This window comes from Salmo salar, chromosome 27, assembly GCF_965601325.2.
Source record: "Salmo salar chromosome 27, fSalSal1, whole genome shotgun sequence".
In the NCBI taxonomy this organism is placed as follows: Eukaryota; Metazoa; Chordata; class Actinopteri; order Salmoniformes; family Salmonidae; genus Salmo; species Salmo salar.
In genome coordinates this window covers 45,272,677-45,344,765 of record NC_138317.1, presented here as the reverse complement: position 1 = coordinate 45,344,765, position 72,089 = coordinate 45,272,677, and the positions used below count along the sequence as shown (strand labels likewise).

The following is a 72,089-nucleotide window of genomic DNA, read 5'->3' as shown; positions in this document are numbered from 1 at the left end:
GAAAAACGGTGAAATCCTGGAGGGACTGACTGGAACTATGAGCCAGGTTTTTTGTTGTTGAACCACATAACCTGATCGCATCAGGAAAAACTCTGGGGATTGCAGTAGTTCCTCGTCCCATATTCATAAAGAATTTCAGAGTGCTGATGTAGGATCAGTTTTCCCATTTAGAACATAATGAATAAGATTATATGGACAGGGGAATATTGGCCCATATTCATAAATCATCTCAGAAGAGTAGGAGTGCTAATCTAGGATCATGTCCCCCCCCCCCCTTCCAAATACTCTTATTCATTATGATATAAAACTGATCGTGTATCAGCATTCCTGTGTTGACACTTCATGAATACAGACCTGTTCATACAGTATAGTAGTACATGATAAACAGTACCATTCAAAAGTTTGGACATTCCTGCTCATTCAAGGGTTTATTGAATTTTTTTACTATTTTCTACATTGTAGAATAATAGTGAAGACATCAAAACTATGAAATATCATATGGTATCATGTAGTAAGCCAAAAAATATATTTTAGATTCTTCAAAGCAGCCACCCTTTGCCTTGATGACAGCTTTGCACACTCTTGGCATTCTCTCAACCAGCATCACCTGGAATGCTTTTCCAACAGTCTTGAAGGAGTTCCCACATATGCTGAGCACATGCAGAGATCATCCATTTACCTACTCTGAGTCTCACAAAGCCACGGCGGTTGTAACCAAAAATCTCATATTGAGATGTGTCTGTTACTTGAACTCTGTGAAGCATGAGTTTTTACGACATTTTTCTCGTAGAAAAGCGATAATATTCCGACAGGGAATCTCCTTTTCGGCAAACAGAGGAAAAAATCCCAAAGTCGGGGGCGGTCGGGTCACGCGCCTAAGCCCAGTGTCCCTTGATCGGCCACTTGAGAAAGGCGATAATGTGTTTCAGCCTGGGGCTGGAATGACGACATTCTGTTTTTTCCCGGGCTCTGAGCGCCTATGGACGACGTGGGAAGTGTCACGTTAGAGCAGAGATCCTTAGTAAATGATAGAGATGGAAAAGAAGTTCAAGAAATGGTCAGACAGGCCACTTCCTGTAAAGGAATCTCTCAGGTTTTGACCTGCCATTTGAGTTCTGTTATACTCACAGACACCATTCAAACAGTTTTAGAAAATTTAGGGTGTTTTCTATCCATATGTAATAAGTATATGCATATTCTAGTTACTGGGTAGGAGTGGTAACCAGATTAAATCGAGTATGTTTTTTATCCAGCCGTGTCAATACTGCCCCCTAGCCCTAACAGGTTAATCTAACCACACTGTCCGATTTCAAAAAGGCTTTACAACGAAAGCAAAACATTAGATTATGTCAGCAGAGTACCCAGCCAGAAATAATCAGACACCCATTTTTCAAGCTAGCATATAATGTCACAAAAACCCAGAAGACAGCTAAATGCAGCACTAACCTTTGATGATCTTCATCAGATGACACACCTAGGACATTATGTTATACAATACATGCATGTTTTGTTCAATCAAGTTCATATTTATATCAAAAACCAGCTTTTTACATTAGCATGTGACGTTCAGAACTAGCATACCGCAAACTTCCGGTGAATTTACTAAATTACTCACAATAAACGTTCACAAAAAGCATAACAATTATTTTAAGAAATATAGATACAGAACTCCTCTATGCACTCGATATGTCCGATTTTAAAATAGCTTTTCGGTGAAAGCACATTTTGCAATATTCTAAGTAGATAGCCCGGCATCACAGGGCTAGCTATTTAGACACCCAGCAAGTTTAGCACTCACCAAAGTCAGATTTACTATAAGAAAAATGTTATTACCTTTGGTGTTCTTCGTCAGAATGCACTCCCAGGACTTCTACTTCAATAACAAATGTTGGTTTGGTCCCAAATAATCCATTGTTATATCCAAATAGCGGCGTTTTGTTCGTGCGTTCAAGACACTATCCGAAAGGGTAAAGAAGGGTGACGAGCACGGCGCATTTCGTGACAAAACATTTCTAAATATTCCATTACCGTACTTCGAAGCATGTCAACGCTGTTTAAAATCAATTTTTATGCCATTTTTCTCGTAAAAAAGCGATAATATTCCGACCGGGAATCTGCATTTAGGTAAACAGACGAAAGAAAATAAAGTATGGGGTCGACTCGGGCACGCGCCTAAGCCCATTGTCCTCTGATCGGCCACTTGCCAAACGCGATAATGTGTTTCAGCCAGAGGCTGCCTCGATATCATTCAGCTTTTTCCCGGGCTCTGAGAGCCTATGGGAGCCGTAGGAAGTGTCACGTTACAGCAAAGATCCTCAGTCTTCAATAAAAAGAGCCAAGATGAACAACAACTTGTCAGACAGGCCACTTCCCATATAGAATCCTCTCAGGTTTTTGCCTGCCATATGAGTTCTGTTATACTCACAGACACCATTCAAACAGTTTTAGAAACTTTAGGGTGTTTTCTATCCAAAGCCAATAATTATATGCATATTCTAGTTACTGGGTAGGAGTAGTAACCAGATTAAATCGGGTACGTTTTTTATCCGGCCGTGTCAATACTGCCCCCTACCCCCAACAGGTTAAGACATGAATGTCAGTCAACCCTGAAAATTTCAAGAACTTTGAAAGTTTCTTCAAGCGCAGTCGCCAAAACCATCAAGCGCTGATGATGAAACTGGATCTTATGAGGACCGCCACAGGAATGGAAGAACCAGAGTTACCTCTGCTGCAGAGGATAAGTTCATTACAGTTACCAGCCACAGCATTTTAAAGATAAGACTCTCCTTTATCTAACCACACTGTCCGATTTCAAAAAGGCTTTACAACGAAAGCAAAACATTAGATTATGTCAGCAGAGTACCAAGCCAGAAATAATCAGACACCCATTTTTCAAGCTAGCATATAATGTCACAAAAACCTAGAAGACAGCTAAATGCAACACTAACCTTTGATGATCTTCATCAGATGACAACCCTAGGACATTATGTTATACAATACATGCATGTTTTGTTCAATCAAGTTCATATTTATATCAAAAAACAGCTTTTTACATTAGCATGTGACGTTCAGAACTAGCATACCCCCCGCAAACTTCCGGGGAATTCGCTAACATTTTACTAAATTACTCACGATAAACGTTCACAAAAAGCATAACAATTATTTTAAGAATTATAGATACAGACCGCCTCTATGCACTCGATATGTCCGATTTTAAAATAGCTTTTTGGTGAAAGCACATTTTGCAATATTCTAAGTACATAGCCCAGGCATCATGGGCTAGCTATTTAGACACCCGGCAAGTTTAGCACTCACCAATATCAGCTTTACTATTACAAAAGTTTCATTACTTTTTGTTGTCTTCGTCAGAATGCACTCCCAGGACTGCTACTTCAATAACAAATGTTGGTTTGGTCCAAAATAATCCATCGTTATATCCGAATAGCGGCGTTTTGTTCGTGCGTCCCAGACACTATCTGAAATGGTAAATCAGGGTCGTGCGCATGGCGCAATTCGTGACAAAAAAAATCTAAATATTCCATTACCGTACTTCGAAGCATGTCAACCGCTGTTTAAAATCCATTTTTATGCCATTTTTCTCGTAAAAAAGCGATAATATTCCGACCAGGAATCTCCTTTTAGCTAAACTGAGGAAAGTAAACAAAGCTTTCGGTCGATGCGGGCACGAGCCTGAGTCTCACAGTACTGTAACCAGCCACTACCCAAACGCGCTACTTTGTTTCAGCCAGAGCCTGCAAAGCCACGATTCAGCTTTTTACCGCCTTCTGAGACCCTATGGCAGCCGTAGGAAGTGTCACGGGACAGCTAAAATCCTCACTCTTCAATAAACAGAGACAAGAAGAACGACACCTTGTCAGACAGGCCACTTCCTGCCTGAAACCTTGTCAGGTTTTTGCCTGCCAAATGAGTTCTGTTATACTCACAGACACCATTCAAACAGTTTTAGAAACTTTGGAGTGTTTTCTATCCATATGTAATAAGTATATGCATATTCTAGTTACTGGGTAGGAGTGGTAACCAGATTAAATCGAGTATGTTTTTTATCCAGCCGTGAAAATACTGCCCCCTAGCCATAACAGGTTAATTGAAATGCATTCCAGGTGACAACCTCATGAAGCTGGTTGAGAGAATACCAAGAGTGTGCAAAGCTGTCATCAAGGCAAAGGGTGGCTACTTTGAAGAATCTCAAATATAAAATATATTTTTATTTGTTTTACACTTTGTTGGTTACTACATGACTCCATATGTGTTATTTCATAGTTTTGATGTCTTCACTGTTATTCTACAATGTAGAAAATAGTAAAAATAAAGAAAAACAATTGAGTGAGTATGCGTGTCCAAACATTTGACTGGCACTGTAATTGTTTATGTGAAAAGCTGCAGGTATATTAGTTCATAGGAGCCCTTTCTATTGAGTCAATCTATGGCTGTTGTTCTCATTCATCTTTACAATGTTCGCTATAATTTAATAGGACTCCACATGTTGGTAACATTACATTGATCGTAAACCAGGGAGCTTAAAGAGTCTACAAGATCAGATAAAACCCTACAGTAGACTTTCTGTTTCACCAGTGAGTGGGTGGGTAATGGAAAAAAAAACCCTGCTGGATGAGGCTGTGAGGAGCGGTGAGCAGCGAGCACGGTGGTCTGGCCTATCAGCTAGCTTCATTCTTTCATCATGACTGTTTTATTGCCTTCTTTTTCTTCTCTCCTCACACCCCTCAGAACCCCAGCAGGAGAAAGTGTCTTCTCATGGCACCCTATTGCCTACATAGTGCACTACTTTTGACCATCTCTGGTCTATGTAGGAATTAGTGCAATTTGGGACGCAGGTCATGTCTCTTCTCTCAGCCAGCAGCGGCTGGTTTCAGTTACCTTCAACACTGGAGAAAATATTTACTCCTGAAAATATAGAGGATAACTTTCCGTCTTTGACCATGTTCCAGAGGCATCTGGCTTGTGTTAGCAGATAAGAGGGCTCTTGTTTCTGTCTGTCTGTCTGTCTGTCTGTCTGTCTGTCTGTCTGTCTGTCTGTCTGTCTGTCTGTCTGTCTGTCTGTCTGTCTGTCTGTCTGTCTGTCTGTCTGTCTGTCTGTCTGTCTGTCTGTCTGTCTGTCTCTCTCTCTCTCTCTCTCTCTCTCTCTCTCTCTCTCATAATAATAATATGAGTGGAAAAGGAGAGAGGAGGAGATCTCTGAGCTCTGGAGGGAACTGGACTGAAGCTAATCCCACGCTGAGAAGCCACAGACTAAAGTAGGCCTGAAGATCTGAGAAATCCTACCATCTACTACATAGATCCGGTTGCTACGCGAATCCATCCAGACGTCTGTAGCTCAAACACACACTGTTTAAAAGGGGTTAAGGAGTCAGAAACAAGCCGCTGTTACGGCTTTCTGTGACCCACTACTCAGATGCAGAACCTTGTTCTATGAGGAATAACATGGCAAACCATTGATTTAAGCCCAAACAAAACACTATGGAAAATGTAACAAGTCTGAGAGGAAAGGCTACAGTCACCTTGAACGACGAACACAGCCTTGTTTCGGTGGACTTCTTGAGGCGGATGGCTCTGAAATCACACAGCCTGACAATAACGTAGTCTATGAGGTGCCGATGCTTTGATCGTAGGTTTTTCATTTGGAACATGGTGTTTGTGACGGTGACTTCTTGCTCACCACAAAGGCTTAGCAAACCTCAAGCCATCTGCATTGGCCAACGTCGTGCTGTCTCATCACTCCATATCTCACAATCTTCTTCTCACTCATGCGATGAAGTCACCCAATAACAAGATAATGTGCTTTTTGGTTACTCTGTGTAGGGCCTCGTCCAGCGTCTTGTAAAAGTGATATTTTGCATCATGTTCTAATAGTGGAGTTGGTGCATAAGAGACTGGCATGCTGCTTTTCAATCAGGGGAATACGAAGTGACATTAGCCTTGTGCCAGTTGGTGTTTCTGTGAGATTTGCCAGGAGACAGTTCATTTACGGCGATGCCCACGCCATGCAGATGTTGCCCTTCTGGGGGGTGTCCCTTCCAGGAGAATGTGAAGCCCTCTCCTTCCTCCCTGAGTAAACCTTCAACCAGCAGATGTTGCCCTTCCACAGCTCCAGTCTGTTGGAGGACCGCCTTTCAAGCGGTCCTGGTAACTGGTAACTGGTGAATGGTAACAGGTAACTGGTAACTGGTAACTGGTGAATGGTAACTGGTAACTGGTGAATGGTAACTGGTAACTGGTAACAGGTAACTGGTAACTGGTAACAGGTAACTGGTAACAGGTAACTGGTAACTGGTAACTGGTAACTTGTAACTGGTAACTTGTAACTGGTAACAGGTAACTGGTAACTGGTAACTGGTAACTGGTAAATGGTAACAGGTAAATGGTAACAGGTAACTGGTAACTGGTAACTTGTAAATGGTAAATGGTAACTGGTAACTGGTAACTGGTAACTTGTAACTTGTAACTGGTAACTTGTAAATGGTAACAGGTAAATGGTAACTGGTAACTGGTAACTTGTAACTGGTAACTTGTAACAGGTAACTAGTAACTGGTAACTTGTAACTTGTAACTGGTAACTTGTAAATGGTAACAGGTAACTGGTAACTGGTAACTGGTAACTTGTAACAGGTAACTGGTAACTGGTAACTTGTAAATGGTAACAGGTAACTGGTAACTGGTAACATGTAACTGGTAACATGTAACTGGTAACTGGTAACTTGTAACTTGTAACTGGTAACTTGTAAATGGTAACAGGTAACTGGTAACTGGTAACTGGTAACTTGTAAATGGTAACAGGTAACTGGTAAATGGTAACTGGTAACTGGTAACTTGTAAATGGTAACAGGTAACTGGTAACTGGAAACTTGTAAATGGTAACTTGTAACTTGGAACTTGTAAATGGTAACAGGTAACTGGTAACTGGTAAATGGTAACAGGTAACTGGTAACTGGTAACTGGTAAATGGTAACAGGTAACTGGTAAGTGGTAACTGGTAACTGGTAACTGGCAACAGGTAACTGGTAACTGGTAAATGGTAACAGGTAAGTGGTAAGTGGTAAGTGGTAACTGCAAACAAAAATAAAACCTGATAATAAAGTGTCTTAGTAGGGCGTTGGGCTACAACCAGCTGCCAGAACCGTTTCAATCAGCCTTGGCATTGATTCTACAAGTATCTGGAACTCTTGGTGGGATGTGACACCATTCTTCCTCCTGGAATTCCATCATGTGGTGTTTTGTTGATGGTGGTGGAAAACGCTGTCTCCAGAATCTCCCATAAGTGTTCAATTGGTTTGAAATCTGGCGACTGAAACACACCTTTTAAAACCCCTGTGCTCCTTCGAGACTCCTGAGGTCTTTTCTTCTAGCCACGGTAGTCAAAATAATGAGCAACTGGGCATTTTTTTTTAATATCCTACAAGACCCTAAGCATGATGGGATGTTCATTGCTTAATTAACTCAGGAACCACACCTGTGTGGAATCACCTGCTTTCAATATACTTTATATCCCTCATTTACTCAAGTGTTTCTTTTATTTTGTCAGTTACCTGTACATTTACGCCAAATAGATTTGAATATTAGGTCCTAGAGTAGACCCATGTTGGCATATAAAAACTTAAAAATGAACAAAGTATTATAATTTGTCTCGAGCCCTGGGTAGCCGTTTTCGGGAGTCCTCCAATGTATAAATGTTTTGAACATTTGACGCCATAATGATTGGTTTATTTTGAAGTGTGTTGTTTTAGCATGACGCCATAATGATTGGTTTATTTTGAAGTGTGTTGTTTTAGCATGACGCCATAATGATTGGTTTATTTTGATGTCTGTTGTTTTAGCATGACGCCATAATGATTGGTTTATTTTGATGTCTGTTGTTTTAGCATGACGCCATAATGATTGGTTTATTTTGAAGTGTGTTGTTTTAGCATGACGCCATAATGATTGGTTTATTTTGAAGTGTGTTGTTTTAGCATGACGCCATAATGATTGGTTTATTTTGATGTCTGTTGTTTTAGCATGACGCCATAATGATTGGTTTATTTTGAAGTGTGTTGTTTTAGCATGACGCCATAATGATTGGTTTATTTTGAAGTGTGTTGTTTTAGCATGACGCCATAATGATTGGTTTATTTTGAAGTGTGTTGTTTTAGCATGACGCCATAATGATTGGTTTATTTTGAAGTCTGTCGTTTGATCCATATTGAAGTGTTAACTGTCACAGAAATTGTTTATTAATTAATACTGCCATTAAATTGTGTAAACAAGTAAGACGTTTCTGGACTCTGATTGGCTCCCACTCCTTTAAGTTAATTGGGTATAAGAGATATGTTATTCAAGACCGTGCACTAACCCAGCGCGGTGAAGTGTACACAAATAACATGAATGTGTTTTGACATTGTATTTAAAGAAGGGGTGTGGTGGTGACTTTACGAACTGTTAAGTGTTAAAACATAGTTTAAAGTAATATAGACAAATATTGATGTTTTAGCTGTGATTGGGGTATATTGACCAAACTATCAGGACACTTTTGGATGTATTTTCCCTTCTGAATTCTGCAGAAACAACCATTTCACAGCTATTTTCAGCAAATTGCCGCCGGATTCCCCTGCAGGTGTCACGTCCTGACCTGTAAAGGTGTGATTTGTTAGTGTTTAGTTTGGTCAGGACGTGGCAGAGGGGTATTTGTTAGTGTTTAGTTTGGCCAGGACTTGGCAGAGGGGTATTTGTTAGTGTTTAGTTTGGTCAGGACGTGGCAGAGGGGTATTTGTTAGTGTTTAGTTTGGTCAGGACGTGGCAGAGGGGTATGTGTTAGTGTTTAGTTTGGCCAGGACTTGGCAGAGGGGTATTTGTTAGTGTTTAGTTTGGCCAGGACGTGGCAGAGGGGTATTTGTTAGTGTTTAGTTTGGCCAGGACGTGGCAGAGGGGTATTTGTTAGTGTTTAGTTTGGCCAGGACGTGGCAGAGGGGTATTTGTTAGTGTTTAGTTTGGTCAGGACGTGGCAGAGGGGTATGTGTTAGTGTTTAGTTTGGCCAGGACGTGGCAGAGGGGTATTTGTTAGTGTTTAGTTTGGCCAGGACGTGGCAGAGGGGTATTTGTTAGTGTTTCGTTTGGCCAGGACGTGGCAGAGGGGTATTTGTTAGTGTTTAGTTTGGTCAGGACGTGGCAGAGGGGTATTTGTTTTATGTGGTTCAGGGTGGTTGTGTGTGTATGTCCATGTAGAGAGGGGTATTTGATTTATTTAGTCCAGGGTTTTTGGTTATTGTTCTATGTTAGTTTATTTCTATGTTCCGTCTAGTCATTTGTATTTCTATGTTTAGTTAATTGGTGTCGGGGCCTTCAGTTGGAGGCAGCTGTCTATCGTTAGCCTCTGATTGAAGGTCCTATAATTAGTGGGTGTGTTTGTATTGTGGATTGTGGGGGTAGTTGTATTCTGTTTTGTGTTCCTCACCTCCACACGCGTTACAGCAGGGGGTATTGACACCTGAAGTTACCCCTGTGTATACAGTACCATGATTGAGACAGACTACTCTGTCATCAAAATGCACATTCTGTGTTTATGTTCCCCCAGAATACCAGGGTTATATTTGAGTTTTAACTCAAAGGGGGATATTATAGACAGTTAATGAAGACGGAGACACTGATAACCTGTCACACACACACACACACACACACACACACACACACTAACACACACACACACACACACTAACACACACACGCACACGCACACGCACACACACACACACACACACGTCATTTAACAGACTTATCCAGAGCGAAATCAGAGTTAAGTTCCTTGCTCAAGGGCACGTTGCCAGGTTTTTCACCTAGTCGGCTCAGGAAGTCGAACCGACAACCTTTTGGTTACATGCCTAGTGGTAAAGACAAGGATTGACAAGGATAGAGCTGAAACCAACCTGTCCTTGAATATAAACAGTCTGTGTGTTGTTGTCATGACTCCACTACCCTCTCCTTGAGTTTCTAGTGTGTCTGTGTTGGTTCCTGCCTCCATGCAGGTATGTGTGTCTGTGTGTCTGGATATCTGTCAAGCTTCAACAGAAATACAAACACACACTCCCCAGAGAGAGTTGGTATCAGTGCATGACGGATCACTGCGTCCTTTATTATAACACTATTAATAATAATAACGCAGGTTTCCTGGTGCTTTAATTACAACCACCCACACACCTCCTTCACACAACCACCCACACAACACCTTCACACAACCACCCACACGACACCTTCACACAACCACCCACACGACACCTTCACACAACCACCCACACAACACCTTCACACAACCACCCACACAACACCTTCACACAACCACCCACACAACACCTTCACACAACCACCCACACGACACCTTCACACAACCACCCACACGACACCTTCACACAACCACCCACACGACAACACAACACCTTCACACAACCACCCAAACAACACCTTCACACAACCACCCACACAACACCTTCACACAACCACCCACACAACACCTTCACACAACCACCCACACAACACCTTCACACAACCACCCACACAACACCTTCACACAACCACCCACACAACACCTTCACACAACCACCCACACAACACCTTCACACAACCACCCACACAACACCTTCACACAACCACCCACACAACACCTTCACACAACACCCACACAACACCTTCACACAACCACCCACACAACACCTTCACACAACCACCCACACGACAACACAACACAACCACCCACACGACAACACAACACCTTCACACAAACACCCACACGACAACACAACACCTTCACACAGCCACCCACACGACAACACAACACCTTCACACAACCACCCACACGACAACAGCCAGCTGGCTGGCTGGCCGACTGACTGGCTGGCTGGCCGACTGACTGGCTGGCTGGCCGACTGACTGGCTGGTTGGCCGACTGGCTGGCTGGCTGGCTGGCCGACTGACTGGCTGGCTGGCTGGCCGACTGACTGGCTGGCTGGCTGGCTGGCCGACTGACAAGCTGGCTGGCCGACTGACTGGCTGGCTGGCCGACTGGCTGGCTGGCTGGCTGGCTGGCTGGCTGGCTGGCTGGCTGGCTGGCTGGCTGGCTGGCCGACTGACTGGCTGGCTGGCTGGCTGGCCGACTGACTGACTGGCTGGCCGACTGGCTGGCTGGCTGCCTTGTTGAATGACTGGCTGACTGGCTGACTGGCTGGCTGGCTTGTTGAATGACTGGCTGACTGGCTGGCTGGCTGGCCGGCTGGCTGACTGACTGACTGACTGACTGACTGACTGGCTGGCTGGCTGGCTGCTCACTCACCATCACCACAAACATCATGCCGTCATGGAAATGAGGATATTATCAAATGAAAATAATTCTGAAGGAAGGAAGCAGATGAACACGAACAGAGTGAGCAGTGTTTTTATTCTCACTGTCAAGATGATAGTAGGCTAGTCATCACAAGATTTATTATTTCTTACAATAATCTATACATAGAATAGACTCCGTCACGAGCATGATTATTCCACTACTGTCTACTGTCTATTACTGTCCACTACTGTCTACTGTCTACTGTCTACTACTGTCTACTACTGTCTACTACTGTCTACTGTCTACTACTGTCTATTACTGTCTACTACTGTCTACTACTGTCTACTACTGTCTACTGTCTATTACTGTCCAATACTGTCTACTGTCTACTACTGTCTACTACTGTCTACTACTGTCTACTGTCTATTACTGTCCACTACTGTCTACTGTCTATTACTGTCTATTACTGTTTACTGTCTATTACTGTCTACTGTCTATTACTGTTTACTGTCTATTACTGTCTACTGTCTATTAATGTCTACTACTGTCTACTGTCTACTACTGTCTACTACTGTCTACTGTCTATTACTATCTACTGTTTACTGTCTATTACTGTGTACTGTCTATTACTGTCTACTGTCTATTACTGTTTACTGTCTATTACTGTCTACTGTCTATTACTGTCTACTGTCTACTGTCAACTACTGTCTACTGTCTACTACTGTCTACTGTCTACTGTCTACTACTGTCTACTACTGTCTACTGTCTATTACTGTCTACTGTTTACTGTCTATTACTGTGTACTGTCTACTACTGTCTACTGTCTATTACTGTGTACTGTCTACTACTGTCTACTGTCTACTACTGTCTACTGTCTATTACTGTCTACTGTCTATTACTGTCTATTACTGTTTAGTGTCTACTACTGTCTATTACTTTTTAGTGTCTACTACTGTCTATTACTGTTTAGTGTCTATTACTGTTTACTGTCTATTACTGTCTACTACTGTCTACTGTCTACTGTCTATTACTGTCTACTGTCTATTACTGTCTACTGTCTACTGTCAACTACTGTCTACTGTCTACTACTGTCTACTGTCTACTGTCTACTACTGTCTACTACTGTCTACTACTGTCTATTACTGTCTACTGTTTACTGTCTATTACTGTGTACTGTCTACTACTGTCTACTGTCTATTACTGTCTACTGTCTATTACTGTCTATTACTGTTTAGTGTCTACTACTGTCTACTACTGTCTACTGTCTATTACTGTGTACTGTCTACTACTGTCTACTGTCTATTACTGTCTACTGTCTATTACTGTTTACTGTCTATTACTGTCTATTACTGTTTACTGTCTATTACTGTCTGACTGTCTATTACTGTCTATTACTGCCTACTGTCTATTACTGCCTACTGTCTACTGTCTATTACTGTCTACTGTCTATTACTGTCTACTGTCTATTACTGTCTACTGTCTATTACTGTCTACTGTCTATTACTGCCAACTGTCTATTACTGTCTACTGTCTACTGTCTACTACTGTCTATTACTGTCTACTGTCTATTACTGTCTACTGTCTATTACTGTCTATTACTGCCTACTGTCTATTACTGTGAACTGTGTATTACTGTCTACTGTCTATTACTGTCTAGTACTGTCTATTACTGTCTACTGTCTATTACTGTCTACTGTCTATTACTGTCTATTACTGCCTACTGTCTACTACTGCCTACTGTCTACTGTCTATTACTGTCTACTGTCTATTACTGTCTATTACTGTTTACTGTCTATTACTGTCTATTACTGTTTACTGTCTATTACTGTCTATTACTGTCTATTACTGTTTACTGTCTATTACTGTCTATTACTGTTTACTGTCTATTATTGTCTATTACTGTTTACTGTCTATTACTGTTTCCTGTCTATTACTGTCTATTACTGTTTACTGTCTATTACTGTCTACTAATGTCTACGGTCTATTACTGTCTACTAATGTCTACTGTCTACTACTGTCTACTGTCTATTACTGTCTACTGTCTACTACTGTCTACTGTCTACTACTGCCTACTGTCTACTGTCTACTACTGTCTACTGTCTACTGTCTATTACTGTTTACTGTCTATTACTGTCTACTGTCTACTACTGTCTACTGTCTATTACTGCCTACTGTCTACGACTGTCTACTACTGTCTATTACTGTCTACTGTCTACTGTCTACTACTGTCTACTGTCTACTACTGTCTACTGTCTATCACTGCCTACTGTCTACTGTCTACTACTGTCTACTGTCTATTACTGCCTACTGTCTACTGTCTACTGTCTACTACTGTCTACTACTGTTTACTGTCTACTGTCTACTACTGTCTACTGTCTACTACTGCCTACTGTCTACTGTCTACTGTCTATTACTGTCTATTACTGTCTACTGTCTATTACTGTCTACTGTCTACTACTGCCTACTGTCTACTACTGTCTATTACTGTCTATTACTGTCTAATGTCTATTACTGTCTACTGTCTACTACTGCCTACTGTCTACTGCCTACTTTCTATTACTGCCTACTGTCTATTACTGTCTACTGTCTACTGTCTACTACTGTCTACTGTCTATTACTGTCTACAGTCTACTACTGTCTACTGTCTACTACTGTCTACTGTCTACTACTGTCTACTGTCTATTACTGTCTACTGTCTACTACTGTCTACTGTCTATTACTGTCTACTGTCTACTACTGTCTACTGTCTACTACTGTCTACTGTCTACTACTGTCTACTGTCTATTACTGTCTACTGTCTACTACTGTCTACTGTCTATTACTGTCTACTGTCTACTACTGTCTACTGTCTACTGTCTACTACTGTCTACTGTCTACTACTGTCTACTGTCTACTACTGTCTACTGTCTACTGTCTACTACTGTCTACTGTCTATTACTGTCTACTGTCTACTACTGTCTACTGTCTACTGTCTACTACTGTCTACTGTCTACTACTGTCTACTGTCTACTACTGTCTACTGTCTACTGTCTACTACTGTCTACTGTCTACTGTCTATTACTGTCTACTGTCTATTACTGTCTACTACTGTCTACTGTCTACTACTGTCTACTGTCTACTACTGTCTACTGTCTACTACTGTCTACTGTCTATTACTGTCTACTGTCTATTATTGTCAATTACTGTCTACTGTCTACTACTGTCTACTACTGTCTACTGTCTATTACTGTCTACTGTCTATTACTGCCTACTGTCTACTGTCTACTACTGTCTACTGTCTATTACTGTCTACTGTCTATTACTGTCTATTACTGTCTACTGTCTACTACTGTCTACTGTCTACTACTGTCTACTGTCTACTACTGTCTACTGTCTACTGTCTATTACTGTCTACTGTCTATTACTGTCTACTACTGTCTACTGTCTACTACTGTCTACTGTCTACTACTGTCTACTGTCTATTACTGTCTACTGTCTATTATTGTCTATTACTGTCTACTGTCTACTACTGTCTACTGTCTACTACTGTCTACTGTCTATTACTGTCTACTGTCTATTACTGCCTACTGTCTACTGTCTACTACTGTCTACTGTCTATTACTGTCTACTGTCTATTACTGTCTATTACTGTCTACTGTTTACTACTGCCTACTGTCTACTGCCTACTGTCTATTACTGTTTACTGTCTATTACTGTCTATTACTGTTTACTGTCTATTACTGTCTATTACTGTTGACTGTCTATTACTGTCTATTACTGCCTACTGTCTATTACTGCCTACTGTCTACTGTCTATTACTGTCTACTGTCTATTACTGTCTACTGTCTACTACTGTCTACTGTCTACTACTGTCTACTGTCTACTACTGTCTACTGTCTATTACTGTCTATTACTGTCTATTACTGTTTAGTGTCTACTACTGTCTATTACTGTTTAGTGTCTATTACTGTCTACTACTGTCTACTGTCTACTGTCTATTACTGTCTACTGTCTATTACTGTCTACTGTCTATTATTGTCAATTACTGTCTACTGTCTACTACTGTCTACTACTGTCTACTGTCTACTACTGTCTACTGTCTACTACTGTCTACTGTCTACTACTGTCTACTGTCTATTACTGTCTACTGTCTATTATTGTCAATTACTGTCTACTGTCTACTACTGTCTACTACTGTCTACTGTCTATTACTGTCTACTGTCTATTACTGCCTACTGTCTACTGTCTACTACTGTCTACTGTCTATTACTGTCTACTGTCTATTACTGTCTATTACTGTCTACTGTCTACTACTGTCTACTGTCTACTACTGTCTACTGTCTACTACTGTCTACTGTCTACTGTCTATTACTGTCTACTGTCTATTACTGTCTACTACTGTCTACTGTCTACTACTGTCTACTGTCTACTACTGTCTACTGTCTATTACTGTCTACTGTCTATTATTGTCTATTACTGTCTACTGTCTACTACTGTCTACTGTCTACTACTGTCTACTGTCTATTACTGTCTACTGTCTATTACTGCCTACTGTCTACTGTCTACTACTGTCTACTGTCTATTACTGTCTACTGTCTATTACTGTCTATTACTGTCTACTGTTTACTACTGCCTACTGTCTACTGCCTACTGTCTATTACTGTTTACTGTCTATTACTGTCTATTACTGTTTACTGTCTATTACTGTCTATTACTGTTGACTGTCTATTACTGTCTATTACTGCCTACTGTCTATTACTGCCTACTGTCTACTGTCTATTACTGTCTACTGTCTATTACTGTCTACTGTCTACTACTGTCTACTGTCTACTACTGTCTACTGTCTATTACTGTCTATTACTGTCTATTACTGTTTAGTGTCTACTACTGTCTATTACTGTTTAGTGTCTATTACTGTCTACTACTGTCTACTGTCTACTGTCTATTACTGTCTACTGTCTATTACTGTCTACTGTCTATTATTGTCAATTACTGTCTACTGTCTACTACTGTCTACTACTGTCTACTGTCTACTACTGTCTACTGTCTACTACTGTCTACTGTCTACTACTGTCTACTGTCTATTACTGTCTACTGTCTATTATTGTCAATTACTGTCTACTGTCTACTACTGTCTACTACTGTCTACTGTCTATTACTGTCTACTGTCTATTACTGCCTACTGTCTACTGTCTACTACTGTCTACTGTCTATTACTGTCTACTGTCTATTACTGTCTACTGTCTACTACTGTCTACTGTCTACTACTGTCTACTGTCTACTACTGTCTACTGTCTATTACTGTCTACTACTGTCTACTGTCTACTACTGTCTACTGTCTACTACTGTCTACTGTCTATTACTGTCTACTGTCTATTATTGTCTATTACTGTCTACTGTCTACTACTGTCTACTGTCTACTACTGTCTACTGTCTATTACTGTCTACTGTCTATTACTGCCTACTGTCTACTGTCTACTACTGTCTACTGTCTATTACTGTCTACTGTCTATTACTGTCTATTACTGTCTACTGTTTACTACTGCCTACTGTCTACTGCCTACTGTCTATTACTGTTTACTGTCTATTACTGTCTATTACTGTTTACTGTCTATTACTGTCTATTACTGTTGACTGTCTATTACTGTCTATTACTGCCTACTGTCTATTACTGCCTACTGTCTACTGTCTATTACTGTCTACTGTCTATTACTGTCTACTGTACTAGTCTACTGTCTATCTACTGTCTACTACTGTCTACTGTCTATTACTGTCTATTACTGTCTATTACTGTTTAGTGTCTACTACTGTCTATTACTGTTTAGTGTCTATTACTGTCTACTACTGTCTACTGTCTACTGTCTATTACTGTCTACTGTCTATTACTGTCTACTGTCTACTGTCTACTACTGTCTACTGTCTACTGTCTACTGTCTACTACTGTCTACTACTGTCTACTACTGTCTATTACTGTCTACTGTTTACTGTCTATTACTGTGTACTGTCTACTACTGTCTACTGTCTATTACTGTCTACTGTCTATTACTGTCTATTACTGTTTAGTGTCTACTACTGTCTACTACTGTCTACTGTCTATTACTGTTTACTGTCTACTGTCTATTACTGTTTACTGTCTACTGTCTATTACTGTCTACTGTCTATTACTGCCTACTGTCTACTGTCTACTACTGTCTACTGTCTATTACTGTCTACTGTCTATTACTGTCTATTACTGTCTACTGTCTACTACTGTCTACTGTCTACTACTGTCTACTGTCTACTACTGTCTACTGTCTACTGTCTATTACTGTCTACTGTCTATTACTGTCTACTACTGTCTACTGTCTACTACTGTCTACTGTCTACTACTGTCTACTGTCTATTACTGTCTACTGTCTATTATTGTCTATTACTGTCTACTGTCTACTACTGTCTACTGTCTACTACTGTCTACTGTCTATTACTGTCTACTGTCTATTACTGCCTACTGTCTACTGTCTACTACTGTCTACTGTCTATTACTGTCTACTGTCTATTACTGTCTATTACTGTTTACTGTCTATTACTGTCTATTACTGTTGACTGTCTATTACTGTCTATTACTGCCTACTGTCTATTACTGCCTACTGTCTACTGTCTATTACTGTCTACTGTCTATTACTGTCTACTGTCTACTACTGTCTACTGTCTACTACTGTCTACTGTCTACTACTGTCTACTGTCTATTACTGTCTATTACTGTCTATTACTGTTTAGTGTCTACGACTGTCTATTACTGTTTAGTGTCTATTACTGTCTACTACTGTCTACTGTCTACTGTCTATTACTGTCTACTGTCTATTACTGTCTACTGTCTATTATTGTCAATTACTGTCTACTGTCTACTACTGTCTACTACTGTCTACTGTCTACTACTGTCTACTGTCTACTACTGTCTACTGTCTACTACTGTCTACTGTCTATTACTGTCTACTGTCTATTATTGTCAATTACTGTCTACTGTCTACTACTGTCTACTACTGTCTACTGTCTATTACTGTCTACTGTCTATTACTGCCTACTGTCTACTGTCTACTACTGTCTACTGTCTATTACTGTCTACTGTCTATTACTGTCTACTGTCTACTACTGTCTACTGTCTACTACTGTCTACTGTCAATTACTGTCTACTGTCTACTGTCTATTACTGTCTACTGTCTATTACTGTCTACTACTGTCTACTGTCTACTACTGTCTACTGTCTACTACTGTCTACTGTCTATTACTGTCTACTGTCTATTATTGTCTATTACTGTCTACTGTCTACTACTGTCTACTGTCTACTACTGTCTACTGTCTATTACTGTCTACTGTCTATTACTGCCTACTGTCTACTGTCTACTACTGTCTACTGTCTATTACTGTCTACTGTCTATTACTGTCTATTACTGTCTACTGTTTACTACTGCCTACTGTCTACTGCCTACTGTCTATTACTGTTTACTGTCTATTACTGTCTATTACTGTTTACTGTCTATTACTGTCTATTACTGTTGACTGTCTATTACTGTCTATTACTGCCTACTGTCTATTACTGCCTACTGTCTACTGTCTATTACTGTCTACTGTCTATTACTGTCTACTGTCTACTACTGTCTACTGTCTACTACTGTCTACTGTCTACTACTGTCTACTGTCTATTACTGTCTATTACTGTCTATTACTGTTTAGTGTCTACTACTGTCTATTACTGTTTAGTGTCTATTACTGTCTACTACTGTCTACTGTCTACTGTCTATTACTGTCTACTGTCTATTACTGTCTACTGTCTACTGTCTACTACTGTCTACTGTCTACTGTCTACTGTCTACTACTGTCTACTACTGTCTACTACTGTCTATTACTGTCTACTGTTTACTGTCTATTACTGTGTACTGTCTACTACTGTCTACTGTCTATTACTGTCTACTGTCTATTACTGTCTATTACTGTTTACTGTCTATTACTGTCTATTACTGTTGACTGTCTATTACTGCCTACTGTCTATTACTGCCTACTGTCTACTGTCTATTACTGTCTACTGTCTATTACTGTCTACTGTCTATTACTGTCTACTGTCTATTACTGCCTACTGTCTATTACTGCCAACTGTCTATTACTGTCTACTGTCTACTGTCTACTACTGTCTATTACTGTCTACTGTCTATTACTGTCTACTGTCTATTACTGTCTATTACTGCCTACTGTCTATTACTGTCAACTGTGTATTACTGTCTACTGTCTATTACTGTCTACTACTGTCTATTACTGTCTACTGTCTATTACTGTCTACTGTCTATTACTGTCTATTACTGCCTACTGTCTACTACTGCCTACTGTCTACTGTCTATTACTGTCTACTGTCTATTACTGTCTATTACTGTTTACTGTCTATTACTGTCTATTACTGTTTACTGTCTATTACTGTCTATTACTGTCTATTACTGTTTACTGTCTATTACTGTCTATTACTGTTTACTGTCTATTATTGTCTATTACTGTTTACTGTCTATTACTGTTTCCTGTCTATTACTGTCTATTACTGTTTACTGTCTATTACTGTCTACTAATGTCTACGGTCTATTACTGTCTACTAATGTCTACTGTCTATTACTGTTTACTGTCTATTACTGTCTACTGTCTACTGTCTATTACTGTCTACTACTGTCTACTGTCTAATGTCTACTACTGTCTACTGTCTATTACTGTCTACTGTCTACTACTGTCTACGGTCTACTGTCTATTACTGCCTACTGTCTACTGTCTATTACTGCCTACTGTCTATTACTGCCTACTGTCTACTGTCTACTACTGTCTACTGTCTATTACTGTTTACTGTCTATTGTCTACTGTCTATTACTGTTTACTGTCTATTAATGTTTACTGTCTATTGTCTACTGTCTATTACTGTCTACTACTGTCTACTGTCTACTACTGTCTACTGTCTATTACTGTCTACTGTCTACTACTGCCTACTGTCTACTGTCTACTGTCTATTACTGTCTATTACTGTCTACTGTCTATTACTGTCTACTGTCTACTACTGCCTACTGTCTACTACTGTCTATTACTGTCTATTACTGTCTACTGTCTATTACTGTTTACTGTCTACTGTCTATTACTGTTTACTGTCTATTACTGTCTATTACTGTTGACTGTCTATTACTGCCTACTGTCTATTACTGCCTACTGTCTACTGTCTATTACTGTCTACTGTCTATTACTGTCTACTGTCTATTACTGCCTACTGTCTATTACTGCCAACTGTCTATTACTGTCTACTGTCTACTGTCTACTACTGTCTATTACTGTCTACTGTCTATTACTGTCTACTGTCTATTACTGTCTATTACTGCCTACTGTCTATTACTGTCAACTGTGTATTACTGTCTACTGTCTATTACTGTCTACTACTGTCTATTACTGTCTACTGTCTATTACTGTCTACTGTCTATTACTGTCTATTACTGCCTACTGTCTACTACTGCCTACTGTCTACTGTCTATTACTGTCTACTGTCTATTACTGTCTATTACTGTTTACTGTCTATTACTGTCTATTACTGTTTACTGTCTATTACTGTCTATTACTGTCTATTACTGTTTACTGTCTATTACTGTCTATTACTGTTTACTGTCTATTATTGTCTATTACTGTTTACTGTCTATTACTGTTTCCTGTCTATTACTGTCTATTACTGTTTACTGTCTATTACTGTCTACTAATGTCTACGGTCTATTACTGTCTACTAATGTCTACTGTCTATTACTGTTTACTGTCTATTACTGTCTACTGTCTACTGTCTATTACTGTCTACTACTGTCTACTGTCTAATGTCTACTACTGTCTACTGTCTATTACTGTCTACTGTCTACTACTGTCTACGGTCTACTGTCTATTACTGCCTACTGTCTACTGTCTATTACTGCCTACTGTCTATTACTGCCTACTGTCTACTGTCTACTACTGTCTACTGTCTATTACTGTTTACTGTCTATTGTCTACTGTCTATTACTGTTTACTGTCTATTAATGTTTACTGTCTATTGTCTACTGTCTATTACTGTCTACTACTGTCTACTGTCTACTACTGTCTACTGTCTATTACTGTCTACTGTCTACTACTGCCTACTGTCTACTGTCTACTGTCTATTACTGTCTATTACTGTCTACTGTCTATTACTGTCTACTGTCTACTACTGCCTACTGTCTACTACTGTCTATTACTGTCTATTACTGTCTAATGTCTATTACTGTCTACTGTCTACTACTGCCTACTGTCTACTGCCTACTTTCTATTACTGCCTACTGTCTATTACTGTCTACTGTCTACTGTCTACTACTGTCTACTGTCTATTACTGTCTACAGTCTACTACTGTCTACTGTCTACTACTGTCTACTGTCTACTACTGTCTACTGTCTATTACTGTCTACTGTCTACTACTGTCTACTGTCTATTACTGTCTACTGTCTACTACTGTCTACTGTCTACTGTCTACTACTGTCTACTGTCTACTACTGTCTACTGTCTACTACTGTCTACTGTCTACTACTGCCTACTGTCTACTACTGTCTATTACTGTCTATTACTGTCTATTACTGTCTACTGTCTACTACTGCCTACTGTCTACTGCCTACTTTCTATTACTGCCTACTGTCTATTACTGTCTACTGTCTACTGTCTACTACTGTCTACTGTCTATTACTGTCTACAGTCTACTACTGTCTACTGTCTACTACTGTCTACTGTCTACTACTGTCTACTGTCTATTACTGTCTACTGTCTACTACTGTCTACTGTCTATTACTGTCTACTGTCTACTACTGTCTACTGTCTACTGTCTACTACTGTCTACTGTCTACTACTGTCTACTGTCTACTACTGTCTACTGTCTACTGTCTACTACTGTCTACTGTCTATTACTGTCTACTGTCTATTACTGTCTATTACTGTCTACTGTCTACTACTGTCTACTGTCTACTACTGTCTACTGTCTATTACTGTCTACTGTCTATTACTGCCTACTGTCTACTGTCTACTACTGTCTACTGTCTATTACTGTCTACTGTCTATTACTGTCTATTACTGTTACTGTCTATTACTGTCTATTACTGTTACTGTCTATTACTGTCTATTACTGCCTACTGTCTATACTGCCTACTGTCTACTGTCTATTACTGTCTACTGTCTATTACTGTCTACTGTCTACTACTGTCTACTGTCTACTACTGTCTACTGTCTACTACTGTCTACTGTCTATTACTGTCTATTACTGTCTATTACTGTTTAGTGTCTACTGTCTATTACTGTTTAGTGTCTATTACTGTCTACTACTGTCTACTGTCTACTGTCTATTACTGTCTACTGTCTATTACTGTCTACTGTCTATTATTGTCTACTGTCTACTGTCTACTACTGTCTACTACTGTCTACTGTCTACTACTGTCTACTGTCTACTACTGTCTACTGTCTATTACTGTCTACTGTCTATTATTGTCAATTACTGTCTACTGTCTACTACTGTCTACTACTGTCTACTGTCTATTACTGTCTACTGTCTATTACTGCCTACTGTCTACTGTCTACTACTGTCTACTGTCTATTACTGTCTACTGTCTATTACTGTCTATTACTGTCTACTGTCTACTACTGTCTACTGTCTACTACTGTCTACTGTCTACTACTGTCTACTGTCTACTGTCTATTACTGTCTACTGTCTATTACTGTCTACTACTGTCTACTGTCTACTACTGTCTACTGTCTACTACTGTCTACTGTCTATTACTGTCTACTGTCTATTATTGTCTATTACTGTCTACTGTCTACTACTGTCTACTGTCTACTACTGTCTACTGTCTATTACTGTCTACTGTCTATTACTGCCTACTGTCTACTGTCTACTACTGTCTACTGTCTATTACTGTCTACTGTCTATTACTGTCTATTACTGTCTACTGTTTACTACTGCCTACTGTCTACTGCCTACTGTCTATTACTGTTTACTGTCTATTACTGTCTATTACTGTTTACTGTCTATTACTGTCTATTACTGTTGACTGTCTATTACTGTCTATTACTGCCTACTGTCTATTACTGCCTACTGTCTACTGTCTATTACTGTCTACTGTCTATTACTGTCTACTGTCTACTACTGTCTACTGTCTACTACTGTCTACTGTCTACTACTGTCTACTGTCTATTACTGTCTATTACTGTCTATTACTGTTTAGTGTCTACTACTGTCTATTACTGTTTAGTGTCTATTACTGTCTACTACTGTCTACTGTCTACTGTCTATTACTGTCTACTGTCTACTGTCTACTGCTACTGTCTACTGTCTACTGTCTACTGTCTACTACTGTCTACTACTGTCTACTACTGTCTATTACTGTCTACTGTTTACTGTCTATTACTGTGTACTGTCTACTACTGTCTACTGTCTATTACTGTCTACTGTCTATTACTGTCTATTACTGTTTAGTGTCTACTACTGTCTACTACTGTCTACTGTCTATTACTGTGTACTGTCTACTACTGTCTACTGTCTATTACTGTCTACTGTCTATTACTGTTTACTGTCTACTGTCTATTACTGTTTACTGTCTATTACTGTCTATTACTGTCTGCTACTGTCTATTACTGCCTACTGTCTACTGTCTATTACTGTCTACTGTCTATTACTGTCTACTGTCTATTACTGTCTACTGTCTATTACTGCCTACTGTCTATTACTGCCAACTGTCTATTACTGTCTACTGTCTACTGTCTACTACTGTCTATTACTGTCTACTGTCTATTACTGTCTACTGTCTATTACTGTCTATTACTGCCTACTGTCTATTACTGTCAACTGTGTATTACTGTCTACTGTCTATTACTGTCTACTACTGTCTATTACTGTCTACTGTCTATTACTGTCTACTGTCTATTACTGTCTATTACTGCCTACTGTCTACTACTGCCTACTGTCTACTGTCTATTACTGTCTACTGTCTATTACTGTCTATTACTGTTTACTGTCTATTACTGTCTATTACTGTTTACTGTCTATTACTGTCTATTACTGTCTATTACTGTTTACTGTCTATTACTGTCTATTACTGTTTACTGTCTATTATTGTCTATTACTGTTTACTGTCTATTACTGTTTCCTGTCTATTACTGTCTATTACTGTTTACTGTCTATTACTGTCTACTAATGTCTACGGTCTATTACTGTCTACTAATGTCTACTGTCTATTACTGTTTACTGTCTATTACTGTCTACTGTCTACTGTCTATTACTGTCTACTACTGTCTACTGTCTAATGTCTACTACTGTCTACTGTCTATTACTGTCTACTGTCTACTACTGTCTACGGTCTACTGTCTATTACTGCCTACTGTCTACTGTCTATTACTGCCTACTGTCTATTACTGCCTACTGTCTACTGTCTACTACTGTCTACTGTCTATTACTGTTTACTGTCTATTGTCTACTGTCTATTACTGTTTACTGTCTATTAATGTTTACTGTCTATTGTCTACTGTCTATTACTGTCTACTACTGTCTACTGTCTACTACTGTCTACTGTCTATTACTGTCTACTGTCTACTACTGTCTACTGTCTACTACTGCCTACTGTCTACTGTCTACTACTGTCTACTGTCTACTGTCTATTACTGTCTACTGTCTATTACTGTCTACTGTCTACTACTGTCTACTGTCTATTACTGTCTACTGTCTACTGCTCTACTACTGTCTACTGTCTACTACTGTCTACTGTCTATTACTGCCTACTGTCTACGACTGTCTACTACTGTCTATTACTGTCTACTGTCTACTGTCTACTACTGTCTACTGTCTACTACTGTCTACTGTCTATCACTGCCTACTGTCTATACTGTCTATTACTGTCTATTACTGTCTACTGTCTATTACTGTCTACTGTCTATCTACTGTCTACTACTGTCTACTGTCTACTGTCTATTACTGTCTACTGTCTATTACTGCTACTGTCTACTGTCTACTACTGTCTACTGTCTATTACTGTCTACTGTCTATTACTGTCTATTACTGTCTACTGTCTATTACTGTCTACTGTCTACTACTGTCTACTGTCTACTACTGTCTACTGTCTACTGTCTACTGTCTACTGTCTATTACTGTCTATTACTGTCTACTGTCTACTACTGTCTACTGTCTACTACTGCCTACTGTCTATTACTGTCTACTGTCTATTACTGTCTACTGTCTACTGTCTACTACTGTCTACTGTCTACTACTGTCTACTGTCTATTACTGTCTACTGTCTATCTACTGTCTACTGTCTACTACTGTCTACTGTCTATTACTGTCTACTGTCTATTACTGTCTACTGTCTACTACTGTCTACTGTCTATTACTGTCTACTGTCTACTACTGTCTACTGTCTACTGTCTACTACTGTCTACTGTCTACTACTGTCTACTGTCTACTACTGTCTACTGTCTACTGTCTACTACTGTCTACTGTCTACTGTCTATTACTGTCTACTGTCTATTACTGTCTACTACTGTCTACTGTCTACTACTGTCTACTGTCTACTACTGTCTACTGTCTATTACTGTCTACTGTCTATTATTGTCTATTACTGTCTACTGTCTACTACTGTCTACTACTGTCTACTGTCTATTACTGTCTACTGTCTATTACTGCCTACTGTCTACTGTCTACTACTGTCTACTGTCTATTACTGTCTACTGTCTATTACTGTCTATTACTGTCTACTGTCTACTACTGTCTACTGTCTACTACTGTCTACTGTCTACTACTGTCTACTGTCTACTGTCTATTACTGTCTACTGTCTATTACTGTCTACTACTGTCTACTGTCTACTACTGTCTACTGTCTACTACTGTCTACTGTCTATTACTGTCTACTGTCTATTACTGTCTATTACTGTCTACTGTCTACTACTGTCTACTGTCTACTACTGTCTACTGTCTATTACTGTCTACTGTCTATTACTGCCTACTGTCTACTGTCTACTACTGTCTACTGTCTATTACTGTCTACTGTCTATTACTGTCTATTACTGTCTACTGTCTACTACTGCCTACTGTCTACTGCCTACTGTCTATTACTGTTTACTGTCTATTACTGTCTATTACTGTTTACTGTCTATTACTGTCTATACTGTTACTGTCTATTACTGTCTATTACTGCCTACTGTCTATTACTGCCTACTGTCTACTGTCTATTACTGTCTACTGTCTATTACTGTCTACTGTCTACTACTGTCTACTGTCTACTACTGTCTACTGTCTACTACTGTCTACTGTCTATTACTGTCTATTACTGTCTATTACTGTCTACTGTCTACTACTGTCTATTACTGTTTACTGTCTATTACTGTCTACTACTGTCTACTGTCTACTGTCTATTACTGTCTACTGTCTATTACTGTCTACTGTCTACTGTCTACTACTGTCTACTGTCTACTGTCTACTGTCTACTACTGTCTATTACTGTCTACTACTGTCTACTACTGTCTACTGTCTACTGTCTATTACTGTCTACTGTCTACTACTGTCTACTGTCTATTACTGTCTACTGTCTATTACTGTCTATTACTGTTTACTGTCTATTACTGTCTATACTGTCTACTGTCTATTACTGTCTACTGTCTATTACTGTCTACTGTCTACTGTCTATTACTGTCTACTGTCTATTACTGTCTACTGTCTATTACTGTCTACTGTCTATCTACTGTCTATTACTGTCTACTGTCTATTACTGTCTACTGTCTACTGTCTACTACTGTCTATTACTGTCTACTGTCTATTACTGTCTACTGTCTATTACTGTCTATTACTGTCTACTGTCTACTGTCACTGTCTATACTGTCTACTGTCTATTACTGTCTACTGTCTACTACTGTCTACTGTCTATTACTGTCTACTGTCTACTACTGTCTACTGTCTACTGTCTATTACTGCCTACTGTCTACTGTCTATTACTGTCTACTGTCTATTACTGTCTACTTCTACTACTGTCTACTGTCTATTACTGTCTACTGTCTATTGTCTACTGTCTATTACTGTTTACTGTCTATTACTGTCTACTTACTGTCTACTGTCTATTACTGTCTACTACTGTCTACTGTCTACTACTGTCTACTGTCTATTACTGTCTACTGTCTACTGTCTATTACTGTCTACTACTGTCTACTGTCTACTACTGTCTACTACTGTCTATTACTGTCTATTACTGTCTATTACTGTCTACTGTCTACTGTCTATTACTGTCTACTACTGTCTACTGTCTACTGTCTACTACTGTCTACTGTCTATTACTGTCTACTGTCTACTACTGTCTACTGTCTAGTCTACTGTCTACTGTCTACTGTCTACTACTGTCTATTACTGTCTACTGTCTACTGTCTACTACTGTCTACTGTCTATCTACTGTCTACTGTCTACTGTCTACTACTGTCTACTGTCTATTACTGCCTACTGTCTACTGTCTACTGTCTACTACTGTCTACTACTGTCTACTGTCTACTCTGTCTACTGTCTATACTGTCTACTGTCTACTACTGCCTACTGTCTACTGTCTACTGTCTATTACTGTCTATTACTGTCTACTGTCTATTACTGTCTACTGTCTACTACTGTCTACTGTCTACTACTGTCTATTACTGTCTATTACTGTCTACTGTCTATTACTGTCTACTGTCTACTACTGCCTACTGTCTATACTGCCTACTGTCTATTACTGCCTACTGTCTATTACTGTCTACTGTCTACTGTCTACTACTGTCTACTGTCTATTACTGTCTACTGTCTACTACTGTCTACTGTCTACTACTGTCTACTGTCTACTACTGTCTACTGTCTATTACTGTCTACTGTCTACTACTGTCTACTGTCTATTACTGTCTACTGTCTACTACTGTCTATTACTGTCTACTGTCTACTACTGTCTACTGTCTACTACTGTCTACTGTCTACTACTGTCTACTACTGTCTACTACTGTCTACTGTCTATTACTGTCTACTGTCTATTACTGTCTATTACTGTCTACTGTCTACTACTGCCTACTGTCTACTGTCTATTACTGTCTACTGTCTATTACTGTCTATTACTGTTTACTGTCTATTACTGTCTATTACTGTTTACTGTCTATTACTGTCTATTACTGTCTATTACTGTTTACTGTCTATTACTGTCTATTACTGTTTACTGTCTATTATTGTCTATTACTGTTTACTGTCTATTACTGTTTCCTGTCTATTACTGTCTATTACTGTTTACTGTCTATTACTGTCTACTAATGTCTACGGTCTATTACTGTCTACTAATGTCTACTGTCTATTACTGTTTACTGTCTATTACTGTCTACTGTCTACTGTCTATTACTGTCTACTACTGTCTACTGTCTAATGTCTACTACTGTCTACTGTCTATTACTGTCTACTGTCTACTACTGTCTACGGTCTACTGTCTATTACTGCCTACTGTCTACTGTCTATTACTGCCTACTGTCTATTACTGCCTACTGTCTACTGTCTACTACTGTCTACTGTCTATTACTGTTTACTGTCTATTGTCTACTGTCTATTACTGTTTACTGTCTATTACTGTTTACTGTCTATTGTCTACTGTCTATTACTGTCTACTACTGTCTACTGTCTACTACTGTCTACTGTCTATTACTGTCTACTGTCTACTACTGCCTACTGTCTACTGTCTACTGTCTATTACTGTCTATTACTGTCTACTGTCTATTACTGTCTACTGTCTACTACTGCCTACTGTCTACTACTGTCTACTGTCTATTACTGTCTACTGTCTATTACTGTCTACTGTCTACTACTGTCTACTGTCTACTACTGCCTACTGTCTACTACTGTCTACTGTCTATTACTGTCTACTGTCTACTGTCTACTACTGTCTACTGTCTACTACTGTCTACTGTCTACTACTGTCTACTGTCTACTACTGTCTACTGTCTACTACTGTCTACTGTCTACTACTGTCTACTGTCTACTACTGTCTACTGTCTATTACTGTCTACTGTCTACTACTGTCTACTGTCTACTGTCTACTACTGTCTACTGTCTACTACTGTCTACTGTCTATCTACTGTCTACTGTCTACTACTGCCTACTGTCTACTACTGTCTATTACTGTCTATTACATGTCTATTACTGTCTACTGTCTACTACTGCCTACTGTCTACTGCCTACTTTCTATTACTGCCTACTGTCTATTACTGTCTACTGTCTACTGTCTACTACTGTCTACTGTCTATTACTGTCTACTGTCTACTACTGTCTACTGTCTACTACTGTCTACTGTCTACTACTGTCTACTGTCTATTACTGTCTACTGTCTACTACTGTCTACTGTCTATTACTGTCTACTGTCTACTACTGTCTACTGTCTACTGTCTACTACTGTCTACTGTCTACTACTGTCTACTGTCTATTACTGCCTACTGTCTACTGTCTCTACTGTCTACTGTCTATTACTGTCTACTGTCTATTACTGTCTATTACTGTCTACTGTCTATTACTGTCTACTGTCTATTGTCTACTGTCTTTTACTGTCTACTGTCTACTACTTGTCTACTGTCTACTACTGTCTACTGTCTACTACTGTCTACTGTCTATTACTGCCTACTGTCTACTACTGTCTACTGTCTATTACTGTCTACTACTGTCTATTACTGTCTACTACTGTCTACTGTCTATTACTGCCTACTGTCTACTGTCTACTACTGTCTACTGTCTATTACTGTCTACTGTCTACTACTGTCTATTACTGTCTACTGTCTACTGTCTACCACTGTCTACTGTCTATTACTGCCTACTGTCTACTGTCTACTACTGTCTATTACTGTTTACTGTCTATTACTGTCTACTACTGTCTACTGTCTACTGTCTACTACTGTCTACTGTCTATTACTGTCTACTGTCTATTTCTGTTTACTGTCTACTGTCTATTACTGTCTACTACTGTCTACTGTCTACTACTGTCTACTGTCTATTACTGTCTACTGTCTATTACTGTTTACTGTCTACTGTCTATTACTGTCTACTGTCTACTACTGTCTACTGTCTACTGTCTATTACTGTCTACTACTGTTTACTGTCTACTGTCTACTACTGTCTACTGTCTACTGTCTACTACTGTCTACTGTCTACTGTCTACTACTGTCTACTGTCTATTACTGTCTACTGTCTACTGTCTACTGTCTATTACTGTCTATTACTGTCTACTGTCTATTACTGTTTACTGTCTACTGTCTATTACTGTCTACTGTCTATTACTGTCTACTACTGTTACTGTCTATTACTGTCTACTACTGTCTACTGTCTATTACTGTCTACTGTCTACTGTCTATTACTGTCTACTGTCTATTACTGTCTACTGTCTATTACTGTCTACTGTCTACTACTGTCTACTACTGTCTACTACTGTCTACTTTCTACTGTCTATTACTGTCTATTACTGCCTACTGTCTACTGTCTACTACTGTCTACTACTGTCTACTGTCTACTGTCTACTACTGTCTACTGTCTACTACTGTCTATTACTGTCTACTACTGTCTACTACTGTCTACTGTCTATTACTGTCTACTACTGTCTATTACTGTCTACTGTCTATTACTGTGTACTGTCTACTGTCTACTTTCTATTACTGTCTATTACTGTCTTTTACTGTCTACTGTCTACTGTCTACTGTCTATTACTGTCTATTACTGTCTACTGTCTACTACTGTCTATTACTGTCTACTGTCTACTACTGTCTACTGTCTACTACTGTCTACTCTCTACTGTCTATTACTGTCTACTACTGTCTACTGTCTACTGTCTACTCTCTACTGTCTATTACTGTCTACTACTGTCTACTGTCTACTCTCTACTGTCTATTACTGTCTACTACTGTCTACTCTCTACTGTCTATTACTGTCTACTACTGTCTACTGTCTACTACTGTCTACTACTGTCTACTGTCTATTACTGTCTACTACTGTCTACTGTCTATTACTGTCTATTACTGTCTATTACTGCCTACTGTCTACTGTCTACTGTTTACTGTCTATTACTGTCTATTACTGTCTACTACTGTCTACTACTGTCTACTGTCTATTACTGTCTACTGTCTATTACTGTCTACTGTCTACTACTGTCTACTGTCTACTACTGTCTACTGTCTATAACTGCCTACTGTCTACTTTCTACTGTCTATTACTGTCTACTGTCTATTACTGTCTACTGTCTACTGTCTATTACTGTCTACTGTCTACTACTGTCTACTACTGTCTACTGTCTACTACTGTCTATTACTGCCTACTGTCTACTGTCTACTGTCTACTACTGTCTACTACTGTCTACTGTCTACTGTCTATTACTGTCTACTACTGTCTACTACTGTCTACTGTCTACTACTGTCTACTACTGCCTACTGCCTACTGTCTACTACTGTCTACTGTCTATTAATGTCTACTGTCTACGAATGTCTGCTCTCTACTGTCTACTGTCTACTACTGTCTATAAATATCTAGAGTAGCTCTGGTCAAAGGTAGTTCACACACATCAGTCCTGTTCAACTTTATGACAATCCCAAATGTCAGTTAGTCCTGTTAAACTGCATGACAATCACACGTCAGTTAGTCCTGTTAAACTGCATGACAAACAAACACGTCAATCAGTCCTGTTGCACTGCATGACAAACAAACACGTCAATCAGTCCTGTTACACTGCATGACAAACACACGTCAGTCAGCTGCTTGACTCACCTTTTGAGGAGACCACTGGATAGAGAATGACTCACCTTCTGGAGGGACCACTGGACAGAGAATGACTCACCTTCTGGAGGGACCACTGGACAGAGAATGACTCACCTTCTGGAGGGACCACTGGACAGAGAATGACTCACCTTCGGAGGCCACTGGACAGAGAATGACTCACCTTCTGGAGGGACCACTGGACAGAGAATGACTCACCTTCTGGAGGGACCCGGACGGTCCCCCGGAGGGCCACGGACGAGATGACGCAGAGAGTATGCATAGCTGCTCATAACAACTCATGGAACACCTATGGAATTTACACTGCATCCCACTGTCTACTAATCCATTTATAGTTCACTACTTTTGACCAGAGCCCTGTTGGCCCTTGTCTAAAGTTGTGCACCACAAAGGGAATAGGGTGTCATTTGCGAAGAATACAGCCAGGCTGTAACATACGACTGGTCCACCAACGGTTGATGTGTTCATGGAAGTCAGAATACAGCCAGGCTGTAACATACGACTGGTCCACCAACGGTTGACGTGTTCAGGGAAGTCAGAATACAGCCAGGCTGTAACATACGACTGGTCCACCAACGGTTGATGTGTTCAGGGAAGTCAGAATACAGCCAGGCTGTAACATACGACTGGTCCACCAACGGTTGACGTGTTCAGGGAAGTCAGAATACAGCCAGACTGTAACATACGACTGGTCCACCAACGGTTGATGTGTTCATGGAAGTCAGAATACAGCCAGACTGTAACATACGACTGGTCCACCAACGGTTGATGTGTTCATGGAAGTCAGAATACAGCCAGGCTGTAACATACGACTGGTCCACCAACGGTTGATGTGTGAAGTGTTCAGGGAAGCCAGATTACTCTTAATGACCATGCCTGTTATGGTACGGTACTGTACGGTACAGTGTGCTGTGTTGTGTTGTCTTGTGCTATGCTATGTTATGTTATGCTATGTTATGCTTTGTTATACAACGGGTGGGTCTTATCCTGGATGCTGATTGGTTAAAACCATGTTCCAGCCAGTGTTCGTTCCACAAGCTACCACTGGCTAAGGCTATAACGTTGAAATGCCTATTTACCCTGTTCAGTCTGACTGGTTTTCAACAGCAGAGATTTGTATTGACCTCGCTGTCTGTCTCTCCGACATTTGGAACATTTGTTTCAATATTCCAATTCGATCTCCAACTGTCCCATAGTAATGAACGTGTTGGTGCGAGGCAGACAGGCCGGCAGCTTTTCTTAGCCAGTCGAAATCATGAATCAGCATAATCTGTATGTATATAAAGTCGTTTAAATAGAAAAACACAAAATGCAGTTAGTTTGCTGTCATTACACATTGAGTTAAAAGTGATTGTGTTATTTGTTTAGTTGGCTAGCTCCTCTGAAAAGTCACGCATCATTAGCTCATTGCGATGGATGTATCCCCAAAAATCCCTAGGAAACAGCTTAAACAAACATTTACATTTTTAGTCATTTAGCAGACACTCTTATCCAGAGCGACTTACAGTAGTGAATGCATACATTTCATACATTTTTTTTTTTGTACTGGTCCCTCCGTGGGAATCGAACCCACAACCCTGGGCGTTGCAAACACCATGCTCTACCACACTGAGCCACACAAATGCAGCTACTTTTCTGTTATTCTGGCTGCACTGTTTGACGTGACTGAGTTAGCCGCAGTTGGCTAGCTAGCAAGCAACGGATAAGAACGTTGCCAACCATCATGGAATGGAACGTTTAGAACGAACGACTGGATCGGCGTCCAAAGATTTGGAACAAAAAGACTAGGTCGCGAACCAGGCGACCGAACCCATAGAACAAACGATCAGCCGGCTTGGATAGCAATCCTAGATTTCTGTCAGGACTATATCTCATGAAAAGATTAAATAGTATGAATAGATTCATCAAATAACAGGTTTGTTGGTTACAAAAGGCTCCCTAACAGCTTCTACCCATAAGCCATAAGACTACTGAACAGCTAATCAAATGGCTACCCTTTGAATAAAAGTGATAATGCCTTCGAAGCCGGCATGGTTTGCCTGCCAATATATCCTCCAATCACTGACTTCTTTGGCATTATCACTTAATTATGTTATGCTATTGTAACCGATGTGAAATGGCTAGTTAGTTAGCGGTGGTGCGCGCTAATAGCGTTTCAATCAGTGACGTCACTCGCTCTGAGACTTGAAGTAGGGTTTCCCCTTGCGTTGCAAGGGCCGCGGCTTTTGTGGCGCGATGGGTAACGATGCTTCGGTGGGGTGTCAGTTGTTGATGTGTGCAGAGGGTCCCTGGTTCGAGCCCGGGTTGGGGCAAAGAGAGGGACGGAACCTACACTTTTACACTATGTTATTTTATTTTAATTTATTTTATTTTTATTTAACCTTTATTTAACTAGGCAAGTCAGTTAAGAACAAATTCTTATTTACAATGACGGCCTACCAAAAGGCAAAAGGCCTCCTGCAGGGATGGGGGCCTGGGATTGAAATAAATAAATGCAATATAAATATAGGACAAAACACACAACCCAACAAGAGAGACCTAAGACGACAACACAGCATGGTAGCAACACAACATAACAACAACATGGTAGCAAAACAACATGGTAGCAGCACAAAACATGGTACACAGACAACAGCACAACGGGCAAGAAGGTAGAGACAACAATAAATCACGCAACGCAGCCACAGCTGTCAGTCAGAGTGTCCACGATTGAGTCTTTGAATGAAGAGATGGAGATAAAACTGTCCAGTTTGAGTGTTTGTTGCAGCTCATTCCAGTCGCTAGCTGCAGCGAACTGAAAAGAGGAGCGACCCAGGGATGTGTGTGATTTGGGGACCTTTAACAGAATGTGACTGGCAGAACGGGTGTTGTATGTGGAGGATAAGGGCTGCAGTAGATATCTCAGATAGGGGGGAGTGAGGCCTAAGAGGGTTTTATAAATAAGTGTCAACCAGTGGGTCTTGCGACGGGTATGCAGAGATGACCAGTTTACAGAGGATTATAGAGGGCAGTGATGTGTCCTATAAGGAGCATTGGTGGCAAATCTGATGGCCGAATGGTAAAGAACATCTAGCCGCTCGAGAGCACCCTTACCTGCCGATCTATAAATTACATCTCCGTAATCTAGCATGGGTAGGATGGTCATCTGAATCAGGGTTAGTTTGGCAGCTGGGGTGAAAGAGGAACGATTACGATAGAAGAAACCAAGTCTAGATTTAACTTTAGCCTGCAGCTTTGATATGTGCTGAGAGAAGGACGTGCCCGTCAGCCATACTCCCAAGTACTTGTATGAGGTGACTACCTCAAGCTCTAAACCCTCAGAGGTAGTAATCACACCTGTGGGGAGAGGGGCATTCTTCTTACCAAACCACATGACCTTTGTTTTGGAGGTGTTCAGAACACGGTTAAGGGTAGAGAAAGCTTGTTGGACACTAAGAACGCTTTGTTGTAGAGCATTTAACACAAAATCCGGGGAGGGGCCAGCTGAGTATAAAACTGTATCATCTGCATATAAATGGATGAGAGAGCTTCCTACTACCTGAGCTATGTTGTTGATGTAAATTGAGAAGAGTGTGGGGCCTAGGATTGAGCCCTGGTGTACTCCCTTGATGACAGGCAGTGGCTGAGACAGCAGATATTCTGACTTTATACACTGCACTCTTTGAGAGAGGTAGTCAGCAAACCAGCCCAAAGACCCCTCAGAGACACCAATACTCTTTATCCGGCCCACAAGAATGGAATGGTCTACTGTATCAAAAGCGTTGGCCAAGTCAATAAAAATAGCAGCACAACATTGCTTAGAATCAAGAGCAAATGGTGACATCATTATGGACCTTTAAGGTTGCAGTGACACATCCATAACCTGAGGGGAATCCAGATTGCATACCCGAGAGAATACTATAGACGTCAAGGAAGCCAGTCAGTTGATTATTGACAAGTTTTTCCAACACTTTTGATAAACAGGGCAAAATAGAAATAGGCCTGTAACAGTTAGGATCAGCTTGATCTCCCCCTTTAAATGAAGGATGAACCGTGGCTGCCTTCCAAGCAATGGGAACCTCCCCAGAGAGGAGAGACAGGTTAAAAAGGTCAGAGATAGGCTTGGCAAAGATAGGGGCAGCAACCTTAAAGAAGAAAGGGTCTAAACCATCTGACCCAGATGTTGTTTTTTTGGGGTCAAGTTTAAGGAGCTCCTTTAGCACCTCGGGCCTCAGTGACTGCCTGCAGGGAGAAACTTTGTAGCGGGGCAGGGGAAAAAGAGGGAGAAGCATTGGAGATAGTCGCATTAGAAGGGGTGGGAGATGAGGAAATGTTGGATGGGCAAGGAAGCATGGCTGAGTCAAATAGGAATCCTGACTTAATGAAGTGGTGATTAAAGAGCTCAGCCATGTGCTTATTGTCAGTAACAACCACATCATCAACATTAAGGGACATGGGCAGCTGTGAGGAGGAGGGTTTATTCTCCAGGTCTTTAACCGTTTTCTAGAACTTCTTGGGGTTAGACCCACAGAGAGAGAACTGCTCCTTAAAGTAACTAACTTTGGCCTTCCGGATAGCCTGAGTGCATTTATTTCTCATTTGCCTGAATGACAGCCAGTCAGTATGTGTGTGCCGAGCCTTTCACCAAATGCAATTCTTGAGGTGGAGTAACTCTGCCAGATCACGGTCGAACCAGGGGCTGAACCTGTTTTTAATTCTCATTTTCTTTATGGGGGCGTGTTTGTTAACAATACCACTGAAAATATCAAAAAAGAAGGTCCAAGCGTCTTCGACAGATGCTGATTCTATACCATTTTACAGATGATTTATGCTATGTTATGCTATGTTACGCTCTGTTACATTATGATATGTTATGCTATGCTATGTTATGCTATGTTACGCTATGTTACATTATGATATGTTATGCTATGCTATGTTATGCTATGTTATGCTATGTTACGCTATGTTACATTATGATGTTATGTTATGCTATGTTATGCTATGTTACGCTATGTTATGCTATGCTATGCTATGCTATGCTATTCTATGTTATGCTATGCTATGTTATGCTATGTTATGTTATGCTATGTGATTATATGTTATGTTACATTATGATACATTATGCTATGTTATGCTATGTCATATTATGTTATGCTATGCTATGCTATGTTCAGCACCTCTCACTACTATGGTGGGAGGATTGCCCCATCTCTTTTGTCTTTCTCCATTCACAATGACATCAGCGGGCCCTCTACACAGGTCATCAGACAGGAGACAGATAGTCAAATAGTCATCATCACTCATACAGGCGGACAATTAGCACCCTGATCTCAAATAGCACCCTATTCCCTATATAACTTTTTAACAAAAGTAGTGCACTATATAGGATAGATTGGGTGTCATTGGTGATAACAGCCTCTGACTCTCACTTTAACTTTACAGTCAACAGTAAAAAAATATATATTAAAAAAAAAGGTGCTGACTATTCCCTTTGCTATCTGACTACTTGTGTGAAAATATTTGATGGTGTTGTAGCTATTGTTTTAGCATGATTTGTGGTTTTGGTTGGCATACACTAAGCCCTGTCTGATTTGGAATACACTGTCTCTCCCTCTCTGTGATCCAGCTATAGTCTTGTTTACAAGAAGGCAGTTTATGTGAATGCTTGAGTCAGACTATAGGCCTGCACTACCACCACTCAGCCTTTATGGAGGTGAGTCACGAACGCAACTAACATGCACGGCAGGGAAAACATGTTCTGCTGCTAAATACCAGCGCTTTAGATAATGCTAAGGTTTCTACTATGTGAAAATCCCTGCTAGAGTATTGTCTTTTTCTAGTACATTTAGATTTGAGTTATTTAGCACCGGGGTTCCCCAACCATTTTCACTCAGGGCTCCCCTTCTAGCATTGGGGAATATCCATGTGCAGCGTCTGCTCGCTCTCCCGAGTGGCGCACCTGTCTAAGGTACTGCATCTCAGTGCTAGAGGCGTCACTACAGACCCTGGTTCGATTCCGGGCTGTATCACAACCGGCCGTGATCGGGAGTCCCATAGGGCAGCGCGTAACTGACTTGCCTAGTTAAATAAAGGTACAAAAAATTAATATATATTTCTATGGGCACAAGCACTGTTCATGACACAAACTGTCCACACCCTTCTTGTTGGTGGAGAGAAATCTGCAGGTTTCAAGCTTATTTCCTGCAATTCTACACATTTTTCATGGGGTGCAGAGAAAACGGTGCAGTTTTAAAGCACATTTTCTTGCGATTCCTACACATTTTGACATGTCTAATGTGTATTCATGTGATATTTGAGTGATTACAACATTACTACAAAATCTACGGGCTAAAAACACGTTAGCGGACATGGGCTAGTTGATCTGGACATTTCTGACAGGTTATAAATAGCTCTTCAAGGTCTATAGTGACTGAGATGACAAGAGAAAGACTGATGATTCTCTATCCAATTTAGAAATCGCACCTTGAGCATTCTACTATCACAACTTTAAAGAGTAAGTTGAAAACCAGATGGGGGACGACGACGACACACAATACATCCCACAGTTTGGGAACCACTGATTTAGCAGACATTCTTAGCCAGAGCAACTTATAGGTGCAGGTAGGGTTAAACCCCTTGCTCAAGAGCACATCAGCAAATTTTTTCACCTAGTCAGCTCACAGATTCAAACCAGCGACCTATCGGTTACTGGCCCAATGCTCTTAACCTCTAGGCTACCGATCGACAATATTAGGACTATTTGGTTCAGATGAACTATTTATTGAGACCTTGTCGCCTTGTCAGAGTAGGCCTACTGTAGGCTATATGACCCACATTCATTTATGATGATAGTTTATGGGCCTGTGTAACAACAGGGTCAAAAGCAGGCTGTGGGTTATCGGCCTGTGTAATGCGCGTGTGTGTGGTGTGTTGTGTGTGTGTGTGTGTGTGTGTGTGTGTGTGTGGGTGTGTGTGTGTGTGTGTGTGTGTGTGTGTGTGTGTGTGTGTGTGTGTGTGTGTGTGTGTGTGTGTGAATTGCTCAATCATCGCCAGAGGCTGCATGTGTCATTCAAGAGGAGGCTGGACCGGGCGGAGTTCCAGCGGCACTGTTCGACTGAGCGTAAGGCTTTGGAATCAGCTGTAGCTTTCTCTGCTCTGTGCTAGACTGTCTCGCTCTCTCTCTCTCTCCGTACAGCGGGGAGAATTTCACACCAGAAAGTACAACGCGATCTCTCTGGACATCCTCTCTCCAGTCCAGACGGACTTGAGGGTTTGACACAGAAGCTGTATTTGAAGGATACATTCCACTACCAGATTCTTGATGCAGCATACAAATCGATTTAACCTGAGAAGTAAGAGTTGCCGTTTGGTGAAAAGCGTTGGGACAGCAGCTGCTCCATGCGCATAGGAAGCTACAATAATGAAAAACACAATTTGCCATTAATCATAAAAGTAATCTGATTTGGATACAATACACGGTTTATTGATTCGCGTTTGCAGAGTGATAATTTGCTCTATTAGGAATGATAAACGTTAAGCGGAGCAACCCGGTCTCATGCATCCTCACGACAAGAGTCGGACAGAAACGGGAGGACTTAGAAACGGGCGAAGAGCCTGTGTCCAAATGCGCCAGGCTGAGTGAGTCTCCGGGTGACTCGGGGCTCCTCGGTAGCTCGCCAGGGTCACTGCTGTCCCCGGTCCCCTCGAGCGGCCCGACTCATCAAGGTCCGTCCCGGATAGGTCCGTTTCTGCTCCTACATATGGCTGATCGGGACAGGATGCACAGCGCACTCAACATTGACACTGGAGACGCGCTGGTGTGCAAGGTAAGTCCAAAGACCATAAACATTCATTGTGCAATTTCTTTGAATGAATGACCGTTTCTGAGATGTGGTGTGTTGCTCAACAACACACAACCTCACATGAAGCCTAGTCTTCGTGAACCCGTTCGTGTACAACATTAGACAACATTTTTCACTGAAATAATAATGTGACAGTAGCCTATTTAAATCATTCATTTATTCATTGTGTTATGCATTGATGAGCAGTGGCCAATGATCCAAATACCCCTTGCGCCTTTTGCACGTTGAGTAATAATAAGGTAATAGCCTAATAATACAGTAACATCCTAATAATAAAGTAATAACCGAATAATACAGTAAAAGACAAATAATACGGTAAAATACTAATAATATGGTAAAAGGTTGATAATATGGTAAAAAAAAAGCCTGATTATACAGTAAAAGCTGAATAATACCGTAATATCCTAATTATATGTTAAAAGCCTAATAGTACGGTAATATCCTAATAACATGGTAAAAACCTAATAATACGGTAATAGCCTAATAACATACAATAAAATCTTAATAATACGGTAATAGCCTAATAACATACAATAAAATCTTAATAATACAGTAATAGCCTAATAATGCGATAAAAATGGAATAATACAGTAATAGCCTAATAACATACGATAAAAGGTTAATAATACGGTAATATCCTAATAACATGGTAAAAACCTAATAATACGGTAATAGCCTAATAACATACAATAAAATCTTAATAATACGGTAATAGCCTAATAATGCGATAAAAATGGAATAATACAGTAATAGCCTAATAACATACGATAAAAGCTTAATAATACGGTAATAGCCTAATAATACAATACAATATGAATAATACGGTAATATCCTAATGATATGGGGTAATAGACAATTAATACTGTAAAAGCCTAACGATAAAAGGTTAATAATACGGTAATATCTTAATAACATGGTAAAAACCTAATAATACGATAATAGCCTAATAACATACATAAGCTTAATAATACGGTAATAGCCTAATGATATGGGGTAATAGACAATTAATACTGTAAAAGCCTAACGATAAAAGGTTAATAATACGATAATGTCCTATATGTTAAATATGTTAAAAGCCTAATAATATGGTAAAAACTGAATAATACGGTAATAGCCCAATTATACGTTAAAAGCCTAATAATACGGTAATAGGCTAATAATATGGTAATAGCCTAATAACATGGTAATAGCATAATAATATGCTAATAGCCTAATAATACGGCAATAGCCTAATAATATGGTAATAGCCTAATAATATGGTAATAGCCTAATAATATGGTAATAGCCTAATAACATGGTAAAACCTAATAATATGGTAATAGCATAATAATATGCTAATAGCCTAATAATACGGTAATATGCTAATAATACGGTAATAGCCTAATAATATGGTAATAGCCTAATAATACGGTAATAGCCTAATAATATGGTAATAGCCTAATAATATGGTAATAGCCTAATAATATGGTAATAGCCTAATAACATACAATAAAAGCGTAATAATACGATAATAGCCTACTAACATACGATAAAAGCTTAATAATACGGTAATAGCCTAATGATATGGTAATATCCTAATAACATGGTAAAACCTAATAATATGGTAATAGCCTAATAATACGGTAATAGCCTAATAATATGGTAATAGCATAATAATATGCTAATAGCCTAATAATAGGCTAATATGCTAATAATACGGTAATAGCCTAATAATATGGTAATAGCCTAATAATATGGTAATAGCCTAATAATATGGTAATAGCCTAATAACATACAATAAAAGCGTAATAATACGATAATAGCCTAATAATACGATAAAAACGAATAATACGGTAATAGCCTAATAATATGGTAATAGCCTAATAATATGGTAATAGCCTAATAATACGATAATAGCCTAATAATACGATAAAAACGAATAATACGGTAATAGCCTAATAACACCATACAATATGAATAATACGGTAATAGCCTAATAACACCATACAATATGAATAATACGGTAATAGCCTAATAACACCATACAATATGAATAATACGGTAATAGCCTAATAACAATACGGTAATAGCCTACTTGACCTTGGCCAACTTTCATTAAGAGTTTATGTTAAGTAGCTGATGGTTTCACACATCACACCCTCTCCGCTGTTTATCGACTCCTCTCATTTGCATTCACGTCAGTAGAATACGCCACACCACGGGCGAAATATGATATGCAAACATTGGAGTGGAAATGTAGAGTTATCCTTCTCTTGTTCCAGGTGCATAAATAAAGACCAACCTTGATCGCGGATGAGATTAAAGCCAGGTGTAGTTTGGGAGACATGCGTCCCCTTTATTTTAACCCATTAAAATAACAAACACCTTTTATTATTGGTGGAAGTCCTCTCTCTCCACCCCTTGGGGGCATAACTCTCATAAATAAGCAGAGCCCACACTGATATCCTACAGGTTTAAATACTAAACATTTGAAATCAGTTGTTTTCAATGGATTGGATTTGTTAGACGATTATAAGACGTATTGACTCACACCAATGGGGCCAAACTCTAAGCTAATACATCTGAATCCACCCTGATAGAGCCCTGTCTCCTCTCTCTGTTCTCACAGGTGTTTGACATGGGTCTGTACCAGGAGAAGATCCGGGCGTACCGCATCCTGCCAGTCCACAGGAACATCAGCCGTATCCGAGATATTGTGCTGGGAGAGCGCTGGGCTTACGTCTTCCTAGAGAAGGACCACGGGGACATGCACGCCTTCGTTAAGAGCTGCAAGCGTTTGGACGAGGAGCGGGCAGCACAGCTCTTTCACCAGGTGGCGTCGGCCGTGGCACACTGCCACCAGCATGGAATCGTATTAGGAGACCTGAAGCTACGCAAATTTGTCTTCTCCGATAGGAAAAGGTGAGATGACACGTGTGCCGTTTTCATACAATATCCTGTCTACCCAAACCACACCAAGCTGGGTCAGATATTGCCTTTCTTATGACCATTCCAGCACTTATGGTGAATATGTAACCTTGCCAGCACAGCACAGCTCGGCTCGGCTTGGCTCAGCTTGGCTCAGCTTGGCTTAGCTTGACTCGGCTCGGCTTGGCTCAGCTTGAATCAGCTTGGCTCAGCTTGGCTCGGCTTGAATCAGCTTTAATCAGCTTGGCTTGACTCGGCTCGGCTCAGCTTGGCTCAGCTTGGCCAGCGGCACGCTTGGCTTAGCTTGGCTCGGCTTGGCTCAGCTTGGCTCAGCTTGGCTCAGCTTGGCACAGCTTGGCTTAGCTTGGCTCGGCTTGGCTCAGCTTGGCTCAGCTTGGCTCAGCTTGACTCAGCTTGACTCAGCTTGACTCAGCTTGGCTCGGCTTGAATCAGCTTTAATCAGCTTTAATCAGCTTGGCTTGGCTTGGCTTGACTCGGCTCGGCTTGGCTCAGCTTGGCACAGCTTGGCTCAGCTTGACTCAGCTTGACTCAGCTTGGCTCAGCTTGGCTCAGCTTGACTCAGCTTGACTCAGCTTGGCTTGGCTTGACTCGGCTCGGCTTGGCTCAGCTTGACTCAGCTTGGCGTAGCTTGACTCAGCTTGGCTTAGCTTGACTCGGCTCGGCTTGGCTCAGCTTGAATTAGCTTGGCTCAGCTTGGCTCGGCTTGGCTTAGCTTGACTCGGCTCGGGTTGGCTCAGCTTGACTCAGCTTGGCTCAGCTTGGCTTGGCTTGTCTCGGCTTGGCTTGACTCGACTCGGCTCGGCTTGGCTTGGCTCAACTTGACTCAGCTTGAATTAGCTTGACTCAGCTTGGCTCGGCTTAGCTTGACTCGACTCGGGTTGGCTCAGCTTGACTCAGCTTGGCTTGGCTTGGCTCAGTTTGGCTTGACTCGACTCGGCTCGGCTTGGCTTGGCTCAGCTTGACTCAGCTTGACTCAGCTTGACTCAGCTTGGCTCAGCTTGGCTCAGCTTGACTCAGCTTGACTCAGCTTGGCTCAGCTTGACTCAGCTTGGCTGTGTAGTGTGAAAGGGCCCTTGATTGATGTCAGTGGTATTATAGTAGAGACACGTAGTGCACCCAGCAAGACAGGCTGGTCAGAGGAAGGGGATGATAAGGCATTATAAGGGGTTCGTACATGTTTATAGAAAGTCTTTGGTTTCACGGTGTAATTGGGGTTAATGGCCAAATACAGTGTTTATTGTGTTTCACAGTTACCTGTTCACAGTACTGTTGTTTACTACATTCAGAATTCCTTCATATAAATCTAATCAAAGTTTATTGGTCATATGCTATTCACCTCCTCTTCCCCCTCCTCCTCCTCCCCTCCTCCTCCTCCCCTCCCCCTCCTCCTCCTCCTCCCCCTCCTCCCCCCTCCCCTCCTCCCTCCTCCTCCCCCCTCCCCCCTCCCCCCCTCCCCCTCCCTCCCTCCTCCCCCCTCCTCCCCCTCCTCCCCCCCCTCCTCCCCTCCTCCCCCTCCTCCCCCCTCCTCCCCCTCCCTCCTCCCTCCTCCTCCCCCCTCCTCCCCCTCCCCCTCCTCTCCCCTCCCCCCTCCTCCTCCTCCCCCTCCTCCCCCCTCCTCCCCCTCCCCTCCTCCCCTCCCCCTCCTCCCCCCTCCCTCCCTCCTCCTCCCTCCTCCTCCCCCTCCTCCTCCCCCTCCTCCTCCCTCCTCCTCCTCCCCCTCCCTCCCCCTCCCCCCTCCCCTCCCCTCCCCCTCCTCCCCTCCGCTCCTCCTCCCCCTCCTCCTCCTCCTCCCCCACCCCCTCCCCCTCCTCCTCCCCCTTCTCCTCCCCCTCCTCCCCCTACAGACTGCCTCAATGTCTTTATTGTAGAACACCTCCCTTTCCCATAGTCCTCTCCTCTCTTAATAGAAATCAAATCAAATCAAATGTTATTTGTCACATACACATTTAGCAGATGTTATTGTGGGTGTAGCGAAATGCTGGTGTTCCTAGCTCCAACAGTGCAGATATCTAACTAAATGCTTGTGTTCCCAGCTCCAACAGTAATATCTAACTAAATGCTTGTGTTCCCAGCTCCAACAGTAATATCTAACTAAATGCTTGTGTTCCCAGCTCCAACAGTGCAGTAATATCTAACTAAATGCTTGTGTTTCTAGCTCCAACAGTAATATCTAACTAAATGCTGGTGTTTCTAGCTCCAACAGTAATATCTAACTAAATGCTTGTGTTTCTAGCTCCAACAGTGCAGTAATATCTAACTAAATGCTTGTGTTTCTAGCTCCAACAGTAATATCTAACTAAATGCTTGTGTTTCTAGCTCCAACAGTGCAGTAATATCTAACTAAATGCTTGTGTTCCCAGCTCCAACAGTAATATCTAACTAAATGCTTGTGTTTCTAGCTCCAACAGTAATACGGTCTGATAGCAATACGGTCTCTCTGAGGTCTCTCTGACAGCAATACGGTCTCTCTGACAGCAATACGGTCTCTCTGATAGCAATACGGTCTCTTTGAGGTCTCTCTGACAGCAATACGGCTGCAAAGGGGATGAGTCACTCCACTGCACTGAGGAGAGAGGGAGGGGCGGAGGATGGGAGAGAGTGAGGGTGGGAGAGAGTGTGGGTGGTTCGAGAGTGAGGGTGGAAGGGAGGGACGGAGGGTGGTTCGAGAGTGGGGATGGAAGGGAGTGAGGGTGGGAGAGAGTGAGGGTGGGAGAGAGTGGGGGTGGGAGAGAGTGAGGGTGGAAGGGAGGGACGGAGGGTGGGAGAGAGTGGGGATGGAAGGGAGTGAGGGTGGGAGAGAGTGGGGGTGGGAGAGAGTGAGGGTGGAAGGAAGTGAGGGTGGAAGGGAGTGAGGGTGGGTGGAAGGGAGGCGCTCAGAGAAAGTTGGAGATCATGAACAGACACACAGCCAACCTTGCACAGAGATAATATTAGCAAGCTAGACGTTAAGTGGGTTGGCTGTTGACATTGCGACACTCTGCTGCCAGGCCAGACACACACACACACACACACACACACACACACACACACACACACACACACACACACACACACACACACACACACACACACACACACACACACACACACACACACACACACACACACACACACACACACACACACACACACACACACACACCAGGCGAGCAGGCTGACCCACCAGACTGATTTGACTTAGATGACGGCTTGACCTCCATTACTGTCCTGACCATTTGTGACAGTACATTTATACATAGGACTGGTCTCCTCTCCCCACTGGTCCCCTCTCCCTACTGGTCTCCTCTCCCCACTGGTCTCCTCTCCCCACTGGTCTCCTCTCCCTACTGGTCTCCTCTCCCCACTGGTCTCCTCTCCCCACTGGTCTCCTCTCCCTACTGGTCCCCTCTCCCCACTGGTCTCCTCTCCCTACTGGTCTCCTCTCAGCACTGGTCTCCTCTCAGCACTGGTCTCCTCTCAGCACTGGTCTCCTCTCCCCACTGGTCTCCTCTCAGCACTGGTCTCCTCTCCCCACTGGTCTCCTCTCCCCACTGGTCTCCTCTCAGCACTGGTCTCCTCTCCCCACTGGTCTCCTCTCCCCACTGGTCTCCTCTCCCCACTGGTCTCCTCTCCCCACTGGTCTCCTCTCCCTACTGGTCTCCTCTCCCCACTGGTCTCCTCTCCCTACTGGTCTCCTCTCCCCACTGGTCTCCTCTCCCCACTGGTCTCCTCTCCCCACTGGTCTCCTCTCAGCACTGGTCTCCTCTCCCCACTGGTCTCCTCTCCCCACTGGTCTCCTCTCCGCACTGGTCCCTCCCCACTGCTCCCTCCCACTGGTCTCCTCTCCCCACTGGTCCCTCCCCACTGGTCTCCTCTCCCAGCACTGGTCTCCTCTCCGCACTGGTCTCCTCTCCCCACTGGTCTCCTCTCCCCACTGGTCTCCTCTCAGCACTGGTCTCCTCTCCCCACTGGTCTCCTCTCCCTACTGGTCTCCTCTCCCCACTGGTCTCCTCTCCCTACTGGTCTCCTCTCCGCACTGGTCTCCTCTCCCCACTGGTCTCCTCTCCCCACTGGTCTCCTCTCCCCACTGGTCTCCTCTCAGCACTGGTCTCCTCTCCCCACTGGTCTCCTCTCCCCACTGGTCTCCTCTCAGCACTGGTCTCCTCTCCCCACTGGTCTCCTCTCCCCACTGGTCTCCTCTCCCCACTGGTCTCCTCTCCCCACTGGTCTCCTCTCCCTACTGGTCTCCTCTCCCTACTGGTCTCCTCTCCCCACTGGTCTCCTCTCCCTACTGGTCTCCTCTCCCTACTGGTCTCCTCTCCCCACTGGTCTCCTCTCCCCACTGGTCTCCTCTCCGCACTGGTCTCCTCTCCCTACTGGTCTCCTCTCCCCACTGGTCTCCTCTCCCCACTGGTCTCCTCTCCCCACTGGTCTCCTCTCCCCACTGGTCTCCTCTCCCCACTGGTCTCCTCTCCCCACTGGTCTCCTCTCCCTACTGGTCTCCTCTCCCCACTGGTCTCCTCTCAGCACTGGTCTCCTCTCAGCACTGGTCTCCTCTCAGCACTGGTCTCCTCTCCCTACTGGTCTCCTCTCCCCACTGGTCTCCTCTCCCTACTGGTCTCCTCTCCCCACTGGTCTCCTCTCCCCACTGGTCTCCTCTCCCCACTGGTCTCCTCTCCCCACTGGTCTCCTCTCCCTACTGGTCTCCTCTCCCCACTGGTCTCCTCTCCCCACTGGTCTCCTCTCAGCACTGGTCTCCTCTCCCTACTGGTCTCCTCTCCCCACTGGTCTCCTCTCCCCACTGGTCTCCTCTCCCCACTGGTCTCCTCTCCCTACTGGTCTCCTCTCCCTACTGGTCTCCTCTCAGCACTGGTCTCCTCTCCCCACTGGTCTCCTCTCAGCACTGGTCTCCTCTCCCTACTGGTCTCCTCTCCCCACTGGTCTCCTCTCCCTACTGGTCTCCTCTCCCCACTGGTCCTCCTCTCCCCACTGGTCTCCTCTCCCTACTGGTCTCCTCTCCCCACTGGTCTCCTCTCCGCACTGGTCTCCTCTCCCCACTGGTCTCCTCTCACGCACTGGTCTCCTCTCCCTACTGGTCTCCTCTCCCCACTGGTCTCCTCTCCCCACTGGTCTCCTCTCCCCACTGGTCTCCTCTCCCCACTGGTCTCCTCTCCCCACTGGTCTCCTCTCCCCACTGGTCTCCTCTCCCCACTGGTCTCCTCTCAGCCCACTGGTCTCCTCTCCCCACTGGTCTCCTCTCCCCACTGGTCTCCTCTCCCCACTGGTCTCCTCTCAGCACTGGTCTCCTCTCCGCACTGGTCTCCTCTCAGCACTGGTCTCCTCTCCCCACTGGTCTCCTCTCCCCACTGGTCTCCTCTCCCTACTGCTCTCCTCTCAGCACTGAGGGCTGTGAAGAGGCCCCACAACATTACCATCTACAGTTTACATACACCTAGGCCAAATACATTTAAACTCAGTTTTTCACAATTCCTGGCATTTAACCCTAGTAAAAATCCCTGTCTTAGGTCAGTTAGGATCACCACTTTATTTTAAGAATGTGACATGTCAGAATAATAGTAGAGAGAATGATTTATTTCAGCTTTTATTTCTTTCATCACATTCCCAGTGGGTCAGAAGTTTACATACTCAATTAGTATTTGGTAGCATTGCCTTTAAATTTAAGACAGGAAGGGAGGGGAGGGGAAGAGAGGAGGGGAGGGGAAGAGAGGAGGGGAGGGGAGGATGAGAGGAAGGGAGGGGAGGAGAGGATAGGAAAAAAAGAAAGAGAGTGGAGGGGAAAGAGAGAGGAGAGATCTCTTCCCCTCCACCTGGAGATGACTCACCTACTTTGTCTCTATCGCTATGCACCAGGGCTGTTTGTCTCTATCGCTATGCACCAGGGCTGTTTGTCTCTATCACTATGCACCAGGGCTGTTTGTCTCTATCGCTATGCACCAGGGCTGTTTGTCTCTATCGCTATGCACCGGGGCTGTTTGTCTCTATCGCTATGCACCGGGGCTGTTTCTCTCTATCGCTATGCACCGGGGCTGTTTGTCTCTATCGCTATGCACCAGGGCTGTTTCTCTCTATCGCTATGCACCAGGGCTGTTTGTCTCTATCGCTATGCACCAGGGCTGTTTGTCTCTATCACTATGCACCAGGGCTGTTTGTCTCTATCGCTATGCACCAGGGCTGTTTGTCTCTATCGCTATGCACCGGGGCTGTTTGTCTCTATCGCTATGCACCGGGGCTGTTTCTCTCTATCGCTATGCACCGGGGCTGTTTGTCTCTATCGCTATGCACCAGGGCTGTTTCTCTCTATCGCTATGCACCAGGGCTGTTTGTCTCTATCGCTATGCACCAGGGCTGTTTCTCTCTATCGCTATGCACCAGGGCTGTTTGTCTCTATCGCTATGCACCAGGGCTGTTTGTCTCTATCGCTATGCACCAGGGCTGTTTCTCTCTATCGCTATGCACCAGGGCTGTTTGTCTCCGTCGCTATGCACCAGGGCTGTTTGTCTCTATCGCTATGCACCAGGGCTGTTTGTCTCTATCGCTATGCACCAGGGCTGTTTGTCTCCGTCGCTATGCACCAGGGCTGTTTGTCTCTATCGCTATGCACCGGGGCTGTTTGTCTCTATCGCTATGCACCAGGGCTGTTTGTCTCTATCGCTATGCACCAGGGCTGTTTGTCTCTATCGCTATGCACCAGGGCTGTTTGTCTCTATCGCTATGCACCAGGGCTGTTTGTCTCTATCGCTATGCACCAGGGCTGTTTCTCTCTCAGACAGACCAGCCACTGTTGGAAGCCCACAATCTACATTGTCTTTCTTGGGTTACATGAGGTGCGGATATTAACTAAGTTACAAATGGCACTCTATTCCCCATTAAACAGTATACTGTATAGTGCAGTACTTTTGACCAGAGCCCAATAGACCCTGTGTAGGGAATAGGGCTCCATTTTGGATGCAGCCCATCCAGTCTCAGTTCATGAACTTGTCCTGTCCGGGCTCTGTTAAGGTACACAGGGACACCCCCTACCTCCCAACCTCATAGATCTAAGCTCTGCTGTGGCTATAGCACAGCACAGTGAATGAGTGTTTGGCTGGATTTGTCTGAGTGTGAAGTGATCTACTGTTATACCAGTGGTATAAAGTACTTCAGTAAAAATACTTTAAAGTACTACTGAATAAGTTTTTGGGGGTACTTTACTTCACAATTTATATTTTTGACAACTTTTATTTTTACTTCACTACATTCCTTAATAAAATTACATTATGAGTGCTTAGCAGGACAGAAAATTGTCCAATTCGCACACTTATCAAGAGAACATCCCTGGTCCTCCCTACTGCCTCTGATCTGGAGGACTCACTAAACAGAGAACATCCCTGGTCATCCCTACTGTCTTTGATCTGGAGGACTCACTAAACAGAGAACATCCCTGGTCATCCCTACTGCCTCTGATCTGGAGGACTCACTAAACAGAGAACATCCCTGGTCGTCCCTACTGCCTCTGATCTGGAGGACTCACTAAACAGAGAACATCCCTGGTCGTCCCTACGCCCTCTGATCTGGAGGACTCACTAAACAGAGAACATCCCTGGTCATCCCTACTGCCTCTGATCTGGAGGACTCACTAAACAGAGAACATCCCTGGTCGTCCCTACTGCCTCTGATCTGGAGGACTCACTAAACAGAGAACATCCCTGGTCGTCCCTACTGCCTCTGATCTGGAGGACTCACTAAACAGAGAACATCCCTGGTCGTCCCTACTGCCTCTGATCTGGAGGACTCACTAAACAGAGAACATCCCTGGTCGTCCCTACTGCCTCTGATCTGGAGGACTCACTAAACAGAGAACATCCCTGGACGTCCCTACTGCCTCTGATCTGGAGGACTCACTAAACAGAGAACATCCCTGGTCATCCCTACTGCCTCTGATCTGGAGGACTCACTAAACAGAGAACATCCCTGGTCGTCCCTACTGCCTCTGATCTGGAGGACTCACTAAACAGAGAACATCCCTGGTCATCCCTACTGTCTCTGATCTGGAGGACTCACTAAACAGAGAACATCCCTGGTCGTCCCTACTGCCTCTGATCTGGAGGACTCACTAAACAGAGAACATCCCTGGTCATCCCTACTGTCTCTGATCTGGAGGACTCACTAAACAGAGAACATCCCTGGTCGTCCCTACTGCCTCTGATCTGGAGGACTCACTAAACAGAGAACATCCCTGGTCATCCCTACTGCCTCTGATCTGGAGGACTCACTAAACAGAGAACATCCCTGGTCATCCCTACTGCCTCTGATCTGGAGGACTCACTAAACAGAAATGCTTTGCTTGTAAATTATGTCTGAGTGTTGGAGTGTGCCCCTGGTTATCCGTCTGGTTTTCTTAATATAAGACATTTTAAATTGTTCGTACTTTTACATTTGATACTTCAGTATATTTAAAACCAAATACTTTTAGACTTTTACTCAAGTAGTATTTTACTGGGGGACTTTTAATTTAACTTGAGTCATTTTCTATTAAGGTATCTTTACTTTTACTCAAGTATAATAATGGAGTACTTTTTCCACCGCTGCTGTGTACTGAAGTGCATCTATGTGTGTGAGCCTAGAGAAGGAAGTGGGTTGGGGGAAAATTGGGTACTTCCTTTCTCTTAAGAAGGCCATTACGAGATAGTGATCCATCCATACTTCATTTGATCGTTCAGTATGATCACGCATGTCCGTGTGTGTGAGGGCCTTGCTGCCTCTGGCCTGATGCGAGGGCCTTGCTGCCTCTGGCCTGATGCGAGGGCCTTGCTGCCTCTGGCCTGATGCGAGGGCCTTGCTGCCTCTGGCCTGATGCGAGGGCCTTGCTGCCTCTGGCCTGATGCGAGGGCCTTGCTGCCTCTGGCCTGATGCGAGGGCCTTGCTGCCTCTGGCCTGATGCGAGGGCCTTGCTGCCTCTGGCCTGATGCGAGGGCCTTGCTGCCTCTGGCCTGATGCGAGGGCCTTGCTGCCTCTGGCCTGATGCGAGGGCCTTGCTGCCTCTGGCCTGATGCGAGGGCCTTGCTGCCTCTGGCCTGAACTCGCTGAGGGATGCAGACAGGGGTTTTTCATGATACAACAGGCTGTGACTTCAGTCTGTCAGTGTAATATGAAGGATCTGATCTGTGAGCTGTTTGAGGTGACGTCGCTAACTACACTAATCACTGTCAGGAATAGACACTCTAACTCAGACCAGTAACAGATTGTATTGGTCATAGACATAGATAATGAATATGGATGAACTAGGCTGAATCCCACATGGCACTCTATTCCCTATATAGTGCACTACTTTAGACCAGAACCCTATAGAACCCTATTCCCTATATAGTGCACTACTTTAGACCAGAGCCCTATGGGACCCTATTCCCTATATAGTGCACTATTTTAGACCAGAGCCCTATGGGACCCTATTCCCTATATAGTGCACTACTTTAGACCAGAGCCCTATGGGACCCTATTCCCTATATAGTGCACTACTTTAGACCAGAGCCCTATGGGACCCTATTCCCTATATAGTGCAGGGTTCTATGGGACCCTATTCCCTATATAGTGCACTACTTTAGACCAGAGCCCTATGGGACCCTATTCCCTATATAGTGCACTACTTTAGAGCAGGGCCCTATGGAACCCTATTCCCTATATAGTGCAGGGCTCTATGGGACCCTATTCCCTATATATAGTGCACTACTTTAGAGCAGGGCTCTATGGAACCCTATTCCCTATATAGTGCAGGGCTCTATGGGACCCTATTCCCTATATAGTGCAGGGCTCTATGGGACCCTATTCCCTATATATAGTGCACTACTTTAGAGCAGGGCTCTATGGACATAGGGTGCCATTTGGGAGACTGCTTTGGTGCACGTGTCCAGTAAGAGGCTGTTAGGAGCACCATGGTAATTTCACCAGTGAATCATCATCGCTGTAGTAGACGGTGTTGTAAGTCCTGATAACTAATGCTTGCTGGCAGAGCATTGCATAAAATGATGCCATGCCGTTGCTCTCTGTCCTGCACAGAGGCTGGGATTTCTTCTAATCCATAATGAAATAAGTACTCGTTGTCATAGGTCAACAATGTAAGAGCATTATAAGACCTGCTAATACCCAAACCATGCTGTGTTGTCCTATATCTATTAACCAAACCATGCTGTGTTGTCCTATCTCTAATACCCAAACCATGCTGTGTTGTCCTATCTCTAATACCCAAACCATGCTGTGTTGTTCTATCTCTAATACCCAAACCATGCTGTGTTGTTCTATCTATATTACCCAAACCATGCTGTGTTGTCCTATCTCTAATACCCAAACCATGCTGTGTTGTCCTATCTCTAATACCCAAACCATGCTGTGTTGTCCTATCTCTAATACCCAAACCATGCTGTGTTGTCCTATCTCTAATACCCAAACCATGCTGTGTTGTCCTATCTCTAATACCCAAACCATGCTGTGTTGTCCTATCTCTAATACCCAAACCATGCTGGTTGCTTAATATAAGGAATTTGAAATAATTTTTACTTTTTCTTTTTATACTTTTATTAGTTTATTTTAGCAATTACATTCACTTTCGATACTTAAATATATTTAAAACCAAATTTTACTAAAGTTTTTTTTTTTTACTGGGTGACTTTCACTTTTACTTTAGTCATTTTCTATTTAGGTATCTTTAAGTATGATAATTGGGTACTTTTTCCACCACTGTTAACAGACTCACAAGACTTTATTTTCATTTAAACTTTTTGATGTCTATGATGTACTAAAGTGCTTAGCTAAAGACTGATGTTAATTAAATAACCGAAGGGGGCTTTATTCACTTGATCCTTCCTTACTGCAGCTCTCTGCCCCAGTATAGACCTTACCGTGAAATATGTACTTACAGTGGCTTACGAAAGTATTCACCCCCCTAGGCATTTTTCCTATTTTGTTGCCTTACAACCTGGAATTAAAATGGATTTTTTTTTTGGGTGGGGGGGGGTTTGTATCATTTGATTTACACAACATGCAGATGAAGATGCAAAATAGTTTATATTGTGAAACAAACAAGAAATAAGACAGAAAAAAAACGGAAATCTTGAGCGTGCATAACTATTCAACCCCTGTAAAGTCAATACTTTGTAGAGCCACCTTTTTGCAGCAATTACAGCTGCAAGTCTCTTGGGGTATGTCTCTATAAGCTTGGCACATCTAGCCACTGGGATTGTTGCCCATTTTTCAAGGCAAAACTGCTCCAGCTCTCTCAAGATGGATGGGTTCCGCTGGTGTACAGAGGAACCTTTAGTCATACCACAGGGTTTGCTCCAGACAGAGTTTTCCTTAATGGCCAAAAAGCTCAATTTTAGTCTCATCTGACCAGAGTACCTTCTTCCATATGTTTGGGGAGTTTCCCACATGCCTTTTTGGTGAACACCAAACGTGTTTGCTTATTTTTTTCTTTAAGCAATGGCTTTTTTTCTGGCCACTCTTCCGTAAAGCCCAGCTCTGTGGAGTGTACGGCTTAAAGTGGTCCTATGGACAGATACTCCAATCTCCGCTGTGGAACTTTTGCAGCTCCTTCAGGGTTATCTTTGGTCTCTTTGTTGCCTCTCTGATTAATGCCCTCCTTGCCTGGTCCGTGAGTTTTGGAGGGCGGCCCTCTCTTGACAGGTTTGTTGTGGTGCCAAATTCTTTCCATGTTTTAATAATGGATTTAACGGTGGGATGTTGCTCAGTGGGATGTTCAAAGTTTTTTATATTTTTTATAACCCAACCCTGATCTGTACTTCTCCACAACTTTGTCCCTGACCTGTTTGGAGAGCTCCTTGGTCTTCATGGTGCTGCTTGCTTGGTGGTGCCCCTTGCTTAGTGGTGTTGCAGACTCTGGGGCCTTTCAGAACAGGTGTATATATACTGAGATCATGTGACAGATCATGTGACACTTAGATTGCAGACAGGTGGACTTTATTTAACTAATTATGTGACTTCTGAAGGTAATTGGTTGCACCAGATCTTATTTAGGGGCTTCATAGGAAAGGGGATGAATACATATGCACGCACCACTTTTACGTTTTTAATCATAAGTAATTTTTTTCATTTCACTTCACCAATTTGGACTATTTTGTCTATGTCCATTACATGAAATCCAAATAAAAATCAATTTTAATTACAGGTTGTAATGCAACAACATTGGAAAAACGCCAAGGGGGGTGAATACTTTTGCAGGGCACTGTATTGCAGAATCCTTAACCTATGTGTTTAATGTCTCTGGTGTTATGCCTAAGATGTCCTCCCCCTTCATTAAGGAGCAGGTAACACTTTATTTGGATAGTCCATCTATAGATATTCTACAGACTATCAGTAATATTCCAACTAACTACACTACATGACCAAAAGTATGTGGACACCTGTTTGTCGAATATCTCATTCCAAAATCATGGGCCTTAATATGGAGTTGGTCCCCCCCCCCCCCCCCCCCTTTGCTGCTATAATAGCCTCCACTCTTTTGGGAAGGGCTTTCCACTAGATGTTGGAACATTGCTTCCATTAAAACAAAAAAAACATTAGTGAGGTCGGGCATTGATGTTGGGGCGATTAGGTCCTGGCTCACGGTCGGCGTTCCAATTCATCCCAAAGGTGTTCGATGGGGTTGAGGGCTCTGCGCAGGCCTAATAAAGTTCTTCCACACCGATCTTGACAAACCATTTCTGTATGGAACTCGCTTTGTGCATGAGGGCCATTGTCATGCGGAAACAGGAAAGGGCCTTCCTCCAAACTGTTGCCACAAAGTTGGAAGCACAGAAACATCTAGAATGTCATTGTATGCTGTAGCATTAAGATTTCCCTTCACTGGAACTAAGGGGCCCAAACCATGAAAAACAGCCCCAGACCATTATTCCTCCTCCACCAAACTTTACAGTTGGCACTATGAATTCGGGCAGGTAGCGATCTTCTGGCATCCGCCAAACCCAGATTTGTCCGTTGGACTGCCAGATGGTGAAGCGTGATTTATCACTCCAGAGAAAGCGTTTCCACTGCTCCAGAGTCCAATGGCGGCGAGCTTTACACCACTCCAACCGACAGTTGGCATGGTGCATGGAGATCTTAGGCTTGTGTGCGTCTGCTCGGCCATAGAAACCCATTTCATGAAGCTCCAGACGAACAGTTCCTGTGCTGCAGTTGTTTTCAGAGGTAGTTTGGAACTCGGTAGTGAGTATTGCAACCAAGGACAGCTTTTGTAGCCTACCACTTAGCGGCTGAGCCGTTGTTGCTCCTAGATGTTTCCACTTTACAATAACAGCACTTACAGTTGACCGGGGCAGCTCTAGCAGGGAAGATATTTGACAAACTGACTTGTTAGAAAGGTGGCATCCTATGACGGTGCCACGTTGAAAGTCACTGAGCTCTTCAGTAAGGCCATTCTACTGCCTATGTTTACTATGGAGATTGCATGGCTGTGAGCTTGATTTTATACACCTGTCAGCAACGGGTGGGACTGAAATAGTCAAGTCCACTAATTTGAAGGGGTATCAACATACTTTTGTATATATAGTATCTAGCTCTAAACCTAACCTTAACACCTTACCCTAACCTTAACCCTTATCCTAACCCTTACCCTAACCCTTATTCTAACCTTAACCCTTACCCTAGCACTAAACCTAACCCTTATCCTAACCCTTAACCCTTATCCTAACCTTAACCCTTACCCTAGCACTAAACCTAACCCTTATTCTAACCATAACCCTTACCCTAGCACTAAACCTAACCCTTATCCTAACCCTAACCCTTATCCTAACCTTAACCCTTACCCTAGCACTAAACCTAAACCTTATCCTAACCCTAACCCTTATCCTAACCTTAACCCTTACCCTAGCACTAAACCTAACCCTTATTCTAACCATAACCCTTACCCTAGCACTAAACCTAACCCTTATCCTAACCCTAACCCTTATCCTAACCTTAACCCTTACCCTAGCACTAAACCTAACCCTTATTCTAACCTTAACCCTTATCCTAACCTTAACCCTTACCCTAGCACTAAACCTAACCCTTATCCTAACCTTAACCCTTATCCTAACCTTAACCCTTACCCTAGCACTAAACCTAACCCTTATTCTAACCATAACATTAACATTAGCAATCAGTTGCTTATCGATAGATAAGGTTAGGATAAGAGTTTGTTGATAGTATGACCATCTGTTGAGCATCTACGGATGGAAAATCCGGACTATCCAAATAAAGTGTGACCGGTGATCGTTCTAATAACAGAGATATGTTATATAATGACGAGATGGTCTCTAACAATGTGAGTCGTTGTCGCAAAGGCAGAAAGGCAGGTGGGAGGAAGCGAGATCAGGTGGGAACATTCTAGCCAGTGAGAGAGGGCAGATACGCGTGTGAACAGACTCCAATATTAAAATAGATTTTCTCCAAGTTGCCGAGATGCCGTACGTCAGTACATTCGTAACAACCTAAACATTACAGAATTTATATTCGATCAAATAAGTCTCACTTAGCAAATTAGCAATCACAATTTTTGTTGACCAAATCGGACGCTCTCTCTCATAGACCTCCATAAAAAAAAAAATACCCTCTTGGTCTGCTTATCGCTGTATTCTCGCGTGGACAGATTTTTGATGTGAGTGGAGCCTCTTGCTTCGCCCTCTCTGTTAATAACCAACCCATGCTCTTTGTTGTCGTGTAGGACCCATGTGAAGCTGGAAGGCCTGGAGGACTGCAGGGTTCTCGAAGGAGATGATGACTCTATGTCCTACACCTACGGCTGCCCAGCCTACATCAGCCCGGAGATCCTGAACGGCTCCAGCTCGTACTCCGGGAAGCAGGCGGACGTCTGGTCCCTAGGGGTGATGCTCTACACTATGCTGGTGGGACGCTACCCTTTCCACGACCCAGACCCAGCTACCCTCTTCTCCAAGATCCGCCGGGGCCATTGCTGCCTACCTGAGAGCCTCTCTCCCCGGGCAAAGTGCCTGCTGCGATCCCTGCTGAGGAAAGAACCATGGGACAGACTGACTGCTGCCGAGGTGCTTATCCATCCGTGGTTCCACACCACTGCCGCCAACGCACAGGAAACAAGGGTCAGTGAACAGGAAGTGGGCTCAGTGGAACAGACAGTGCCTTCCTGTGATGTGGAAGAGGAGAATGATCTGTTCTGTTGATCGATGGGATGCATCACCGTGAGTGGAATCGGACCAAAACATGCTCAAATTTTACCTTCAAGAGCGTTTACATTTTAATTTAGATTTGTTTTTGGATAATGGTCTTATACTGTTGTGTATGTACCTCAGACACAAGTTTGTAACTCAAAGTACTGTAGTGTTTCATCTATGTGTGTTAGATTAAGGGAATTGTGTGAAGTGCTCCACCATCATTGTGCGTTGTGTGTGTTCACAAGAAGTAATTCGGTGCTAAAAAACCAGCTCACCATCACATGATGCTGTTTTATTAAGAGTAGATTAAAGATACAATCTGCTGTTCAAACCGACACCCTACCACTGTTTTGGTAAATAGCTGAGGGAATAACAGAGTAGAAACTCAGGGGCTAATAGAGGTGTGGGAAAGTGTATATTTCTACCCTTCTACTGACATCTGACTATTTCTACCCCGAGTACTGAACCGACATCGGACTATTTCTACCCTGAGTACTGAACCGACATCCGACTATTTCTACCCTGAGTACTGAACCGACATCGGACTATTTCTACCCTGAGTACTGAACTGACATCTGACTATTTCTACCCTGAGTACTGAACTGACATCTGACTATTTCTACCCCGAGTACTGAACCGACATCGGACTATTTCTACCCTGAGTACTGAACCGACATCGGACTATTTCTACCCTGAGTACTGAACCGACATCTGACTATATCTACCCCGAGTACTGAACCGACATCGGACTATTTCTACCCTGAGTACTGAACCGACATCGGACTATTTCTACCCTGAGTACTGAACCGACATCGGACTATTTCTACCCCGAGTACTGAACCGACATCGGACTATTTCTACCCTGAGTACTGAACCGACATCGGACTATTTCTACCCTGAGTACTGAACCGACATCTGACTATATCTACCCTGAGTACTGAACTGACATCTGACTATTTCTACCCTGAGTACTGAACCGACATCTGACTATTTCTACCCTGAGTACTGAACCGACATCGGACTATTTCTACCCTGAGTACTGAACCGACATCGGACTATTTCTACCCTGAGTACTGAACCGACATCTGACTATTTCTACCCCGAGTACTGAACCGACATCTGACTATATCTACCCTGAGTACTGAACTGTACTGTACTGTGATTACTGCTATTTTTCCATTCAAAGCTGAGGTTCAATAGCTCCATCGCTATGGTTAGTCTGTCCATTTGGCAGCCTATTCCCTCTATAGGGCACCACAGACCTATGGGCCCCTAGGGAGTAGGGTTCCATTTGTGATGCAGACTGAGACAGTGATGTTCCCTCTCTTTAATGTTCAGTCTGGCAGTCATTCTCCCATGACTGTGATGTTCCCTCTCTTTAATGTTCAGTCTGGCAGTCATTCTCCCATGACAGTGATGTTCCCTCTCTTTAATGTTCAGTCTGGCAGTCATTCTCCCATGACTGTGATGTTCCCTCTCTTTAATGTTCAGTCTGGCAGTCATTCTCCCATGACTGTGATGTTCCCTCTCTTTAATGTTCAGTCTGGCAGTCATTCTCCCATGACTGTGATGTTCCCTCTCTTTAATGTTCAGTCTGGCAGTCATTCTCCCATGACTGTGATGTTCCCTCTCTTTAATGTTCAGTCTGGCAGTCATTCTCCCATGACTGTGATGTTCCCTCTCTTTAATGTTCAGTCTGGCAGTCATTCTCCCATGACTGTGATGTTCCCTCTCTTTAATGTTCAGTCTGGCAGTCATTCTCCCATGACTGTGATGTTCCCTCTCTTTAATGTTCAGTCTGGCAGTCATTCTCCCATGACTGTGATGTTCCCTCTCTTTAATGTTCAGTCTGGCAGTCATTCTCCCATGACTGTGATGTTCCCTCTCTTTAATGTTCAGTCTGGCAGTCATTCTCCCATGACTGTGATGTTCCCTCTCTTTAATGTTCAGTCTGGCAGTCATTCTCCCATGACTGTGATGTTCCCTCTCTTTAATGTTCAGTCTAGCAGTCATTCTCCCATGACTGTGATGTTCCCTCTCTTTAATGTTCAGTCTAGCAGTCATTCTCCCATGACAGTGATGTTCCCTCTCTTTAATGTTCAGTCTGGCAGTCATTCTCCCATGACTGTGATGTTCCCTCTCTTTAATGTTCAGTCTGGCAGTCATTCTCCCATGACAGTGATGTTCCCTCTCTTTAATGTTCAGTCTGGCAGTCATTCTCCCATGACTGTGATGTTCCCTCTCTTTAATGTTCAGTCTGGCAGTCATTCTCCCATGACTGTGATGTTCCCTCTCTTTAATGTTCAGTCTGGCAGTCATTCTCCCATGACTGTGATGTTCCCTCTCTTTAATGTTCAGTCTGGCAGTCATTCTCCCATGACAGTGATGTTCCCTCTCTTTAATGTTCAGTCTAGCAGTCATTCTCTTCTCGTCTATTGTGGCCCAGGTAGTGTTTCCTCAATGACGTTTGGCCAAATGAATCTACAATCAACTATTGGTATTATTAGACAAGACTTTTCCATTATCTGTTGTTTTATTTGATCTTCTGAAAAGCTGTTTGACGTAGGGTGAACCACGTATACATTCAATCTAGACTTTAACTGACTCGCGTGCACTGTTTACGTTTATAGTGCACTGTTTACGTTTATAGTGCACTGTTTACGTTTATAGTGCACTGTTTACGTTTATAGTGCACTGTTTACGTTTATAGTGCACTGTTTATGTTTATAGTGCACTGTTTACGTTTATAGTGCACTGTTTACGTTTATAGTGCACTGTTTACGTTTATAGTGCACTGTTTACGTTTATAGTGCACTGTTTACGTTTATAGTGCACTGTGACGTTTATAGTGCACTGTGAATGAAGTATTTGTGACACATTCTCAAGGCTTGACCACATAGGTTAAAGAGAAAATATGATTAATTGTAAAAACATGTAAATATGTTTGTGGAGAAATGTTATAAAATATATATTTTATAATTCAGATTCTGTTGTTTATTGATTATTTGTCCACTCACACACACACACACACACTACCGCTCACACACACACAGACACACACACACACACACACACACTACCGCTCACACACACACACACACACACACACACACACACACACACACACACACACACACACACACACACACACACACACACACACACACACACACACTAACGCTCACACACTTGTTGGATGCCTAGAGTTCGTTCTCCACGGAGCCATCTCCTTCCCCATCTGATAGCGGAGTCGACGGAGCACAGCAAATGACAATCAACGACGGTCGCGTGTCACGAGCCGTGGAAGCCGAAGACAGCGGCCTCCCATAAAGCAGTCTACACTCCCAACGAGAGGCCCAGAGGGGATACAAACAACTAATAGTTTCACCATCCTGATCTTCTTGCACCTTCAGCGATGGGGTTACCTGTGTCTGGAGCCTGATCATCCTGCACCTTCAGCGATGGGGTTACCTGTGTCTGGAGCCTGATCATCCTGCACCTTCAGCGATGGGGTTACCTGTGTCTGGAGCCTGATCATCCTGCACCTTCAGCGATGGGGTTACCTGTGTCTGGAGCCTGATCATCCTGCACCTTCAGCGATGGGGTTACCTGTGTCTGGAGCCTGATCATCCTGCACCTTCAGCGGTGGGGTTACCTGTGTCTGGAGCCTGATGGGGTTACCTGTGTCTGGAGCCTGATGGGGTTACCTGTGTCCGGAGCCTGATCATCCTGCACCTTCAGCGATGGGGTTACCTGTGTCTGGAGCCTGATGGGGTTACCTGTGTCTGGAGCCTGATCTTCCTGCACCTTCAGCGATGAGGTTACCTGTGTCTGGAGCCTGATCTTCCTGCACCTTCAGCGGTGGGGTTACCTGTGTCTGGAGCCTGATGGGGTTACCTGTGTCTGGAGCCTGATCTTCCTGCACCTTCAGCGATGGGGTTACCTGTGTCTGGAGCCTGATCATCCTGCACCTTCAGCGATGGGGTTACCTGTGTCTGGAGCCTGATGGGGTTACCTGTGTCTGGAGCCTGATCATCCTGCACCTTCAGCGATGGGGTTACCTGTGTCCGGAGCCTGATCTTCCTGCACCTTCAGCGATGGGGTTACCTGTGTCTGGAGCCTGATGGGGTTACCTGTGTCTGGAGCCTGATGGGGTTACCTGTGTCTGGAGCCTGATCTTCCTGCACCTTCAGCGGTGGGGTTACCTGTGTCTGGAGCCTGATGGGGTTACCTGTGTCTGGAGCCTGATCATCCTGCATCTTCAGCGATGGGGTTACCTGTGTCCGGAGCCTGATCTTCCTGCACCTTCAGCGATGGGGTTACCTGTGTCTGCGGCCACAGTGCTTACTCCTATGATTTCGAAGTCGACGTCGGCAACATTCCGTCCCTGCTCTGGATCGAGCGGGGCTTCTCCATCTGTCTGAGGCCTGCACCAGGCGCTGGGAGCAACAGGCTCAAGTTATCCTGCCTCTCGTCCGTCCATAAAGTGTTCTCTGAATCCTGTGAATCGTGGGAGGATTTCCTCGTCCTTCTCTCCAGCTGTGATTTTGGGCGGCTCCATGGTAAGAAATGTGACCGTTCCTGGTGCCTTGTCTTATCCCGGATCTCGAGTAAATGACATTACAAGCAGCTCCCGAATGTATGACACCAGGACATGGAAATCGATTCTATCCTAGTCCATGTGGGTTTTAATTACATTATGAAGGGCAGCTCTGAACAGTTGAAACTGTATTTCAAAGAGCTGATTGACTCTCTGCTAGACACTAATAAAAGACCCATCACATCTGGCCCTGTGCCCTTCTCTGAATCGAGGCATTGAACGCTTCAGCAGGATTCTCTCTCTTCACAACTGGCTACGTGATTATTGCAGCTCAGTGGGTGTAACTTTATTGACAATTTTGATACCTTCTGGAAACAAAACAGGTTTTATAAGGAGGATGGGATCCACCCAAATCATTTAGGTTCCTGGATCCTTTCACAGCACTATAAGGATGCGTTGAGACAATGACTTATCAATGACCCAAGCACAGCTCAGTTCATCCCTACCATTGTGTCGCTGAGTCATCATAATGCTGCAGCAAATGTACATTATCCCAGGGGCATTGGTAGACACAATGTAAATAACCTAATTCATGTCCCTCTTACTGCTCTGAAGGCCTCTGCTGACCCTACAGCTATTGCATGAAGTAATCATGAGCCTATGAACCAGATTTATACAGTTAGCATTGAGGCGGTGTGCCCTAACAGGAAGTCCACTGTGTGCAGCTCACCCTGCACTAACATAAAGAACATGAGCACATCTACTGCTGCTAAGCTTCTCAGTAAAGCAATAAAATCATGTAAGAATCACAGAAGAAAAGTGCTCAAAATAGCCCACGTTAACATATGTAGCTTTGAGGATACCCTAGGATAGGGGGCGCCACAGCGCATTTTGAAAATAATTAGTTCCCATTTTCAACGGCCTACTAATCAAACTCAGAAGCTAGGACATGCATATACTTATTATATATGGATAGAAAACACTCTAAAGTTTCTAAAACTGTTTGAATGGTGTCTATGAGTATAACAGAACTCATATGGCAGTCAAAACCCCGAGACCGATTGAAACAGGAAGTGGAGTTCTGAATTGTGGACTCGACTTCTCATCTTTCCCTATTAATCACACCGTTAACAATGGTTCAGTGAGCACTTCCTATTGCTACCACTAGATGTCGCCAGTCTTTTCACAGTGGTTTGAGCCTTATACAGTCGAAACTCAGTGAATGAGACGCATTGGAAATTGGTCACAGGGGATGGGCCATCACCATTATGAGGCCGGCGGCCCTGTCTACCCCCACCTTTGGAAACGTTTTAAAACACTCTACAACCGTCCCCGTCGAATCTTATTGGCTCTCTTGGTGTTACAGGCCCTGAAGATTAATGTTTTACAACGTTTGACATGTTTGAACGAACCTAAAGGCGGGAAAATCTCATTTTATCCGAAACTGCAGCCCTGCGCACGTCGGAGAATTTGGAGACAGCCCTAGGACGCGCTACCAACAGCAGGCTAATGGAAATGAAGGATGGACTTTTTCGACCGAAAATACATCTGTTGTGGACCTGGGATTCCTGGAAGTGCTTTCTGATGAAGACAACTAAAGGTAGGCGATTATTGACAATATTATACAAGATGAGATGTGACATGCGATTGTTCCAAGATGGCGCCGAGCTCGGTATATTAGCTCATTTTCTGAGTATCGCATCTCCTTTTATCGCAAAGTGTGATTACCCAGTAAAGTTAATTTAAAATCTGGTATGACAGGTGTTCTCAAGAGATATTCATCTATAAATGTTAGATTGACAATATAAATAAATAAAAAATCGTTTTCGAATAGTAATAAAAGGAAGTATGCACTGTTTCCCGGGACGCATTTGAGGGGAAAATAGTTAGTCAACGTCAGACGCCGATGTAAAATGCTGTTTTTATATATAAATATGACCTTTATTGAACAAAAGAATGCATGCATTGTGTAACATGATGTCCTAGGTGTGTCATCTGATGAAGTTTGTAAAAGGTTAGTGCTGCATTTAGCTGTTTTTTGGTTATTTGTGATGCAAGTGGTTGGTCGGAAAATGGCTATGTTGCTGCTTTTTACGATGGACTCATCTAACATAATCTAATGATTTGCTTTTCCTGTAAAACCTTTTTGAAATCGGACGACGTGGGTCGATTCAGGAGAGGTGTATCTATAAAACAAACAAAAAAATTATTAATTAAAATAAAAAAATATATATTAATTTTTTTTATGCTAATTGGCGATATGATTTTTCGCTGGATTTTGATCCCGCTGACGGGATGAGACGCTGAAGAGAAACAAGGTTCATGAAATCAATAATTTTCTAGTAACAGATGACATTCATATTCTGACTATCTCTGAACCTCACTTAGATAATACCTTTGATGATACAATGGTAGTAATGCAAGGTTATAACATTTACAGAAAATATAGAAATGCCAATGGTGGTGTGCTGCTGTTTTATATTCAGAACCACATTCCTGTAAAGATTAGAGAGGATCTCATGTTAAATACTGTTGAAGTTAATATGGCTACAGGTTCATATGCCTCACCTAAAGCCCATTCTGGTGGGAAGCTGCTATAGACCACCAAGTGCTAACAGTCAGTATCTGGATAATGTGTGAAATGCTTGATAATGTTTGTGATATCAACAGAGAGGTATATCTTCTCGGTGATTTAAATATTGACTGGCTTTCATCAAGCTGCCCACTCAAGAAAAAGCTTCAAACTGTACCTAGTGCCTGCAACCTGGTTCAGGTTATCAGTCAACCTACGAGGGTAGTTACAAACAGCACAGGAATGAAATCATCAACATGTATTGACTACATCTTTACTAATAAAATGGTCTGCCTATCCATGTGAGAGACGCAGACTCGGTCTCAACCTTTAAGTCTTTATTGAAGACTCATCTCTTCAGTAGGTCCTATGATTGAGTGTAGTCTGGCCCAGGAGTGTGAAGGTGAAGGGAAAGGCTCTGGAGCAAAAAAAGCAAAGCAAAAACTTGTTAAAGTACAAAAGGGAAAATAAACATACAGTGGGGGAAAAAAGTATTTGATCCCCTGCTGATTTTGTACGTTTGCCCACTTACAAAGAAATTATCAGTCTATAATTTTAATAGTAGGTTTATTTGAACAGTGAGAGACAGAATAACAACAAACAAATCCAGAAAAACGCATGTCAAAAATGTTATAAAATGATTTGCATTTTAATGAGGGAAATAAGTTTTTGACCCCTCTGCAAAACATGACTTAGTACTTGATGGCAAAACCCTTGTTGGCAATCAGAGGTCAGACGTTTCTTGTAGTTGGCCACCAGGTTTGCGCACATCTCAGGAGGGATTTTGTCCCACTCCTCTTTGCAGATCTTCTCCAAGTCATTAAGGTTTCGAGGCTGATGTTTGGCAACTTCTACCTTCAGCTCCCTCCACAGATTTTCTATGGGATTAAGGTCTGGAGACTGGCTAGGCCACTCCAGGACCTTAATGTGCTTCTTCTTGAGCCACTCCTTTGTTGCCTTGGCCATGTGTTTTGGGTCATTGTCATGCTGGAATACCCATCCACGACCCATTTTCAATGCCCTGGCTGAGGGAAGGAGGTTCTCACCCAAGATTTGACGGTACATGGCCCCGTCCATCGTCCCTTTGATGCGGTGAAGTTGTCCTGTCCCCTTAGCAGAAAAACACCCCCAAAGCATAATGTTTCCACCTCCATGTTTGACGGTGGAGATGGTGTTCTTGGGGTCATAGGCAGCATTCCTCCTCCTCCAAACACGGCGAGTTGAGTTGATGTCAAAGAGCTCCATTTTGGTCTCATCTGACCACAACACTTTCACCAGTTGTCTTCTGTGTCATTCAGATGTTCATTGGCAAACTTCAGACGGGCCTGTATATGTATTCTTGAGCAGGGGGACCTTGCGGGCGCTGCAGGATTTCAGTCCTTCACGACGTAGTGTGTTACCAATTGTTTTCTTCATGACTATGGTCCCAGCTGCCTTGAGATCATTGACACGATCCTCCCGTGTAGTTCTGGGCTGATTCCTCACCATTCTCATGATCATTGCAACTCCACGAGGTGAGATCTTGCATGGAGCCCCAGGCCGAGGGAGATTGACAGTTCTTTTGTGTTTCTTCCATTTGCGAATAATCGCACCAAACGTTGTCACCTTCTCACCAAGCTGCTTGGCAATGGTCTTGTAGCCCATTCCAGCCTTGTGTAGGTCTACAATCTTGTCCCTGACATCCTTGGAGAGCTCTGGTCTTGGCCATGGTGGAGAGTTTGGAATCTGATTGATTGATTGCTTCTATGGACAGGTGTCTTTTACAGGTAACAAGCTGCGGTTAGGAGCACTCCCTTTAAGAGTGTGCTCCTAATCTCAGCTCGTTACCTGTATAAAAGACACCTGGGAGCCAGAAATCTTTCTGATTGAGAGGGGGTCAAATACTTATTTCCCTCATTAAAATGCAAATCAATTTATAACATTTTTGACATGCGTTTTTCTGGATATTTTTGTTGTTATTCTGTCTCTCACTGTTCAAATAAATCTACCATTAAAATTATAGACTGATCCTTTCTTTGTCAGTGGGCAAACGTACAAAATCAGCAGGGGATCAAATACTTTTTCCCCCCCACTGTAGCTCTGTGGAGTGTACTGCTTAAAGTGGTCCTATGGACAGATACTCCAATCTCTGCTGTGGAGCTTTGCAGCTCCTTCAGGGTTATCTTTGGTCTCTTTGCTGCCTCTCTGATTAATGTCCTCCTTGCCTGGTCCGTGAGTTTTGGTGGGCGGCCCTCTCTTGACAGGTTTGCTGTGGTGCCATATTCTTTCCATTTTTTAATAATGGATTTAATGGTGCTCCGTGGGATGTTCAAAGTTTCAGATATTTTTTATAACCCAACCCTGATCTGTTCTTCTTCACAACTTTGTCCCTGACCTGTTTGGAGACCTCCTTGGTCTTCATAGTGCTGCTTCCTTGGTGGTGCCCCTTGCTTAGTGGTGTTGCAGACTCTGGGGCCTTTCAGAACAGGTGTATATATACTGAGATCATGTGACAGATCATGTGACACTTAGATTGCACACAGGTGGACTTTATTTTTTATTTTATATATTTAACCTTTATTTAACCAGGAAGGGCTCATTAAGATTTGAAATCTCTTTTTCAAGAGCGTCCTGGCCAAGGTAGGCAGCACCAAGTCATTACAAAAATTACAGACAGACAACATGAAGAACTACAAGTAATCTAGTAAAAACCATAGAATTCACAAGAGTATAACAAAATCATTCAACAGCAAATTAAAAACATTGACAGGTCAGGGAATCAGTCTCAAAATCCTTCATCAGTGTCAGCAATGTCGTAAAGATGGGACCAAGGTGCAGCGGGAATGTGAATACTCTTTTTTTAATGAAGGAAAACGTAAACACTTAAAACCTGTTAGGGCTAGGGGGCAGTATTGACACGGCTGGATAAAAAACATACCCGATTTAATCTGGTTACCACTCCTACCCAGTAACTAGAATATGCATATACTTATTACATATGGATAGAAAACACCCTAAAGTTTCTAAAACTGTTTGAATGGTGTCTGTGAGTATAACAGAACTCAAATGGTAGGTCAAAACCTGTGAGATTCCTTTACAGGAAGTGGCCTGTCTGACCATTTCTTGAACTTCTTTTCCATCTCTATCTTTTACTAAGGATCTCTGCTCTAACGTGACACTTCCCACGTCGTCCATAGGCGCTCAGAGCCCGGGAAAAAACAGAATGTCGTCATTCCAGCCCCAGGCTGAAACACATTATCGCCTTTCTCAAGTGGCCGATCAAGGAACTCTGGGCTTATGCGCGTGACCCGACCGCCCCCACCTTTGTGATTTTTTCCTCTGTTTGCCGAAAAGGAGATTCCCTGTCGGAATATTATCGCTTTTCTACGAGAAAAATGGCGTAAAAATTGATTTTAAACAGCGGTTGACATGCTTCGAAGTACGGTAATGGAATATTTAGAATTTTATTGTCACGAATTGCGCCATGCGCGCGACACTTCTTTACCATTTCGGATAGTGTCTGGAACGCACGAACAAAACGCCGCTATTCGGATATAACGATGGATTATTTTGGACCAAACCAACATTTGTTATTGAAGTAGACGTCCTGGGAGTGCATTCTGACGAAGACAACAAAAGGTAATCAAACTTTTATAATAGTAAATATGATTATGGTGAGTGCTAAACTTGCCGGGTGTCTAAATAGCGAGCCCGTGATGCCTGGGCTATGTACTTAGAATATTGCAAAATGTGCTTTCACCAAAAAGCTATTTTAAAATCGGACATATCGAGTGCATAGAGGAGTAATGTATCTATAATTCTTAAAATAATTGTTATGCTTTTTGTGAACGTTTATCGTGAGTAATTTAGTAAAATGTTAGCGAATTCCCCGGAAGTATGCTAGTTCTGAAGGTCACATGCTAATGTAAAAAGCTGGTTTTTGATATAAATATGAACTTGATTGAACAAAACATGCATGTATTGTATAACATAATGTCCTAGGGTTGTCATCTGATGAAGATCATCAAAGGTGAGTGCTGCATTTAGCTGTCTTCTGGGTTTTGGTGACATTATATGCTGGCTTGAAAAATGGGTGTCTGATTATTTCTGGCTTGGTACTCTGCTGACATAATCTAATGTTTTGCTTTCGTTGTAAAGCCTTTTTGAAATCGGACAGTGTGGTTAGATTAACGAGAGTCTTGTCTTTAAATAGCTGTAAAATAGTCATATGTTTGAGAAATTGAAGTAATAGGATTTTTAAGATTTTGAAAATCGCGCCACAGGCTGCAAGTGGCTGTTATGTAGGTGGGACGCCAGCGTCCCACCTAGCCCATAGAGGTTAACAAAACAACAAACATTGACGAGAAACAGTCCTGTCAGGTGCAACAAACACTAAACAGGAAACAACTACCCACATATCCCACAGACAAAACACCCCTATTAAAAGGACCTTCAATTAGAGGCAACGAGGAACAGCTGCCTCCAATTGAAGGTCAGCCCAATAAACTACACATAGAAATAGAAAGACTAGAACGAACATAGAAATATACTAACATAGAACATAAACCACAAACCCCCGAAACACATAAAACAAACACCCCTGCCACGTCCTGACCAAACTACAATAACAAATGACCCCTTTACTGGTCAGGACGTGACAATCAGTGATTTAAAAACACCAATCGGGACAAGTTCTTCTAGTTTAAAAGTATTTTGTTGTTCCAAGAGGATGGCGCAGAGTACATAAAAGCCCTTTTACCAAATTCAGTTCGGACATTTGGAACAGTTAGCAGGATAAAGTCCAGCGAACGAAGAGAGTACCCACCACATTTCAGAACAATAAAATTAACCAAATAAAATGGTAGTAAACCCAAAATGGCTTTGCAAATAAAAGTATACCAGTGACTGAGCCTACGAGTGACTAGAGAAGGCCAGCCAACCCTGGTATACAAAGTGCAGTGGTGCGTAAGGGTTTTGCAGTTTAAAATAAATCTCAAAGCGCCATGGTAAAGGGTGTCAATTGATCTCAAACACTGAGCAGAAGCATTCATATATAAAATATCCCCATAGTCTAGTAAAGGCATAAATGTAGCTGATACTAGTCTTCTTCTGGCTTCAAAAGAAAAACAGGCCTTTTTCCTAAAATAAAATCCCAACTTCAGCTTAAAGTTTTTTGAAGTTGTTGAATATGCAATTTAAAAGAGAGGCCGTCATCAATTAAAATTCCAAGATATTTATATGAGGTTACAGTCTCAATCTCCTTGCCCTGACAGGTAGTAATAGGTGAAAGGTTCAGAGATCTATTTCTTGCTTTAGAAAACACCATTAGTTTAGTTTAGTCAGTATTGAGTATAAGCTTCAATTGACACAAGGTATGTTGAACAGTATAAAAAGTAGTTTGCAAGTTCTGGAAAGATTTTGTGAGAGACGAGGCACAACAATAAATAACAGCATAAAAGCGAAGTTGAGCATTTTGCACATTTTTATATTATATTATTATATAAATAGTGAATAAGAGGGGACCAAGTGCAGAACCCTGGGGCACACCATTACAGACAGACAATTAAACAGATATGAGCCCATCAAATTGAGTGCACTGAGTTCTATCAGACAGATAGTTAGTAAACCATGCAACTGCATGCTCTGAAAGACCTACACTCGACAGCTGCCGGATTTAAGAAGATCAGGACCTGCAGGCTTTCTCTGACCTAAGGATTTCAGGGCTTTATGTACCTCCTGTACTGAGAATGTTAAAAGTTTGACCAGCTCTCGCTAGTTCATCCACACAGGGTTGTACAGAGACAGAGGACACTGAATCAAACAGCCTACCAGATGATACAAAGTACTCATTGAAACAATTCAGCATTTCAGTTTTGTCAAATGCAGCAACAGAGTCCTTCAATACACATGACGGTAATTCATTTACATTACTCTTTCCAGACATAGACTTAATAGCCTTCCAAAACTTTCTAGGGTCATTCAGGTTATCAGTGGTAACAGACATAAAATATTCAGACTTGGCCTTCCTGAGAAGAGAAGACCTGCTGTTTCTTGGCTGCCTAAAAACAAGCCAATCAGCATCAGAACATGATTTCCTTGCTTTAGCCCAGGCTAGATTACGGTCGTGAATAATACGAGACCGCTCAGAAGAAAACAATGGATTATCCCTCCCTTTAACTCTGAACCTGTGGAATGGGGGCATCCCTCCCTTTAACTCTGAACCTGTGGAATGGGGGCATCCCTCCCTTTAACCCTGAACCTGTGGAATGGGGCATCCCTCCCTTTAACTCTGAACCTGTGGAATGGGGCATCCCTCCCTTTAACCCTGAACCTGTGGAATGGGGCATCCCTCCCTTTAACCCTGAACCTGCGGAATGGGGCATCCCTCCCTTTAACCCTGAACCTGTGGAATGGGGCATCCCTCCCTTTAACCCTGAACCTGTGGAATGGGGCATCCCTCCCTTTAACTCTGAACCTGCAGAATTGGGCATGTTTGTTTACTATTTAGAAAAAAAACAGAATTTCAAGGCAGTTTCCACATCAGGAAAAAGCTCAATCTTGCTCCAGTCAAAATAAAACAAATCATGAAGGAAAACCTGCTTATTAAAACACTTCAAATTTCTCTTACGAATAAAGCGTGGGTTTGTCTTAGGAACCTTAGTATTTCTAACAGCAACAACAGCACAATGGTCACTTAAATCATTACAGAAAACACCAACCGCAGAATATTTATGTGGAACATTTGTCAATATCAAATCAATCAGGGTAGATTTATCTGGACATTTGAGCTTTGGGCAAGTTAATCAACTGGGTAAGATTCACAGAATTACAAAACATTTTAAAATCATCAGACAGCGACTTTAACCAACACCAGTTGAGATGTTGACCAATCAAGATCATTTCACAGTAAAGAAGTTTAGACATCAGGTTCATCAGAGAAGAAAATGCATCACCGAGAGCAGAGGGGGGTCTA

General features: G+C 42.6%; 1 protein-coding gene across 1 annotated transcript; it reads left to right on the top strand.

Moving 5' to 3' along the window:
• Positions 1-39,203: 39,203 nt before the first annotated feature.
• LOC106589124 (tribbles homolog 2) lies at positions 39,204-60,999 on the top strand. Its single transcript, XM_014178822.3, has 3 exons — positions 39,204-39,906; positions 42,551-42,843; positions 57,560-60,999. Exons 1-3 carry the CDS (start codon positions 39,604-39,606, stop codon positions 58,032-58,034), a joined length of 1,071 nt encoding a protein of 356 aa, XP_014034297.2. The 5' UTR covers positions 39,204-39,603; the 3' UTR covers positions 58,035-60,999.
• The last annotated feature ends 11,090 nt before the right edge of the window (positions 61,000-72,089 follow it).

Excerpts from the sequence above, each read along its gene's own strand:
- LOC106589124 (XM_014178822.3), top strand. The coding sequence starts at position 39,604 with ATGATAAACGTTAAGCGGAGCAACCCGGTCTCATGCATCCTCACGACA. Across the intron at positions 39,907-42,550 it reads GAGACGCGCTGGTGTGCAAG|GTGTTTGACATGGGTCTGTA; the intron begins GTAAGTCCAAAG and ends CTGTTCTCACAG. Across the intron at positions 42,844-57,559 it reads GTCTTCTCCGATAGGAAAAG|GACCCATGTGAAGCTGGAAG; the intron begins GTGAGATGACAC and ends GTTGTCGTGTAG.